Raw genomic sequence first — 69,752 nt, forward strand, 5'->3', positions numbered from 1 at the left:
ACAACATTCAGAGCAAAATTTACATGACCAGAGGAAGCCAGACACAGATATTAACTTTAAAAATTCATATATTTATAATAGTACTTTGCTACTTAAGAGCTGTCAAACATAAACAAAGCTGGACACTAGTTAAAGCAGCAAGGACAGATTTTATGGTGAAGAGAGTCCGGTATGAACTGAACTCCACTCCCGGAAAGGAAAGGCTGGAGACTTTATATAAAGGCTGGGATATGATCAGGGAAGGGCAGGGGGCAGGGTGGGGTGAAGGGGACTTAAGGGTGGGTAATCCATTTGGCTAGGCCATCTGAGTTTGTTAATTAGTGCTTATTCAGAAGAGAAACAAACTTCTATCTTTATGACAGGAGGCAGTGGTGCTAATTGAAACAAGGCACACTCTCCCCACAGGATCAGGGAGCTAGGGTGATTTCTCTCCCTGAATATTTGCATTTCAAACACATGGCTCTCAAGTACTTGAGGAAACTGTCGGGTGATAAACTTACACCTCAAAGGGCAGAGAAAGCATTTATAACCACAAGCTTTCTAAAATAACTGCTCTCAGAGGGGACTCAGAGACCTATCTATCACCATATTTTGTCTGGAACAAACAGTAAATGTTCCTGGCAGTGAGATTTTTCAGGCAGGCATTATAAAGGGGGTCTGGGGTCACCCTGGGCACAAGCATTAAGCTGTTGGAGGCCATACTACAGTGTGGTCAGGTCTTATTGCAGAGGTTATGTGCCAAGAGTTCTGCACTTTTCAAAACAACGGATGTTAAAATCTGACTTTTAAGTGGTCAAAGTTTTAAGGTGGTCAAAGTTCTGTATCTGAACACAGTACTGAAACACTGGATTATGTATTTAAAAGTTAAATATCTGCCACATCAATAAGATAACGAATACAAAAGATGAAGGCCAGATTACAAACTGTTTTGGACAATCTGTGTTTCCCATTTTCAGTTTGGCAGGATGGCTAATTTTTGCTGCTTGAGTTAGTTATACATTGCAGGCCTCCGTTCCTGTTTCAGGCTCTGTGTCCGTTTCACAGCTTGTTTACACCTCCATAGGTTTCCAAGGACGACACCCGGCAAAGCCTTGTGCAATTTTGCAGCAAACGCCTCAAGATACGTGGATTCCAAGTCTCTTGTCTACCTCCTCTTCCAGTAACCACAGATTATTCGAGACATGACTAGGATGCGCGTGGTTCTGTAACCCCTTCCTGCTGAAAAATACAAGTCAGCAAACTTCTCTCAAATCCCTTTTCTTCTTTCCCCCTTCCCCCTTTCCAGTTCCTCGTCTTTTTCACGTTTCCTTTTCTCGCGCGCTTTCTCGGTTTTCCCCTTTGCCTCGCGCCAAGTACGCCTGCGCAGACTGAGAAGGCGGAGAAGGAAGGCTACGAAGCCAGCACGGCTTTTGCTTTACCGCGCAGCCGTAAAGCGCCGTCACGTACAGGGGACGTCAGGGGAAGGAAGCGTTGTCGTCTTTCGTTGCTCTGAAATTTTTCCTCCACACACTGGGGAAAGTGGTAGACTATTATTTGGGGAGGGCTCCTGGTCTCTGGGTGTTTACAGACAGACGTACTTACTCCCTTTTGGGAACAGGAGGGCGGCCCGGTCCTAGTTCCCGCTAGATACCCCGGGCCAGAGCTCCGGGCTGTGGGGCGGTCAGAGGCTGAGGCCCAAACTAAGAACGACCTAGCTCCGCAAAGCAGCCCGCAGGGCGCTGATGGACGGACGCTTCCTGGGAAAGGCTTTAGCAGCGGTGTCTCTCTCTCTTGCCTTGACCTCTGTGACTCTCAGGTCCTCAGGCTGCTGCAGCATCCCTGCGTACAGGTATTCCCTCCTCCTAGTGCCGGCTCCTTTTCCCCCAAGAACTTGGGTTGGGGGGTGGGAACCAGCGTCTTTTCCGGCGTATTCTGTAGGATTTGCTGAGGTCTCGGATTTTTATAGCCATATTCAAGTTTTCAGAAAGGCTCCAAACGGTTTTATCTGCTTTTGGATGAAAACTAGTATCAGGGACTGATGGAGTTTGGATGTGTTGTCCCCTCCAAAACTCATGTGGAAATTTGGTCCCCAATGTGCAGTGTTGGAAACTGATTGAGTCATGGGGGCGGTTCCCTCATGAATGGATTAATGCTCTCCCTGAGGGAGGGGATTAACCAGTGAGTTCTCGCCCTATTAGTTCCCGCGAGAGCTCGTTGCTTAAAAAGCCCCGTGCCATTTTTTTCTGGTTAATACTTGAAAACGTTATTAAAATAATACTGAAAACATTGTTAAAATTAATACACGCATATGGTTAAAATTTGAACGGTATAAATGACGTAAAATAAAAAGTAAAATCGCTATTCTCCCCGCCCCCCCTTTCCAGGATAGATAATATATTTATTATCCCCCTTTTCTTGACTTGCCAACTCTAGATAAGTTTGGGGATTCATGGTATCTCACACTGCCTCCTGCTCCTGTTCTCCCCTTGTTTAGTATTTATTCTTTGAGTCAGTAAACACAGTGTCCTAGATGTGGCAGCCTTTTATTATTTTCTTATTTTGTAGCTATAAAAAGTCTTTTGGATCTATAAAGAGGTAATTAGAGTAAAAGTTGTCTTCTGTTTCCTAAATCAGTCTGTTTGCTTTTGGTCAGTCATTCTGTTACTTTTTGTTTCTCTACTTTTGTTGCTTTTTCTCAAGCATCTGATGGACACTGGTTGGTATGTAAATAACAGGCAATGTAAGTAATAGGCATTGTTTTCTCCACATGGAAGGGCTGATAGCTTCTTTGTACCAGGTCGCTTAGACTGGAAGGTTTCAGTTGAGAGTGTGTGAACAGGTACCAGGCCAACGGCCTGGGAACCCCCCTTTTGCTCCAGGCTTTACAGTAGTGGTGAAGTAGCTTCTCTTCTGAGTATGGGTGCTTTAACTTTAATTTCCTCAGTGTGAATTGTAAACTTATTAAGCATATGTTTCTGCTATGTTCTCTGACATGAGTATTTACAGTAGGGGTCCCTAGCCCTTCATTTTTTGGTTAAATGTTGGCTTTATTCTAGGGGCGTACAAATCTGATGTACACGTTTTGTTTGGAAGGTGGAGGTCTGAGTAATTTCCGTGGTTATTGTCTCATTGCCCTCTTATGACGTTTGGGCCCACTGACTTCAAGCTTGAAACCTCACAGAGTTCCTTTTGTGGAAATGGTATCTCTCCTTCACCGTTTTGTGCATATTCTTAAATATAATTTTTTTCTACTCTGATTTGTGGGTCAGTGGGTTTCTATCTACTTTCTATCTTCTGAAATTGATTAAAATCTTTCACAGGTGATGTCCTATTCCCTCTCCTGGTGTGGATTTTCTTTCCTTTTATACATCTTTATCGTCTTTCAGTGGGATTTGGGGAAGGAAGGAATAAACATATATGCTTTCTGTAAGTCACTAATGCTGTTTTTGTTAGTTGCCACCAGAACAATGTCAAGCTGCTTGGCAGTTATTTCCAGAGTAAGCGACTGTACTGTCTTGGAAGAAAAAACCCAAAAGTTAAGCCAACAAATATGTGTTGAATATCGGGTATCTAATGTTGTAGAGTATCCTGGGAGAGACAAAAAGAAATGTATCATTAAGAATTTTACCACCCTTTAATAATTTGGATGAATCCAGAAAGTGATAGTTTTGCAGTTAGTTTCTGTGATTTGAATAGAAAGTTCCAAATGTCTGTTTTTTAGGAAAAATGGTGTAGTCAGTGCTTCCAAATTTCCCAACAGGATCTATCAGCATGTGTGGAGAATAAAAAAGGTATACATAAAGATGTAGTCAATGCTTCCAAATTTCCCAACAGGGTCTATCAGCATGTGTGGAGAATACTGTATATTTTATTCCTGTGAGGACATATAAAATGTATGTGAGCTAAAAGTGAGTAGAGATAGTGTACTATAGTGTTAAGAACCTGGAATTCTGAGCTAGCTTGTTTGGGTTTTGATCCTGATTCTGCCATCAGTTGTTGTGACCTTGGTAAACTTATTTAGCCTCTTTGGGCCTTAATGTTCTTACTTCTAAAAGAAGGATAAGAGTACCTAAACTCAGAGTTGTGAGGACCAAATGAGTTAATATATTACAGTGCTTAGAAGAGTTTGTTGCACATAGCAAGCACTATATACAGCTATTATTATGTCTATTATGATAACTGTACATTTTCTTTATTTGAAAGCACCATATCAATGTTGCTTTTCTTTAAGTTTGCCAGTCTCAGGAACTGGTTCTTGCTTTGTAAAACAAACTTATTTTTTAATAAGTTATTTAATTCCCATTTGTTAGGTAAATATATTTCTTGTACCTATTCAGTAATGCAATTAAAAAGTCTAGGCTATATATGTATATCAGGGTACTTCAAAAAACTCACGGAAAGATTCATATTATCTGTTTCATTTATTTATATTGGTTATGAATATTTATGGGGTACAAAGCTGACTGTCACCACTTGTGCCCGAGATGTGATGGCCAGATCAATACTAGCAGCATGCCCATTGCCACAAAGTGTGATTATTCCCCATGTCCCCCACCCAATTAATCCCCTCTCTCCCTCCTTCCCCCACCCCCCTCTGCAAGTCCAGGGCACCACTGTGGTCTTTCTTTCCTTCTTTCTGTCTTAGCTCACACTTATGAGTGAAGACATGCAGTATTTTTTCCTCTGTTCTTGGTTTATCTCACTCAACATAAGTTTCTCCAAGCTCCTCCATGTTGTTGCGAATGGCAGAATTTTTTATGGCAGAGTAGTATTCCATGGTGTATATATCCCACCTTTTCCTTATCCATCAACAGTCATCTGTTGATGGATATTTAGGTTGGTTTCATATCTTGGCTATTGTAAATAGAGCTGTGATGAACATGGGAATGTAGGTATCCCTTCGACATAGTGATCTCCATTCCTTTGAGTATATATATACTCAAAGGTGGGATTGCTGGATTGTATAGTATATCTATCTGTAGTCGTTTGAGAAATCTCCATATTGTTTTCCATAGTGGTTGTACTAATTTACAGTCCCATCAGCAGTGTAGGAGCATTCCCTTCTCTCCACACCTTTGCCAGCATGTTATTCTCCATCTTTTTGATTATAGCCTGTCTAACTGGGGTGAGGAGATATCTCAAAGTGGTTTTGATTTGCATTTCCCTGATGATTAGTGATGTTGAGCATTTTTTTTATTTACCATTTGTCCATTTGTATGTCTTCCTTAGAAAAATGTCTATTCTGCTCCTTCACCCATTTTTTAATTGGGTTATTTGTTTTTTTTACTGAGTAATTGCTTGAGTTCCTTGTATATTCTCGATATTAATCCCTTGTCAGACGTATAGTTTGCAAGAATTTTCTCCCACTCTGTAGGTTGTCATTTCACTGTGTTGATATTTCCTTTGCTGTGCAGAAGCTTTTTAGTTTGGTATAGTCCTATTTGTTTATTTTTTCTTTTGTTACTTGTGCTTTTGGGCTCTTGTTCATAAAGTCTGCGCCCACACCTAGTTCCTGAAGTGTTTCCCTTGTATTTTCCCTTAGGACTTTTACAGTTTCAGGTCTTATACGTTAAGTCTTTAATCCATCTTGGGTTGGTTTTGGTATATGGTGAAAGGTACATGTCTAATTTCATTTCTTTCATTGGATATGGATATCCAATTTTCCCAGCACCATTTATTGAAGAGTCAGTCTTTTCCCCAATTTACATTCTGGTTGACTTTGTCAAATATCAATGGGCTGTAAGCCTGTAGGGTGATTTCTGGGTTTTCTATTCTGTTCCACTTGTCTGAGTGTCTATTTTTATGTCAATACTATGCTGTTTTGGTTACTATAGCTCTGTACTGTAATTTGAAGTCAGGTAGTGTTATGCTTCCAGCTTTTTTTTTTTTTTGCTAAGGATTGCTTTGGCTATTCAGGGTCTTTTGTTGTTCCATATGAATGTTAAGATTGTTTTTTCGATTTCTGTGAAGAATGTCATTGGTATTTTGATTGGGATTGCATTGAATGTGTAGATCGTTTTGGGTAGTATGGACATTTTCACAATGTTAATTCTTCCAATCCAAGAGCCTGGAATGGCTTTCCATCTTTTTGTATCTTCTTTAATTTCTTTCAGTAGTGGTTTGTAGTTCTTATTGTAGAGATCTTTCACCTCCTTGGTTATACTGATTCCCAGGTATTTTATTTTTTGTGTGTGATTGTTGTAAATGGGCTTACTTTCTTGATTTCTCTTTCTGTTATCTCAGTATTGGAGAATATAAATGCAACTGAATTTAGGATGTTGATTTTGTATCCTGCAACATTACTGAAATGATTAACCAGCTCTAAGAGTTTTTTGATAGAGTCTTTAAGTTTTTCTATATATAGTATCATGTTATCTGCAAATAGTGATAGTTTGGCTTCATCTTTTCCAGTCTGGATGCCCTTTATTTCTTTCTCTTGCCTGATTGCTCTTGCTAGTACCACCAGTACAATGTTACCTAGAAGTGGTGAGAGTGGACATCCTTGTCTTGTTCTGTTCTTAAGGGAAAAGCCTTCAGTTTTTCCTCATTCAGGATGATATTGGCGGTCGGCTTGTCATAGATGGCTTTTATTGTGTTGAGATACTTTCCTTCTGTACCTAATTTGTTGAGTTTTTATCATGAAGGGGTGTTGAATTTTGTCAAATGCTTTTTCCGCACCTATTGAGATAATTGTATGATTCTGTCCTTAATTTTGTTGATGTGACGTATTACATTTATTGACTTGAGTATGTTGAACCATCCATGTATACCTGAGATGAATCCCACTTGATCATGGTGTACAGTTTTTTGATGTGTTACTGTATTCTGATTGCTAATATTTTGTTGAGGATTTTGTGTCTATGTTCATGAAGGATATTGGCCTTTAATTTTCTTTTTTTGTTGTATCTTTGTCTGGTTTTTGTATTAGGGTGATGCTGGCTTCATAGAATGAATTTGGGAAAATGGCTTCTGTTTCAATTTTTTGGAATAGTTTGAGGAGAATTGGTATTAATTCCTCCTTAAAGGTTTGATAGAATTTAGCTGTAAAGCCATCTGCTCTTGGGCTTCTCTTTGTTGCAAGATTGCTGATTACTGCTTCAATCTTGTTGCTTGTTGTTGGTCTGTTCAGGTTTTCTATTTCTTCTTGATTTAGTCTGGGTAGTTTGTATATGTCCAGAAATTTATCCATTTCCTCCAGGTTTTCATATGTGTTGGCGTACAGTTTATAATAGTCTCTAATGATTATTTTGTCATATTTTTGTGGTATCAGTTGTAATTTCTCCCTTTTCATTTCTGATTTTTGTTATTTGGGTCTTTTCTTTTTTTGTTAACCTAGTTAATGATTTATCTATTTTATTTATCTTCTCAAAAAAACAACTTTTTGTTTCATTGATCTTTTGTATCATTTTTTAGGTCTCTATTTCATCTGTTTCTGCTCTGATCTTAATTATTTCTTTCCATCTACTACTTTTAGGATTAGACCATTGTTGTTTTTCTAGTTCTTTAAGGTGTAGTGTTAGGTTGTTTATTTGAAGACTTTCCATTCTATTGATGTAAGTGTTTATGCAATAAACTTCCTTCTTAGTACTGCTTTTGCAGTATCTCACAGGTTTTGGTAGGATGTATCTTTATTTTTGTTAGTTTCAAGAAGTTTCCATGCATTTGTATAGTTTCCAGGGTTTTGCTTGTTACTGAATTCCAGTTTTAGGTCATTGTGTCTGAAAAGGTATTTGGAATGATTTCAGTTTTTTAAATTTGCTGAGACTATATTTATGACCTAACATGTTGTCTGTCCTGGAGAATGTTCCATGTGCTGATGAGAAGAATGTATATTCTGTAGTTGTTGGAGAAATGTTCTGTATACATCTGCCAGGTCCAGTTGGTCTAAGATGTAATGTAAACCCTGTGTCTCTTTGTTGATTTGTTGTCTGGAAGAACTGTCCCATGCTTAGAGTGGGGTCTTCAGGTCACCTATTATTATTGTATTAAGGTCTACTTCTTTCTTTAGGTCTAAGAATGTTTGCTTTATATGTCTGGGTGCTCCAGTGTTGGGTGCATACATTTTTACGATTGTTATATCTTCTAGCTGGATAGATCCCTTTATCATTATATAGTGGATTTCTTCGTTTCTTTTTATGGTTTTTGGTTTAAAGTCTTTTTTATCCAATATAAACTGTTCATTTTTGTTTTCCATTTGTGTGGTATATCTTTTCCATCTCTTCTCTTTTAATCTGTGGGTGTCTTTACAGGTGAAGTGAGTCTCTTTAAGACGGCGTATACTTGGGTCTAGTTTTTTAATCCAATCATTCAGTCTTTGTGTTTTGAATGGGGAGATTAATCCATTTACATTTAGGGTTGTTATTGACAGGTATTGTCTTACTCCTGTCATTTTATTGCTTTTTGTTTAGATGTTTTAAATATCTTTCATTCATTGCTTCTTCTATTTCTCATCTTCAATGTTAGTTGGAAATTTGAGGCAGCATGATTTAGCTTCTTTCTCTTTCTCATTCGAATTTTTGTTTTGATGGTGGGTTTTACTATTTTTTTTGTATCTGTGATAGTGATCATCATTATTCATATTTCAGGTGCAAGACTCCCTTGAGAATTTCTAGCAGGGCTGGATGTGTGGTGGTGAACTCCCACAATTTTTGTTTGTCTGAGAATTGTGCTATTTTGCCTTCATTTATGAAGGAGAGCTTTGCTGGGTATGGAATTTTAGGGTGGCAGTTTTTTTTTTAGTATTTAGTATATCATCCCTGACCTGGAGGGTTTAAGTTGAGAAAGTCTACTGTTAGTCTGATGGGGTCGCCTTATAGGTGACTTGATGCTTTTCTCTTGCTGCTTTTAGAAATCTTTCTTTGTCTTTGACCTTTGCAAATTTGCTATAATGTGTCTTGGAAAGGATCTTTTTGGATTGAATCTGTTTGGAGATCTTTGAGCTGAAGGTCTGCATCTTTCCCTACGCATGGGAAGTTTTCTGTTATTATTTCCTTGAATAGGTTTTCAATGCCTTTTTCTTTCTCCTCCCCTTCTGGAATACCCATGATTCAGATGTTTGAGCACTTGAAGTTGTCTGCTAGCTTTCTTAGATATTTTTCATTATTTTTAATTCTTTTTTCCTTTTTTTTTTTTTGGTCTTGCCTGGGAAGTTTTCTGTTATTATTTCCTTGAATAGGTTTTCAGTACCTTTTTCTTTCTCCTCCCCTTCTGGAATACCCATGATTCAGATGTTTAGGCACTTGAAGTGGTCTGCTAGCTTTCTTAGATATTTTTTATTATTTTTAATTCTTTTTTCCTTTTTTTTTTTGGTCTGCCTGGGTTATTTAGAAAAGACCAACTTTGAGATCAGAAATTCTTTCTTCTCCTTGCTCTAGACTGCTCCTCAAGTTCTCTGTTGTGTTTTTTATTTAATTGAGTGAATGTTTCATTTCTAGGAGTTCTGCTACATTCTTTTTTAAGGCATTAATCTCTTTATAAATGTCCTCCTTTGTATCCTGGGTATTTTTTTCTTGTTTTATTGTGTTCTCTAATTCAGTCTTCTCTCACCTCTTTTAGTTTTCTTAAGATCATTGCTTGGAATTCTTTTTCAGAGATTTCAGGTGTTTCTTGTTCTGTGGGGTCTGGAACTTGAGCATTACTGCACTTCTTTGGTGATGTCATATTTTCTTGTTTGTGGTTCTTTTATATTTTATTGATGTTTGGTCATCTGGTAGAGCACTTGCTTCTTCTATTACTCTGGGGTTGGCTGTGAGGATAGAGATTTCATCTTCTATTTGCAGGCTCTACTGGTGACTCTTGTATCAATGTAGTCAAGCAGTGGGCTGTCTGTAGAGTGGCCCTGGCTGCTACTGTGTTGGTGAACCATCCTTGTGGCGACAGTAGTGGTGTTGGCTGTGTCATACCACCTTGGCTTCTGTTCCAGCCATGAGCAGGGCTTTCTAGAGCTGGAGTCTGGGCTCCTGAAGGCATGTGGGACTCCGCTCACCTTGGCACCTGCTGGGGCTGTGAGCGGCTTCTCTAGGTCTGGAGACTATGCCCCCAGTGGCATGCGGGGCTCGACTCACCTCGGTGCCTCCATATTATCCTTTCATTCTATTTTTCCATGAACCTTTTGAAGTACCCTTGTATATTATAGGTATTCTTGTTCTGATTCCTTTCAGTGTATTGCATGTAAAGAGCAGATATAAGTATCAGCATTAGCACTTCTTGATGTGGTAAGATGCATAGTCTGAGTTTTTGCTGTTTTACTTGTAAGATTAAATTTGTTTCGGAGAAATAAACAATTAGGTATGTACATTTCTCTTGTTAGAATGGGTACCAAATTTGTAGAATTCCACATACCATTGCTAAATCAGGGAATAAAGAGCCTCAAGTTCCTTAAAAAATATTTTTGATGGTTGGGATAGAATGAAACAAGATCAGTGTGTCCTGTTGGGAAGTTAATGAGTGCCCTTGACTTTTTTCTTGCTACACTCCCAAACCATGAAACATAGAATTGTTAGTGACTAGGGCCCATATGTAAAATTTTGCTTTTAAACACATACCTGAAATCCGTTTGCTAATTTTGATAAATGCATGTTTTTCACATCTATTCATTTTTATTGAATATGGGTTTGGGATAAGTGAGGATGATCTTGTTTTCAGAGTGTTCATTATTTGGATTTCCAAAGTTTTGGCAGCCGAGGGGAGCAAGTCATTATAATATAAAAATAATGAATGAAACTAACACTTTTAATAAAGTTAGTCATAGGTCATATATTCTCCTTCCTTATACCTAGTGCTCAGCCCCTCTGGGGATGTTAACTTTTTATTGGTGAGGCTTTCTCTAATTTTTGGGTGTTTGACAATATTTCACAGATGCAAAGTGAGTGCAAATTGACATAGCAATTGTTTCAAAGTCTTTAAAAATGTGATGAAAGAGAACAGCTTATGTTGTGCATAAAGCTATAGACATACAGGGATAGGAAAGAATTAAACCAGTTAAAAATCAAAGAAGAGAAAACAGTTTGGCAGTTTCTTACAAAACTAAACATATTCTTATCCTGTGACCCAGCAGTCACACTCTGGTATTTACTCAAATGAATCAAAAATTTATGTCCACACAAAAACCTGCACACAGATGTTTTTAATAGCTTTACTCATAATTGCTAACATTTAAAAGCAACCAAGATGTTCTTCAGTAGGTGACTGGGTAAATTGGTACATCCAGACAATGGAATACTCTTCAGTGCTAAAAAGAAATGAGCCATCAAGCTATGAAAAGGCATGAAGTAATCTTAAACGCATAATAGTAAGTGAAGGAAACCAGTCTGAAAAGACTGTGTGATTCCAAATATATGACATTCTTGAGGGCAAAGCTATGGAGACAGTAAAGAGATCAGTGGTTGACACACTATTCTTACCCAGAGTCCTGTAGTTTACATTAGTGTTCACTCTTGGTATTGTACCCTGTGGGTTTGGACAAATGTATAATGAAATTTGTCCACCATTATAGTATGATACACATATTCACTGCCCTGAAAATATTCTGTATGATACTATAATGGTGGGTATATTATATATACTATATACATTGAGGAGGAACCAGGAGGAGGAGGTGTGGTAAGCTGTCTTTGTAGGTCAGGTTAAAAATTTTAATTTTTTTTGATAAAAGAAGTTTCTTTCTATACAAATGTAATTACATAATTTGACTTAAATGTATAAATTTGATCATTCATACCCCCCCTTTATTTGGTATGTTTTGTTAGTGGTTTTTTTTCCCTTCTCTTTTTTGCTTGCTTCCTTTTCTCCTTTTTCTTCTGTTTTCTTTCTTATCCCTTCTTCCTACCCTCTTCTGTTTTTTCTCCACTTCTCTCTCTCCTTCTCCTCCCCTTCTTTGCCATCTTCCCCTTTTCTTTCTCTTCCCCTTTCTACCCCCTTTCCCTCCTCTTTCCCCTTCTCATCCCTCTTCCTTTCTCTTCCATCTTCTCAATTTCCTTCTCCCTCTCCCGTCCTCTTCCCCTTTCCTTCTATCTCTACCTGCATCTTCACTGTATTCTGTAATCCATGTTAAGAACCTTATATGGGTCCTTCTGTAGTTTCCCCCATGCTCTTATAGTAAATAGTATACACATTTGTGGCAGGCAGAATAATGGCCCCCCAAAGATGTTCACATCCGAATCCTTGGAACTTGTGAATATGTTCTCTTAACATGGCAAAAGAGACTGCATATGTGATTAAGGTTAAAACTTTGAGGAGTTTCAAGATGGCGGCGGCTGCGGCGGCTGGCGCGGAGTAGCTGAGGTGGAAAAGGTGGCCACTGGGCCTCAGGCAGCCGGGAAACTTGTGGACCTTCCTCTGGCCATCTCTTAAGGGAGGACTGCTGCTGCTGGCCGGTCGTGGGGGCTCAACGCCACTTTGCCCCCGGCAGGAGAGGCTGCCTCATTTACAGGCAACAGCTTTGAAGTGTGGAGCAGGAAAGAACTGATTCTTAGCTGCAAAAGCGAGTCTTGAAACAGGGAACACGGCGCCAGGGCTGCTGTGGATGCAGCCAGGATCCCGGAGGCTGGGGCCGCACTGAAGGCGGCCAGCTGCCCTATTCAGGATTCGAGGTTTCAGGCCGGCATTAAAGAAGACTCCTGGGAGCGCCCGAGCGGCGCCGCGACTGAACAGCCCGAGGCGGCAGCGCCGAGAACACGGAAGGCAACAAACCAGAGACAGAGCGAGCGCCCGACCTGGCACAGCACTGTGAGTGATCCCTGGCACAGCTCTGTTCGGGGGGTGGATGCCCACGCGGCTCTCGCCTGCACCACCAGGCCACTCATTGCCACAGTGCTGCCTCCATTTTTCCAGGTGCGGGCAGCTCCGCCCTGCTCGGCCATCACTGAGCCCATTTGCTTGGCCTGGCGCGGGGCTTTCCGGACCCGGCGGCCGGCCTCCTCTCCCACTCCCTCCGCGGTTCTCTGGCGGGGCTGGGGGTGTGGGGCGTCCCGACCAGTGTTGGGAGGGCTAGCAAGTACGGGCGGGCCGACTGTCACTCCACCACACCCTGGACTCCTGCCCCGGTAAACTTCCTGTTACTGGGAGGCAGATACCATCTCTGCAACCACCAGTTTGGAAAAAAGCCTAACGAATTTCTGGTTGGGAATAGTGTGGTAGGAGAGTTCCCAGGTCCGCTTGAACCTGCCGGAGACCAGGCTGCAGGCGGGCACTAGACTCGGTTTATACTGGGGGGATACAAAGGTGAACAAGACCCGAGAAAGATCTACACAGTGCTACAAAGGCACCCAGAGAGACCGGTCGTCTGTGCCTAGCAGAAACCTGGTAGACTTCCTGGGCGAGGCGGTGCTGAGCAGGGTCTTGAAGGCCCAGCTGATAGACGAGGGGTGCAGAAGACACACCCCAGCCCAGCTCAGTGTGCACAGAGGGGGGAGACGTGCGGCCAGGGAGGCGGAGACTCGACAGAAACCATACACCCGGTGGGGTCGCCACTGCACGATCTAACAGCCTGGGCCAGAACACACGGAACGGGGAGAAGTCCTGTACAGAAAGTGAAAGCTCAACAGAGATCACACACCCTGTGGTACGTGATCCACCAGCCCAGCAGAGTACAAGCTGACCAGAAAGGTGGATCCCCGGAGAAGCCCAAGACCCGAGGCAACCACACACACAAGACACTAGAGGCCAACTGAGCAGTCACGGCGGGAGCCATACCAAATTGGCAACCACAGCAACATCCTAGTTAGTCAGTAGTCTCAAACCGGTGGACTGTGAAACCCCCTGCCACAATGAATAAACACCAAAAAAAAGACACCAGAAATACAAAAAATCAAGAAAGTACACCACCAAAAGTTAATAAATCTCATACTCTAGATCCTATAGAACAAGAAGCCCTTGAAATAACTGACAAGGAATTTCGAGTGATAATTCTAAGGAAACTGAATGAGATACAAGAAAACTCAGCTAGACATCATGATGAAATGAGGAAAAGTATACAGGATCTGAAAGAGGAAATATACAAGGAAATCAATGTCCTGAAAAAAAATGTAGCAGAACTTGCTGAACTGAAGAAGTTATTCAGCGAAATAAAAAACACAACGGAGAGTTTAACCAGCAGGCTTGTCGAAGTTGAAGAGAGAACCTCTGAACTTGAAGATGGGCTGTTTGAAATAACACAAGCAGACAAAAAGAAAGAAAAAAGAATCAAGGACATGGAAGAAAATCTGAGAGAGATATCAGACAACCTCAAGCGCTCAAATATCCGAGTCATGGGTATTCCAGAAGGGGAGGAAAATGGAGATTCCATTGAAAACATATTCAACAAAATAGTGGCAGAAAACTTCCCAGGTATAGGAAAAATCACAGATCTTCAGATCCAGGAAGCTCAACGATCTCCAAACGTATTCAACCCAAAAAGGCCTTCTCCAAGACATGTCATAGTCAAATTGGCAAAACTCAGAGACAAAGAGAGAATCTTAAAAGCTGCAAGAGAGAAGCGTCAAATCACCTATAAGGGAGCCCCAATCAGGTTAACATCAGACTTTTCATCACAAACCCTAAAAGCTAGAAAGGAATGGGATGATATTTTCAAAATACTAAAAGACAAAGATTGCCAGCCAAGAATACTCTACCCTGCAAGGCTATCCTTCCGAAATGAGGGGCAAATAGTATATTTCTCAGACAAACAAAAACTGCGGGAGTTCACTACCACAAGACCACCCTTACAAGAAATCCTCAAGGGAGTACTGGGTTTGGTTCCTGAAAAATAACTACCACTGCCATAAAAACCTAAGAAAAATCTACACCCGCTAGTACAATAAAAATGGCATTCATGAAGAGAAAACAAGCTAACAAAAACACTATCTACAACCTAAGGAACCAACAAACAAAGAAACCAAACAGTAAATCAGAAAGCAAGGAACAAAAGACACCTAAGACAACCAAACAACCAATAAAATGCTAGGAATAAATCAACACCTTTCAATAACAACTCTTAATGTTAAAGGCTTAAATTCCCCAATTAAAAGACACAGATTGGCTGACTGGATCAAAAAGCAGGACCCAACTATATGCTGCCTACAAGAGACCCACCTCACCCATAAAGATTCACACAGACTAAGAGTGAAAGGATGGAAAAAGATTTACCATGCAAACAGAAAAGAAAAACGAGCTGGAGTGGCTATTCTTATATCTGACAAAATAGACTTTAAACGAAAAACCATAAAAAGAGACAATGAGGGACACTACTTAATGATAAAAGGACTGATCCATCAAGAAGACATAACAATCATAAATATGTACGCACCCAATGTTGCAGCAGCCAGATTTATAAAACAAACTCTATTAGACCTAAAGAAGGAAATAGACACTAATACCATAATAGCAGGGGACCTGAACACTCCACTGTCAATATTAGACAGATCATCTAGGCAAAGAATCAGTAGAGAAACACAAGATCTAAACAAGACTCTAGACCAATTGGAATTGGCAGATATCTACAGAACATTCCACCCAACAACCTCAGAATATTCATTCTTCTCATCAGCACATGGATCATTCTCCAGGATAGATCACATATTAGGTCACAAATCAAGTCTCAATAAATTCAAAAAAATTGGAATTATCCCATGTATCTTCTCAGACCACAATGGATTAAAACTAGAAATTAATAACAAACGAAACTCTGGAAACTATACAAACACATGGAAATTAAACAGCATTCTACTTAATGACATATGGGTCCAAGAAGAAATCAAGCAGGAAATCAAAAAGTTTATTGAAACTAATGAAAACAATGATACATCATACCAAAACCTGTGGGATACTGCAAAAGCAGTATTGAGGGGAAAATTTATTGCATTAAATGCTCACTTCAGAAGAATGGAAAGATGGCAAGTGAACAACCTAACACTTCACCTTAAAGAACTAGAAAAACAAGAACAATCCAATCCTAAAGTTAGCAGACGGAAAGAAATCATTAAGATCAGAGCAGAACTGAATGAAATTGAAAACCAAAAAACAATTCAAAAGATCAACGAATCAAAAAGTTGGTTTTTTGAAAAGATAAATAAAATTGACAAACCATTAGCATGGCTAACAAAAAAAAGAAGAGAGAAGACTCAAATAACAAAAATTAGAAATGAAAAAGGCGATATTACAACTGATTCATCTGAAATACAAGGAATCATTCGAGACTACTATAAACAACTATACGCCAACAAATTTGAAAATCTGGAGGAAATGGATAAATTTCTGGACACACACAAGCTCCCAAAACTGAACCGTGAAGACGTAGAAAATTTGAACAGACCAATAACAATAAAGGAGATTGAAGCTGTTATCAGAAGGCTCCCAACAAAGAAAAGCCCAGGACCAGATGGATTCACAGCAGAATTTTACCAAACATTCAAAGAGGAATTGACACCGATTCTTTACAAACTATTCCAAAAGATTGAAACGGACGCAAATCTCCCAAACTCATTCTATGAAGCAAACATCATCCTGATACCAAAACCAGGTAAAGATATAACCAAAAAAGAAAACTACAGGCCGATATCCTTGATGAATATAGATGCAAAAATCCTCACTAAAATACTAGCAAACAGAATACAGCAACACATACGAAAAATTATTCATCACGATCAAGTGGGATTCATCCCAGGGATGCAAGGTTGGTTCAACATACGCAAATCAATAAATGTGATACACCATATTAATAAACTCAAACACAAGGACCATATGATCATCTCTATAGATGCTGAAAAAGCATTTGATAAAGTTCAGCACTCATTCATGACAAAGACCCTCTATAAGTTAGGTATAGAGGGAAAGTATCTCAACATAATTAAAGCCATATATGCCAAACCCACTGCCAGTATCATCCTGAATGGGGAAAAGCTGAAAGCTTTTCCTTTAAGAACAGGCACTAGACAAGGATGCCCACTCTCACCACTCCTATTCAACATAGTGTTGGAAGTACTAGCCAGAGCAATCAGAGAAGAGAAGGAAATAAAGGGCATCCAGATTGGAAAAGATGAAGTCAAACTGTCCCTGTTTGCAGATGACATGATCCTATATATCGAACAGCCTAAAACCTCTGCAAAAAAACTGTTGGAATTGATAAATGATTTCAGCACAGTAGCAGGATACAAAATCAACACACAAAAATCAGTAGCATTTCTTTTCTCCAATAGTGAACATGCAGAAGGAGAAATCAAGAAAGCCTGCCCATTTACAATAGCCACCAAAAAAATAAAATACTTAGGAATTGAGTTAACCAAGGAGGTGAAAAATCTCTATAATGAGAACTACAAACCACTGCTGAGAGAAATTAGAGAGGATACAAGAAGATAGAAAGATATTCCATGCTCTTGGATTGGAAGAATCAACATAGTGAAAATGTCCATACTACCCAAAGTGATATACAAATTCAATGCAATCCCCATCAAAATTCCAAAGACATTTTTCTCAGAAATGGAAAAAACTATTCAGACATTTATATGGAACAATAAAAGACCACGAATAGCCAAAGCAATGCTCAGCAAAAAAAATAAAGCTGGAGGCATAACACTACCTGACTTTAAGCTATACTACAAAGCTATAATAACCAAAACAGTATGGTACTGGCATAAAAACAGACACACTGACCAATGGAATAGAATAGAGAATCCAGAAATCAACCCACACACTTACTGCCATCTGATCTTCGACAAAGGCACCAAGCCTATTCACTGGGGAAGGGATTGCCTCTTCAGCAAGTGGTGCTGGGATAACTGGATATCGATATGCAGGAGAATGAAACTAGATCCATACCTCTCACCGTATACTAAAATCAACTCAAAATGGATTAAGGATTTAAATATACACCCTGAGACAATAAAACTTCTTAAAGAAAACATAGGAGAAACACTTCAGGAAATAGGACTGGGCACAGACTTCATGAATACGACCCCAAAAGCACGGGCAACCAAAGGAAAAATAAACAAATGGGATTATATCAAACTAAAAAGCTTCTGCACAGCAAAAGAAACAATTAAAAGAGTTAAAAGACAACTAACAGAGTGGGAGAAAATATTTGCAAAATATACATCTGACAAAGGATTAATATCCAGAATATATAAGGAACTCAAACAACTTTACAAGAAGAAAACAAGCAACCCAATTAAAAAATGGGCAAAAGAGCTAAGTAGGCATTTCTCTAAGGAAGATATCCAAATGGCCAACAGACATATGAAAAAATGCTCAACATCACTCAGCATCCGGGAAATGCAAATCAAAACCACATTGAGATACCATCTAACCCCAGTTAGGATGGCTAAAATCCAAAAGACTATGAATGATAAATGCTGGCGAGGCTGCGGAGAAAAAGGAACTCTCATACATTGTTGGTGGGACTGCAAAATGGTGCAGCCTCTATGGAAAATGGTATGGAGGTTCCTTAAACAATTGCAAATAGATCTACCATACGACCCAGCCATCCCACTGTTGGGAATATACCCAGAGGAATGGAAATCATCAAGTCGAAGGTATACCTGTTCCCCAATGTTCATCGCAGCACTCTTTACAATAGCCAAGAGTTGGAACCAGCCCAAATGCCCATCATCAGATGAGTGGATACGGAAAATGTGGTACATCTACACAATGGAATACTACTCAGCTATAAAAACGAATGAAATACTGCCATTTGCAACAACATGGATGGACCTTGAGAGAATTATATTAAGTGAAACAAGTCAGGCACAGAAAGAGAAATACCACATGTTCTCACTTATTGGAGGGAGCTAAAAATTAATATATAAATTCACACACACACATACACACACACACACACAAACCGGGGGGGGGGGGAGAAGATATAACAACCACAATTATTTGAAGTTGATACAACAAGCAAACAGAAAGGACATTGTTGGGGGGGAGGGGGGGAGGGAGAAGGGAGGGAGGTTTTGGTGATGGGGAGCAATAATCAGCTACAATGTATATCGACAAAATAAAATTAAAAAAAAAAAAAAAAAAAAAAAAAAAAAAAAAAAAAAAAAGGTTAAAACTTTGAGATGGGGAGATTATCCTGGATTATCCATGTAAGCCTTGTTTTAGTCCGTTTTGTGTTGCTATAACAGAATACCTGAAACTGGGTAATGTATAAAGGAAAGAGGTTTATTTGGCTTACGATTCTGGGTAGCTGTATCTGGTGTGGGCCTCAGGCTGCTTCTACTCATGGCCGAAAGTGGCAGGCAGCCGGCGGGTACAAGCAGATCACATGGTGAGAGGAAGCAAGAGAGAAGAAAGCAAGAGAGGGAGAGAGAGAGAAGGTGCCAGGTCTTTTTAAGCAACGAGCTCTTGCGGGAAGTACTAGAGCGAGAACTCACTCATTAATCCCTCCTCCCCCAGGGACAGCATTAATCCATTCATGATGGATCTGCCGCCATGACTCAATCAGTTTCCAACACTACCACATTGGAGATCAAATTTCCACATGAGTTTTGGAAGGGACAACACATCCAAACTCCATCAGCCTGATTTAACCAAGAGTCCTTAAAAATGGAGAAATGTTCTTGGATGTGGTCAGAGAAAGATGACTACTGAAAAACAGAGAGAGATTCAGTATTGCTGGCTTTGAAGATAATGGAAGGAGGCCATGAACCATGGAATGGGGGTGCCCTCTAGAAGCTGGGAAAGGCAAATGAATGTATTCTTCACTAGAGCTTCCCAAAAGGAATGCAGCCTTGCTGAAACATTGGTTTTAGCCCAGTGAGACCGATGACAGACTTGTAACCTACAGAACTGTAATATAATAAATTTGTATTTAAAGAGATTGAGTTTGTGATAATATATTATGGCAGCAATAGAAAACTAATACATAGTCTTAAATGTATGTACTTATTTTTATGTCATTGCTTTATAAAAATGGGATCATATTATATGTACTTTTCTGCATCTTGTCTACGTTTTCAAGAATATGTTACAAAAATACTGCTGATTCACTTGATGTTATTATTTTTAATAGCAAATAAATTTCTCCATATCCTTGCCAGTAGTTGTTATCTTGTTACTTTCTTTCTCTCTCTTTTTTTAAATAGTGGCCATTCTAATGGGTGTGAGGTGATGTCTCATTGTGGTTTTGACTTGTATTTTCTTTCTTTTTTTATATATCCCAAATGTGTTTATTGGATGGTTCCCCACTCATCTTGATTCAGGGTGCTCTTAGTGCTGCTTCTTCTTGAAGAAACATCCTTCTGTAAGACTTGCTTTTCCTGCTCTATGCTGGCAGAGGACAGTGGAGCAACCAAAGCACAAAACTGCCATTTGTGCATGGCTGAAAACTGTGGTGATTTTATAGCATTCTGGGCATTTCACATCCGTGAAATAGGAATTGGGGCTCTGCACCAGGTGCATCTTATATTTCCTCTTCTCTTCTGGAGAGGGATGGAGGAGATCCTTTGTGAGAGGCAAGTTCTCGTGGGGAGGTCTTCACTGCTGGAAAGCAACTTGTATTTTTCTAATGATTAGTGACATTGAACATCTTGTCATGTGCTTATCAGCCATTTGTATATCTTCTCTGAAGAAATGTTCAAGTTCTTTGCTCATTTTTTAATAGCGTTTTTTTTGTTGTCGTTGAATTGTAGAAGTTCTATATATATCTGGATATAACCAACGTCTTATCAGATATATGATTTTTATGTATTTTCTCCTATTTCATAGGTTGCTTTTTCACTCTTATTGTGTCCTTTGATGCACAGAAGTTTTAAATTTTGATGTATTTTTTCTTTTGTTGCCTGTGCTTTTCATGTCATATCCAAGAACTCGTCAAATTTAGTGTCAGAAAGCTTTCCCCATATGTGTCCTTCTAAGAGTTTTATTGTTTTAGGTTTTACATTTAGGTTTTGATCCATGTTTAGTTAATGTTTGCATGATGTAAGATAAGAGTTTATCCTTTTGCATGTGGATATCCAATTTTTCCAACACCATTTGTTGAAACGACTGTCTTTTCTCAGTTAAATGGTCTTGGCATTCTTGCTGAAAATCATTTGACCATATATGTGAGGGTTTATTTCTGAGCTCTCTATTCTGTTCCATTGGTCTATATGTCTGTCTTTATGCCAGTATCACACTGTGCTATTATTGTAGCTTTGTAGTAAGTTTTCAAATCAGGAAGTCTGAGACTCTGAACTTTGTTGTTCTTTTTCAAGCTTATTATTTATTTATTTATTTATTTATTTTAACAGCTATTCCTTAAGGAGTATTTATTATGTTTGAACCTCTTTTAAGGTAATAATTAATTTGATCAACAATATTCTTAGAGCTAGTTACAAGGATTAGCTACATTTACACATGAGAAATCTAAGGAAAATAGAGGTTAAAGAATTTGATTTATTGAGTCCTGAGCACAAAATACCACACAAGACTATAATTTTTAAAGATTTAATTGAAAAGACACAAAATCTGCCCTCCCAAAAAACATTTAATAATAGACAACTTTTCAAAAATGGATAGTGGAAAAAGTTATGGAAAACTGTTTAAAGGACAAGATTTTTTCCTGACTGAAACAAACATACCTTTAGGAAATATTTATCTCCCTGTCTTCATCTTCCTCTTGGCATTTTACCAATTCTAAATTTCTCCTTATTTTCTTCCTTCCCTTTTGCAATTGAAAAGTTTTAAATGACTGCTGAAGGGTCCATCTGTATTCTTCAAGAAACATTCAAATACAGCTTTTTTTTTGTCTATTACTTTGTTCTTTTTTAGTTTTATTTTATTTTGTCAATATACAATATGGTTGATTATTGTGGCCCATTACTGAAACCTTCCTCCCTCCTGCCTCTCCCCGCTCCCTCCCAACAATGTCCTTTCTGTTCACTTGTCGTATCAACTTCAAGGAATTGTAATTGTTGTGTCTTCTTCCCTCCCCCCACCCCAGGTTGTTTATGTATTTATTTATTTATTTTTAGCTCCCACAAATAAGTGAGAACATGTGATATTTCTCTTTCTGTGCTGGACTTGTTTCACTTAATATAATTCTCTCAAGGTCCATCCATGTTGTTGCAAATGGCAGTATTTCATTCTTTTTTATAGCAGAGTAGTATTCCATTGTGTAGATATACCACGTTTTCTGTATCCACTCTTCTGATGATGGACATTTGGGCTGGTTCCAACTCTTGGCTATTGTAAAGAGTGCTGCAATGAACATTGGGGAACAGGTATACCTTCGACTTGATGATTTGCATTCTTTTGGGTATATTCCCAGCAGTGGGAATGCTGGGTCATATGGTAGATCTATCTGCAATTGTTTGAGGAACGTCCATACCATTTTCCATAGAGGCTGCACCATTTTGCAGTCCCACCAACAGTGTATGAGAGTTCCTTTCTCTCTGCAACCTCACCAGCATTTATCATTCACAGTTTTTTGGATATTAGCCATCCTAACTGGAGTGAGATGGTATCTCAGGGTGGTTTTGATTTGCATTTCCCGGATGCTGAGTGATGTTGAGCATTTTTTCATATGTCTGTTGGCCATTCGTATATCTTCCTTTAAGAAATGCCTATTTAGCTCTTTTGCCCATTTTTTAATTGGGTTACTTGTTTTTTTCTTATAAAGTTTTTTCAGTTCCTTGTATATTCTGGATATTAATCCTTTGTCAGAAGTATATTTTGCAAATATTTTCTCCCACTCTGTTGGTTATCTTTCAACTCTGTTAATTGTTTCTTTTGCTGTGCAGAAGCTTTTTAGTTTGATATAATCCCATTTGTTTATTTTTCCTTTGGTTGCCCGTGCTTTTGGGGTTGTATTCATGAAGTCTGTGCCCAGTCCTACTACCTGAAGTGTTTCTCCTATGTTTTCTTTGAGTAGTTTTATTGTTTCAGGATGTATATTTAATTCTCTAATCCATTTTGAGTTGATTTTGGTATATGGTGAGAGGTATGGGTCTAGTTTCATTCTCCTGCATATGGATATCCAGTTATCCCAGCACCATTTGCTAAGGAGGCAGTCTCTTCCCCAGTGTATAGTCTTGGTGCCTTTGTCAAAGATCAGATGGCTGTAGGTGTGTGGGTTGATTTCTGGATTCTCTATTCTATTCCATTGATCAGTGTGTCTGTTTTTATGCCAGTACCATGCTGTTTTGGTTATTACATCTTTGTAGTATAGTTTAAAGTCAGGTAGTGTTGTGCCTCCAGCTTTATTTTTGTTGCTCAGCATTGCTTTGGCTGTGCATGGTCTTTTGTTAATTCATATAAATGTCTGGATAGTTTTTTCCATTTCTGATAAAAATGTCATTGGAATTTTGATGGGGATTGAATTGAATTTGTATATCACTTTGGGTAGTATGGAAATTTTCACAATGTTGATTCTTCCAATCCAAGAGCATGGGATATCTTTCCATTGTCCTGTGTCCTCCTTAATTTCTCTCAGCAGTGGTTTGTAGTTCTCATTATAGAGATTTTTCACATCCTTGGTTAACTCACTTCCTAAGTATTTTATTTTTTTGGTGGCTATTGTAAATTGGCTAGCTTTCTTGATTTCTCTTTCTGCATATTCACTATTGGAGAATAGAATTGCTACCGATTTTTGTGTGTTGATTTTGTATCCTGCTACTTTGCTGAAATCCTTTATCAACCCCAAGAGTTTTTTTGTAGAGGCTTTAGGCTGTTTGATGTATATGATATGTAGGATCATGTCATTGGCAAACAGGGACAGTTTGACTTCATCTTTTCCAATCTGGATGCCCTTTATTTCCTTCTCTTCTCTGATTGCTCTGGCTAGTACTTCCAACACTATGTTGAATAGAAGTGGTGAGAGTGGGCATCCTTGTCTAGTGCCTGTTCTTAAAAGAAAAGCTTTCAGCTTTTCCCCATTCAGGATGATATTGGCAGTGGGTTTGTCATATATGGCTTTAATTATGTTGAGATACTTTCCCTCTATACCTAACTTATAGAGGGTCTTTGTCATGAATGAGTGCTGAACTTTATCAAATGCTTTTTCAGCATCTATAGAGATGATCATATGGTCCTTGTGTTTGAGTTTATTAATATGGTGTATCACATTTATTGATTTGCGTATGTTGAACCAACCTTGCATCCCTGGGATGAATCCCACTTGATCATGATGAATAATTTTTCGTATGTGTTGCTGTATTCTGTTTGCTAGTATTTTAGTGAGGATTTTTGCATCTATATTCATCAAGGATATCGGCCTGTAGTTTTCTTTTTTGGTTATATCTTTACCTGGTTTTGGTATCAGGATGATGTTTGCTTCATAGAATGAGTTTGGGAGATTTGCATCCGTTTCAATCTTTTGGAATAGTTTGTAAAGAATCGGTGTCAATTCCTCTTTGAATGTTTGGTAAAATTCTGCTGTGAATCCATCTGGTCCTGGGCTTTTCTTTGTTGGGAGCCTTCTGATAACAGCTTCAATCTCCTTTATTGTTATTGGTCTGTTCAAATTTTCTACGTCTTCACGGTTCAGTTTTGGGAGCTTGTGTGTGTCCAGAAATTTATCCATTTCCTCCAGATTTTCAAATTTGTTGGCGTATAGTTGTTTATAGTAGTCTCGAATGATTCCTTGTATTTCAGATGAATCAGTTGTAATATCGCCTTTTTCATTTCTAATTTTTGTTATTTGAGTCTTCTCTCTTCTTTTTTTTGTTAGCCATGCTAATGGTTTGTCAATTTTATTTATCTTTTCAAAAAACCAACTTTTTGATTCGTTGATCTTTTGAATTGTTTTTTGGTTTTCAATTTCATTCAGTTCTGCTCTGATCTTAATGATTTCTTTCCGTCTGCTAACTTTAGGATTGGATTGTTCTTGTTTTTCTAGTTCTTTAAGGTGAAGTGTTAGGTTGTTCACTTGCCATCTTTCCATTCTTCTGAAGTGAGCATTTAATGCAATAAATTTTCCCCTCAATACTGCTTTTGCAGTATCCCACAGGTTTTGGTATGATGTATCATTGTTTTCATTAGTTTCAATAAACTTTTTGATTTCCTGCTTGATTTCTTCTTGGACCCATATGTCATTAAGTAGAATGCTGTTTAATTTCCATGTGTTTGTATAGTTTCCAAAGTTTTGTTTGTTATTAATTTCTAGTTTTAATCCATTGTGGTCTGAGAAGATACATGGGATAATTCCAATTTTTTTGAATTTATTGAGACTTGATTTGTGACCTAATATGTGATCTATCCTGGAGAATGATCCATGTGCTGCTGAGAAGAATGAATATTCTGAGGTTGTTGGGTGGAATGTTCTGTAGATATCTGCCAATTCCAATTGGTCTAGAGTCTTGTTTAGATCTTGTGTTTCTCTACTGATTCTTTGCCTAGATGATCTGTCTAATATTGACAGTGGAGTGTTCAGGTCCCCTGCTATTATGGTATTAGTGTCTATTTCCTTCTTTAGGTCTAATAGAGTTTGTTTTATAAATCTGGCTGCTCCAACATTGGGTGCGTACATATTTATGATTGTTATGTCTTGTTGATGGATCAGTCCTTTTATCATTAAGTAGTGTCCCTCATTGTCTCTTTTTATGGTTTTTAGTTTAAAGTCTATTTTGTCAGATATAAGAATAGCCACTCCAGCTCGTTTTTCTTTTCTGTTTGCATGGTAAATCTTTTTCCATCCTTTCACTCTTAGTCTGTGTGAATCTTTATGGGTGAGGTGGGTCTCTTGTAGGCAGCATATAGTTGGGTCCTGCTTTTTGATCCAGTCAGCCAGTCTGTGTCTTTTAATTGGGGAATTTAAGCCTTTAACATTAAGAGTTGTTATTGAAAGGTGTTGATTTATTCCTAGCATTTTATTGGTTGTTTGGTTGTCTTAGGTGTCTTTTGTTCCTTGCTTTCTGATTTACTGTTTGGTTTCTTTGTTTGTTGGTTCCTTAGGTTGTAGATAGTGTTTTTGTTAGCTTGTTTTCTCTTCATGAATGCCATTTTTATTGTACTAGCGGGTTTAGATTTTTCTTAGGTTTTTATGGCAGTGGTAGTTATTTTTCAGGAACCAAACCCAGTACTCCCTTGAGGATTTCTTGTAAGGGTGGTCTTGTGGTAGTGAACTCCCGCAGTTTTTGTTTGTCTGAGAAATATACTATTTGCCCCTCATTTCGGAAGGATAGCCTTGCAGGGTAGAGTATTCTTGGCTGGCAATCTTTGTCTTTTAGTATTTTGAAAATATCATCCCATTCCTTTCTAGCTTTTAGGGTTTGTGATGAAAAGTCTGATGTTAACCTGATTGGGGCTCCCTTATAGGTGATTTGACGCTTCTCTCTTGCAGCTTTTAAGATTCTCTCTTTGTCTCTGAGTTTTGCCAATTTGACTATGACATGTCTTGGAGAAGGCCTTTTTGGGTTGAATACATTTGGAGATCGTTGAGCTTCCTGGATCTGAAGATCTGTGATTTTTCCTATACCTGGGAAGTTTTCTGCCACTATTTTGTTGAATATGTTTTCAATGGAATCTCCATTTTCCTCCCCTTCTGGAATACCCATGACTCGGATATTTGAGCGCTTGAGGTTGTCTGATATCTCTCTCAAATTTTCTTCCATGTCCTTGATTCTTTTTTCTTTCTTTTTGTCTGCTTGTGTTATTTCAAACAGCCCATCTTCAAGTTCAGAGGTTCTCTCTTCAACTTCGACAAGCCTGCTGGTTAAACTCTCCGTTGTGTTTTTTATTTCGCTGAATAACTTCTTCAGTTCAGCAAGTTCTGCTACATTTTTTTTCAGGACATTGATTTCCTTGTATATTTCCTCTTTCAGATCCTGTATACTTTTCCTCATTTCATCATGATGTCTAGCTGAGTTTTCTTGTATCTCATTCAGTTTCCTTAGAATTATCACTCGAAATTCCTTGTCAGTTATTTCAAGGGCTTCTTGTTCTATAGGATCTAGAGTATGAGATTTATTAACTTTTGGTGGTGTACTTTCCTGATTTTTTGTATTTCTGGTGTCTTTTTTTTTGGTGTTTATTCATTGTGGCAGGGGGTTTCACAGTCCACCGGTTTGAGACTAATGACTAACTAGGATGTTGCTGTGGTTGCCAATTTGGTATGGCTCCCGCCGTGACTGCTCAGTTGGCCTCTAGTGTCTTGTGTGTGTGGTTGCCTCGGGTCTTGGGCTTCTCCGGGGATCCACCTTTCTGGTCAGCTTGGACTCTGCTGGGCTGGTGGATCACGCACCACAGGGTGTGTGATCTCTGTTGAGCTTTCACTTTCTGTACAGGACTTCTCCCCGTTCCGTGTGCTCTGGCCCAGGCTGTTAGATCGTGCAGTGGCGACCCCACCGGGTGTGTGGTTTCTGTCGAGTCTCCGCCTCCCTGGCCGCACGTCTCCCCCCTCTGTGCACACTGTGCTGGGCTGGGGTGTGTCTTCTGCACCCCTCGTCTATCAGCTGGGCCTTCAAGACCCTGCTCAGCACCGCCTCGCCCAGGAAGTCTACCAGGTTTCTGCTAGGCACAGACGACCGGTCTCTCTGGGTGCCTTTGTAGCACTGTGTAGATCTTTCTCGGGTCTTGTTCACCTTTGTATCCCCCCGGTATAAACCGAGTCTAGTGCCCGCCTGCAGCCTGCTCTCCGGCAGGTTCTAGCGGACCTGGGAACTCTCCTACCACACTATTCCCAACCAGAAATTCGTTAGGCTTTTTTCCAAACTGGTGGTCGCAGAGATGGTATCTGCCTCCCAGTAACAGGAAGTTTACCGGGCCGGAGTCCAGGGTGTGGTGGAGTGACAGTCGGCCCGCCCGTATTTCCTAGCCCTCCCAACACTGGTCGGGACGCCCCACACCCCCAGCCCCGCCAGAGAATCGCGGAGGGAGTGGGAGAGGAGGCCGGCCCGCAGGGTCCGGAAAGCCCCGCGCCAGGCCAAGCAAATGGGCTCAGTGATGGCCGATCAGGGCGGAGCTGCCCGCACCTGGGAAAATGGAGGCAGCACTGGGGCAGTGAGTGGCCTGGTGGTGCAGGCGGGAGCCGGGTGGGCAACCACCCCCCGAACAGAGCTGTGCCAGGGATCACTCACAGTGCTGTGCCAGGTCGGGCGCTCGCTCTGTCTCTGGTTTGTTGCCTTCCGTGTTCTCGGCGCTGTCGCCTCGGGCTGTTCAGTCGCGGCGCCGCTCGGGCGCTCCCAGGAATCTTCTTTAATGCCGGCCTGAAACCTCGAATCCTGAATAGGGCAGCTGGCCGCCTTCAGTGCGGCCCCAGCCTCCGGGATCCTGGCTGCATCCACAGCAGCCCTGGCGCCGTGTTCCCTGTTTCAAGACTCACTTTTGCAGCTAAGAATCAGTTCTTTTCCTGCTCCACACTTCAAAGCTGTTGCCTGTAAATGAGGCAACCTCTCCTGCCAGGGGCAAAGTGGCGTTGAGCCCCCACGACCGGCCAGCAGCAGCAGTCCTCCCTTAAGAGATGGCCAGAGGAAGGTCCACAAGTTTCCCGGCTGCCTGAGGCCCAGTGGCCACCTTTTCCACCTCAGCTACTCCACGCCAGCCGCCGCAGCCGCCGCCATCTTGAAACTCTCTGCTCTGATCTTAATGATTTCTTTCTGTCTGCTAACTTTCGGTTTGGATTGTTCTTGTTTTTCTAGATCTTTGAGGTGAAGTATTAGATTGTTCACTTGCCATCTTTCCATTCTTCTGAAGCAAGCATTTAATGCAAGAAATTTCACCCTTAGTACTGCTTTTGCAGTATCCCATAGGTTTTGATATGATGTATCATTATTTTCATTAGTTTCAATAAATTTTTTGATTTCCTGTTTGATTTCTTCTTGGACCCATATGTCATTAAGTAGAATGCTGTTTAATTTTCCATGTGTTTGTATAGTTTCCAGAATTTTGTTTGTTATTGATTTCTAATTTTAATCCATTGTGGTCTGAAAAAATACATGGGAGAATTCCATTTTTTTTGAATTTGTTGAGACTTGATTTGTGACCTAAGATGTGATCTATCATGGAGTATGATCCATGTGCTGATGAGAAGAATGAATATTCTGAGGTTGTTGGATGGAATGTTCTGTAGATATCTGCCAAGTCCAATTGGTCTAGAGTATTGTTTAGATATTATGTTTCTCTGCTGATTCTTTGCCTAGATGATCTGTCCAATATTGGTAGTGGGGTGTTCAGGTCCCCTGCTCTTATGGTATTATTGTCTATTTCCTTCTTTAGGTCTAATAGAGTTTGTTTTATAAATCTGGCTGCTCCAACATTGGTTGCATATATATTTATACTTGTTATGTCTTCTTTATGGATCAGTCCTTTTATCATTATGTAGTGGCCCTCATTATCTCTTTTTATGGTTTTTAGTTTAAAGTCTATTTTATCAGATATTAGAATAGCTACTCCAGCTCATTTTTCATTTCTGTTTGCATGGTAAATCTTTTTCCATTTTTTCACTCTTAGTCTATGTCAGTCTTTATAGGTGAGGTGGGTCTCTTGAAGGCAGCATGTAGTTGGGTCCTCCTTTTTAATCCAGTCAGCCAGTCTGTGTCTTTTGCTTGGGGAATTTAATCCTTTTACATTAAGAGTTGTTATTGAAAAGTGTTGATTTACTCCTAGCATTTTATTGATTTTTGTTTGGATGTCTTAGGTGTCTTTTGTTCCTTTCTTTCTGATTTGTTTGTTTTCTGTATTTGTTGGTTCCTTGGGTTGTAGATAGCCTTTTTGTTTGTTTGTTTTCTTTTCATGAATGCCATTTTTATTTTACTAGTGGGTTTTGATTTTTCTTGGGTTTTTATGGCAGTGGTAGTTATTTTTCAGGTACCAAACCCAGTACTCCCTTGAGAGTTTCCTGTAAGGGTGGTCATGTGGTAGTGAACTCCTGCAGTTTTTGTTTGTCTGAGAAATATACTATTTGCCCTTCATTTTGGAAGGACAGCCTTGCAGGGTAGAGTATTCTTGGCTGGCAATCTCTGCCTTTTAGTATTTTGAATATATCATCCCATTCCTTTCTGGCTTTTAGGGTTTGTGATGAAAAGTATGATGTTAGTCTGATTGGGGCTCCCTTATAGGTGATTTGATGCTTCTGTCTTGCTGCTTTTAAGATTGTCTCTTTGTCTTTGAGTATTGCCAATTTGACTATAACATTTCTTGGAGAAGACCTTTTTGGGTTGAAGATGTCTGGGGATCTTTGAGTTTCCTGAATCTGAAGATCTGTGTCTTTCCCTATACCTGGGAAGTTTTCTGCCACTATTTTGTTGAATATGTTTTCAATGCAATCTCCTTTTTCCTCCCCTTCTGGAATACCCATGATTCGGATATTTGAGCGCTTAAGGTTGTCTGATCTCTCTCTTAAGTTTTCTTCAATGTTTTTAATTCTTTTTTCTTTTTGTGTCTGCCTGTGTTATTTCAAACAGCCCATCTTCAAGGTCAGAGGTTCTCTCTTCTGATTCTGCAAGCCTCCTGGTTAAACGCTGTGTTGTGTTTTTCATTTGGTTGAATGAATTCAGCTTGGCAAGCTCTGCTACATTCTTTTTCAGCGCATTGATTTCCTTGTACATTTCTCCTTTCAGGTCCTGTATACTTTTCCTCATTTCATCGTGTTGTCTGGCTGAGTTTTCTTGTATCTCATTCAGTTTCTTTAGAATTATCACTCAAAATTCCTTGTCAGACATTTGAAGGGATTCTTGTTCTATAGGATATAGATCTTGAGAGTTATTACCTTTTGGTGTTGTACTTTCTTGATTTTTCATATTTCTGGTATCTTTCCTTTGATGTTTAGTCATTGTGGCAGGAGATTTCACAGTCCACTGGTTTGACACTATTGTCTGGCTAGGATGCTGCTGGGGCTGCCTATTTGGGAAGGCTGCCTCCGTGTCTGCTCGGTTGCCCACTGGTGCCTCGGGTGCATGGTCACCTCTGATCTTGGGCCTCTGAGTGGAGGCGTTTCTCTACTTAGCACGCACTCGGCTGGGCTGGGGATGGTTTTGGGGGGTGGTGGCAAGGCCTACTTGCTGGGTTGCATGCTGGCACCTCAGGGTGGGTTGTCTTCAAGGATCAGCGGCCTCTCTGGGTGGGCGCCTCTCTGATCAGCGCACACTTGGCAGGGCTGGGGATGGAGTCGTGTGGTGGCGGTGAGGCCCACCTGCTGGGTCACACGGTAGTACTGCAGGGCTTGTGGTCTCCTCAGATCTTGGGCTTTTCCAGCTGGGCACCTCTCTGATTGGCGCACACTCGGCGGGTCTGGGGATGGTGTTGGGCGGCGGCGGCAAAGTCTACCTGCTGGGTCACGCTCCAGCACCACCAGGTGCACGGTCCCCGCAGATCTTGGCACCTCTCTGGCGCACACTCAGGGGGGTTGGGTATGGAGTCAGGCGGTGGCAAAGAGGCTTACCAGCTGGGTCGTGCGCTGGCACCACAGGGCTCGCAGTCTCTGAGGATCTTGGGCGTCTCTGGCTGGGTGCCTCACTGATTGGCATGCACTCAGCGGGGCTGGGGATGGAGTTGGGCGGCGGTGGTGAGGCCCACCTGCTGGGCCGCGTGCTGGCACCACAGTGTGCGTGGTCTCCGCAGATCTTTGTGCCTCTCTGATCAGCACGCACTTGGTGGGGCTGGGGATTGAGTCAGGCCTCAAGCTTATTTTGGTTATTTGGGGTCCCTTGAGATTTCATATGAATATTAGGTTGGACTTTTCTGTGTCTGGAAAAAACATCGTTGGGATTTTGATAGGGATTGCATTGAATCTGTAAATCACTTTGGTTAGCATTGACATCTCAACAATATTAAATCTTCCAGTCAGTGAACATGGGATGTCTTTTCATTTGTTGACATGTTCTTTAATTTCTTTCAGCAGTATTTTGTAGTGTTCAGTGTACAAGAGTTCTGTCTCCTTGGTTAAGTTTGTTGCTAAGTATTTTATTTTTGTGTGTATGTGCTATTGTAAGTGCAATTGTTTTCTTAATTTCCTTTTTGGATTGTTCATAGTTAGTGTTTTTAAATGTAACTATTTTTGTGTGTTGGTTTCATATCCTGCAACTTTGTTGAATTTATTCTAACAATTTTTGCATGGAATTTTTTGGGTTTTCTACATAAAAGATCATACGATCTGCAAATAGAGGTAATTTTACTTCTTCCTTTCCAGTTTGGATGCCTTTTATTTCTTTTTTTGCTCTGCCTAGGACTTCCAGTACTGTGTTGAATAAGGGTGGTGAAAGTGGACATCCTTGCATTATTCCTGGTCTTAGAGGAAAAGCTTTCAGTCTTTCAATACCATACCATTAGCTGTATCCTTTTCATATATGCCCTTTATTATATTGAGATAGTTTCCTTCTATTCCTATTTTGTTAAATATTTTTATCATGAAAGGGTATTGAATTTTGTCAAAGAATTTTTCTGCATCAATTAAGATGATCATGTGGTTTTTTCTTCATTCTGTTAATCTGGCTAATACATTGATTTTTGTATGCAGAACCATCCTTGCACTCTAGAATTAAGTCCCATGTGGTCATGGTGTATAATTCTTTTTATGTGCTGTTGAATTGTGCTTGTTATTATTTTGCTGAGGATTTTTGCATCAGTATTCATGAGGGATACTGGTTTGTAGTTTTCTTGTAGTGTCTTTGTCTAGCTTTGATATCAGGATAATGCTGACCTCTTAGAATGAGTTTGTAAGTATTCCCTCCTCTTCAATTTTTTTGAAGAGTTTGAGGAGGATTAGTGTTAATTCTTCTTGAAATGTTTGGTAGAATTCACCAGTGAAGCCATCTGGTCCTGGGCTTTTCTTTTTTGGTAGTAAATAGATTTTTTTATTTAAAAAATCACCTTTTAAAATTACTTATACAATCCCATTCAAACTTTACCATCTGTCCTACAATGTCTATTTTTTTCTTTTATGGTTCAGGAACCAGTGTAGGATCATTGGTTGAATTTAGTTTTCATGTCTCTTTGGTCTCTGTCTATGTGGAAGTGTTCCTCTATCTTTTATGACCTTACCAAAGTAAAGGGTATAGCCCTTTATTCTGTAAGATGTCCCTTAATCTGGATCTGTTTTATATTTACTCATGTCCAGATTTAGGTTGTATATTCTTGTCAGGAATACCACAGAATTTATTGTTGTGTACTTCTCAGTGTATCATATCGGAGGCACATGATGTTGACTTATTTTACCAGCTGGTCAAGTTGGTGTTTGCCCCATAAACCAATTATCTCAAGAAGGGCAAATTGGTATTGTGAGAGCAGGGGAAAGATGCTGTCATCAGTTTGCCATGTTCTCAAAAATCCACTCTTCCACTTTAGATGTTTTAATTTAGGGTCAGTAGGAATTTGTATTTTTATTTTAAGAATAACGAGAAGCCATTTAAGTTTTTAGGAAAGAGGAGACATGAAAAATTTTTGTGTATGTTTTGAGGTTAGGATGAAGTTTTGGTGTGTTTTTTTTTTTTGCTTGTGCTTTCCAATTATTTCATGCCTTTTTATTTTATTTAAATTTTGCTCTAAAGTTTATAATTTGTATATTGATTACAGTATACCTTCAAATAATATTACTGCATATTCAGTGTAAGAACATTACAGCAGTAAATTTCCATTTTCCCCTTTTTCTTCTTTTGTGCTATTTTTGCCATACATTTTACATGTGTGTTAGACTATAGATGGTTTTTAAAAAATGTAGTCCTTCACATAGACTTAAACAATTTTCTTTTACGTCTGTTTTTATGGTTGAGTTTTCATAACAAACTTCTGCTCACCCCAGTAGATAACACAAAAGTAATTTCAGGTCCTTTTTTCTCAGCTAAAATAAATTTGGTGTGTAGGCTCTAATTAATAAGATTTAGCTATATTTAAAAAATTCTCATATTTGAGAGTAATCTCTCACATATGTTGGACCTTTATACTAAAATGTGTCAAATTTCAGTTTTCTGATTTTTAAAAGTTTTTGAAATTGAAAAGTATGTTTTTGGGTTTTTGAATTAGATTCTTTAATAAATTTTGTTATTTATGTAAAATGTTTTTCCATCTTTTCCTCCCCAGAAACTCATTTTCATCTTGTTGGTTACATCTCAATTCCCACGTCATGTCTGGTTCTAATGGTGCCAAAGAGAATTCCCACAACAAGGCTCGGACATCTCCTTACCCAGGTTCCAAAGTTGAACGAAGCCAGGTTCCTAATGAGAAAGTGGGCTGGCTTGTTGAGTGGCAAGATTATAACCCTGTGGAATACACTGCAGTCTCTGTCTTGGCTGGACCCAGGTGGGCAGATCCTCAGATCAGGTGAGCAAATAAGCTGGCATTAGCTGGGAGTAAGACTTTTAAAGAAAGTAATGGTTGTATTTGTAAATTGTCATTTTGACACCTGAAAAATCATTTTTGTCTATACTTGACTTTGTTATAACTCATTTTCTACATTTGCTTGAGTTTTTGCCAAAGCTAAGCAGTTCATATTTACTTATTTTGGGGGGGGTTTATGAAGATCCTTCCAAATAGGAAAATCTATTTTGATTTGAAATAATAGCTGTTTGTTATGAAATAACTGCTGGGTGGTATCTGTTTTCACGTATTCTATTTGGGTTATCAATAGAACATCTTTTGTGGTTATTTTCCAACATTTCTAGACTTGTATTTGAAGTAGTGAAGATATTTTTCAGAAATTTTTTCTGGATTACTAAGAACAGAATGATGATAAAACTAGACCAATGTTAAGAAATAGAAAAGGGACAGATGAAGGGGAGAGAGAGAGAGAAAGGGGAAAAAAAAAACCAAAAGCAAAAATGCTTTGACTAAATTCATAGAAGTGCCGCACTGATGCACATTTTATGTTCCTTTTATTGTTTTTCCAGCTTTATGTAGATATAAATGACAAATAAAAATTGTATATATTTAAGGCATATAACATGATGTTTTGATATATGTATACATTATGGAGGGAATACCACAATCAAGCCAATGAACACATCCTTTACCTTGTATAGTTACCTTTTTTTTGTTTTTGGTGGTGAGAATGTTTGAGATCTATCCTCAGCAGGTTTCAAGTGTATGATACAGTATTACTAGCTGTAAGTCACAAACTGTGGATTAGATCTCTAGAACTTATTTGTCCTGAATAACTGAACCTTTGTACGCTTTGACCAACATCTTCCTATTTCCTCCATCATTTTGTATTCCTTTTAATAATAAATATAATGATAGAGGTGTTTTATGTATTAACTATGAGGTAGGCACTGTGCTAAATGCTTTTTATAAGCGTTATTTTATTTTATTCTAATAACCAATCTGGGAGGCAGATATAGTTGTTGTCTCTACTTTACAGAAACAGCAACAACAAAAAAATGGAAGCACAGAAAGTTTGTTCTTTGCTTATGGTCACAGAGCTAGTAGGTGGTATAGCTCAGATTTGAACTCAGTGTGACTTCAGAAATCATTCTCTTAACCACTCTGCTAGACTACCACCATAGGTTTAGAACAGCTTTATAAGTTCGATTTAATGGGTAAGTTTATTGTAAATGATCGTCCTCTCAAGGCATTATTTAGTCAGTTAAGTAAAAAATTTTGCTTTTTAGATATATCCAGTATTGATTAGTTCATTAAGTTGCTAAACTTCACCGTGGATTTATTGCTGCAATTTGATTTTGACCCATGGTTTTCTCTTTTTTATCCAAAGATGTGTTTGTAACTTTGTGATAGTACTTGGGTTATTAACTAATCATGGTGATAACCTGTGGAGAAATTATTAGCTTTAGATGAGCTCCATTTCCCCCATTTTAGAGGATGTACATGTTTATATATACATTATACATACAGATTATGCACAATTAAAATTAGTGATGTTGGCAGGAGTACTATGTAGTATAAATAGAGGAAGATTGTATAAATTTTCTTATTTTTCTTTCAATTTATTTTTTGAGTTGAATTTATATCACTATCTAAATCAAGTTTTTACTAATATTAATGCTTCAGTTATAGCTAGATTCATGCTTTTTTTTCATGCTTTTTTTTTAAGTGGTGCATTTCTAGGGCACTGAGAACATTGTAACTCTAGCTTTATAATTTCATGGTTTTTATTATTTAATTCTTTTTATTGGTGTTTAGATGACAGATTCATTAGAAGTCTTGAGGGAATGTCTGGATCATTCAAATTAGAAATTATTCCCAGAACAGACCACAGATATTTCTATTCAGTGCTACACAACTCTTTATCTACTGTCAGTGCAATTAAGTCAGTGATTTTAAAATGCTGAGGAAAGTAGTTTAGCTATATTGTATCTGTTTAAAAAATATTTTTGTCAAGGTGTGATACAAATGCAGTAAAGTGCACATTTCTTAAGTGTGCAAATGCAGTTCAGTAAAATTTTACATTTATAGAGCTCTGTAACCACCACCCAGATCAATATCTAGAACATTTCCAGTATATTATGTCTATTTTTTATCTACGTCATATTTATTATGCAGTTTCTGGGATGAGTTCACTCTTTTGTGGGTTTACTTTGGTAAAAATATTAATCAGAGTATATCTGAAGAAATTAAAGTTACTTTCAAACAGTAGAAACATCAAGATATCAGAAGGAATCTTATTTTGAGGATCACATGGGAAACAGTGATTGCCCTAATGTGCCTATAGTGTTACATACAATTCTTCCTTGCTAGTAGTAATGTAGATTTTTTTGTAGTATGTGGAAGGAACTTCAATTCTTCTGCCAGTAGTCCTTCACAGAGGGGTTAATAAGTATAATAATAATATACATCCTTGCATTGTAAGGCGTTTTGGTTAAAAAAAAGATTTTTTTCTTACAAACTGTTTTGAAGAAATAAGACGGATTTGTAAATGAAAACTAACCCTTAAAATACTTACCATTTCAGGAGCTGCTTATTATGAATAACAGATTGACTTGCATTATTAAGCTGTTGTAGTATTTAATCATTATTTCTTATTTTGCATTGGTATTCTTATTACAGTGAAAGTAACTTTTATCCCAAGTTTAATGAAAAGGATGGGCATGTTGAGAGAAAAAGCCAGAATGGCCTGTACGAGATTGAAAATGGAAGACCAAGGTAGGTATTGAGAATGGAGCATCTTGCAATAATGGGTAGAAAGATAATTAACATCCTTTGAATGCTTGTATGTGCCAGACATTGTAAAAAAAGATTTATGTATGTGATCTAATTAAATCTTCACAATAATCTTGTGAGTGGACATTTTCAGTTCCATTTTATAGATAAAGAGTGTAAACAATTTGCCTACAGCTAGTAAGTGGCAGAGGCAGGATTTGAATGCATCTTTTTGTAACTCCATCTTTAAGGTAGAAATAATTAATTGAGTAAATTAACACAGAAAGGATTGAAAATTGTATGTTCCATAGGTATTTATTAAATGAGATAATGCTTTAAAGAAAGAATTTATCCAAACATGTAAGAGTAAAAATAAAAATAATCCAGTGATTTAATATCAAGGTTCTTGCTGTACTTTTAAAAATAATTTTTCTGCATAACTCCAAAACTATCCATTTTCCTTAAGAAGACATTATAAAAGTTAGGAAGAAATGTAAAAATTAGCATGCCCCAAATAAAAGAAGAGGGATCACAGATTTGTAATCATGGTTCTCCCTTATAAAAGTATGATAGTTTATATTCTTCTTAGTTCCTCCAACAGACAAAGAAATGATGGTGCTACTCCTACCCCAAACTAGTCCTTCAGTTTTGCTAAATTCTTTTTTTGGTCATAACTTATTCACCTTTCTGTGTTTTTCAGACTTTTCAAATCAAACTCTCTTTGCATTTGACTTATTCCTTAGTTTCTTTTCTGGGTAAAATATATGAGAGGACATATGCATATATAAAAAGATAGGCAGCAAAATCATGATAGATTGTTATTTTAGTCAAGACTCTTTTACTAACAAATCAACACTAGTTTGCCTGAGCAAAAAGTGAAATTTCCAAAGTGGTTCTACAATATAAAAATTTCACCTATACTCCTAAATTAAAACTAGAATTTATGGGATTCTTAAAATGCTCTGACCCTAGTCATCTATGTTTACAACAGTTTATCTTCAGCATACCCACACCTATTCCTGGATCAAACTCAAAGCTTAAGACATGCACAAAAGAAAAATTAGGTAAAAGTATAATGAAATATGTGATTTTGGTGTCAGATATATGCTAGTGCCACTGGATCTGTGAGGAAATATTATATCCCTCTTATTGCTCATATTACATTCTTTTGGGCTGTATCAAGTCAGTTTGAAAAAGATGAACACATTCAATTGATTTTATGTTTTTTTCCCCAGAAATCCTGCCGGACGAACAGGACTGGTTGGTCGGGGGCTTTTGGGGCGATGGGGCCCAAATCATGCTGCAGATCCCATCATAACTAGGTAAGAAACAAAACATTTTAGTAGCAAAGAGCTAAGTGATCAGAAAAATACAGACTGTAACTATGTGTGTACATATATACTTACATGCATATATGTATACCTATGTGTTTATGTATACACACATGAATATATACATACATTTGCACACATACATGTATATTTTTACACACATTATGTATATAATCTGTGTTTTAAAGGGTCTATATATAAAATTATAGTAATGTGATTTAAATGTAAAGCTGTCGTTTTATGTTGTATATGTAGGTTAGACATTAATCTAAACAAAGTTAATTCACCAGATATTTATTGAGCGTCTGTAAAAAGTATAAGTATCCTAAGTTTTGGTTCCCTGTCATTAAAAAGCTATGGTTTCATTTGCAAGATGGAAAATATGAAATAAGAAAACATGTCAAATGTGATCAAGTAATATGGGTGATACAAGATGCTTTAGAAGATTTGTTGTGGGGCATGACAATGGTAAACTGGAGGATCCAAGAAGGCATTATGAAGGAGGTAGATATGAGCTGAACTTGAATCTTGGGTAGGAGATAGGAGGAGGCGTAAGGAAAAAGATTTGTAGTATATATATATATTTGAGTATTGAGGGACAATGAGAAGATCAGCTTGATTGAAATAAAAGATTCTTAGAAGAGTGGGTGTTAAATAAAACTTAAAAATTAATTTTCATGCAATTCTATTGTGACAATGCCGCACTCTAACCAACTGACAGTATCTTAGTATTTTTTTTCTTTTTTTGTGGCTGGCTGGTATGGGGATCTGAACCCTTGACTTCAGTGTTATGAGGCTGTGCTCTAACCAACTGAGCTGACCAGCCAGCCCATTCATGTGGTGTTACAAGGCTGGTTGTAACCAACTGAACTAATCAGCCAGCCACAATGTTGGTTTTTTTTGGCTGCTGGCTGGTATGAGGATCTGAACCTGTGATGCTATTAGGCTGCACTCTAACCAACTGAGCTAATCGGCCCTCCTCTATTGTGGAAAATAATAAATGCCAAAGTTAAGGAGTATCAGCTGGAGTCATTGAAGGTTTCAGAATAGGTGAAAGGCATTCTTCTGAGGCAGACCTATTTGGTAAGCCAAATCATATTCAGAAGGTCCCTTGTAAGTATGAATTAGAATATTTTATTTATTTACTTTTAAGCTTTCTTTACTGATGAACTCCCTCCGCACGTGGAATTGTCACTTTCCTTCTTTAAATAATGCAAATACCCTCAATATTGTTATTTTTTTAGTTTTGGTATTTTGTGGCCTTCCTTTCTTCAAGGAGACTTTGTTTTTCTCTGATAGGAGATATAATAATGATTTGATAGTTTAATTTCTAGGAAGTCAGCTTATTTACCTTATTTTCAAGTTACTGGAAGAGGCACCAGTACTTACCCTGTCATATTCTCTTACTTGGCCTCTTATTTCCCCTGTCAAAAGAGGTCTTTACCCCATCCCAAATTTCGTCTTCCATCTATTCATCCATCCACCCGCCCATCCACCTACCTACTAACTTATCTACCTACCAATCTACCTATCTACCCATCTACAATTTTCTTAGCACCTTTATGGTTTAAATGAGATGGGAAGAGTTAATATATTCTTATGAGTGACCTTAAGTAAAAAATATTAATGGCATTACCTTTCCAATTGTGGTGAGGCTGACTAAAAACAGGAAGGTGTGAAAATTCGAAGAAGGGGTGTAATGCTAATAAGGGGACAAGAATCAGAAAAATGAAGCCAGGGACTTGAAAGTTAGCATCTAATTAGCTTATCTTTATCTATTGTGGACTAAATAGTGGCAGGGAGCACATGTGTGGTGATTGTGTGTCAAGTTGTTTTGAAATGGTAGACTTTTCGAGCTTAACTCTGTCATATGGATAAGAGAATGGAAGGCTTACAGATGGATAGTCCCAGGCTGTAGAAGAGCCCACAGGTGGCAGTGTCTAGCTTTCAGCTTTTCTCTTAGTTGAAGTTCTTTGTCATCTCAATAACGCATATATTAATTGATGAGTTCCTCTCAATTGATGAGTGGCAGTAGAAATGGATGGAAGAGAAGAATGAAAGATATTGAAAGAAGAAACCACAAGACTTAAATGAATTATTAAAAAATATCACTTTTCTCTAGGCATTCTGCTAGGTACTATTATTAACACTTGTTTCTCACAAAAACCCCTTTATGAATAGGTGTTAATATGTCTTTTTTATAGATTTGGAAATGGAGACTCATTGGGGTTAAGTGACTTGCCTAAATCCTGTAGATCTGAAATTTGAATCAAGGGTATGTGGCTGTAAATATTGTGCCTTTTCCTTTACACCAGTATTTTTCTAGTAAATATTTGTAAGAATCACCTAAGTACTTTTAAAGCAAAGATTCCTTCCCCCTTTCAAGTACTTCATGATTCAAAACAGCTTTGTATACTACAGAATTTCACAAACATTCCTGTTGAGAATCTCCAGGCAAGTGCTAAATTTTCAGATTTCCAAGTAACTCTCCTAGAAATTTCCCAGTTAACAGTTATTTGAAGTTCCTTTAAATCCTTTAAAGTCAAAATGAGGTGGGAAGTGTTAATATATTATTGTGAATAAACTCAGGTCAAATAATTAGTGACAGTATCATTTTCTTTTCAGTTTTAGTTAAAGACAGGAAGCTGTGTACCATTAGAAGAGGGGAGGGAATACCAGTAGGGCATAGGAATATCATTGATATTCAGTAAAGGTTAATTAATTAAGATGGTACATTACTTATGTTATATCAAGAAATTTTGTTGTAAATCTGGTGATGAAATATTTATTACTAATAAAGTAGATAGCAGGAAACTACTCTGCTTAAAATCCTTAAATGAGTCCCTTCAGAATAAAAGCTGAGAACATAAACATGATATGCAAGCTTGCTCATCATCTCTCTGGCCCTGCCTTCGTGCCCTGCAGCATCTCTCTCTGTTCTGTTTCTCATCCCTATTCCCTAGCCATCACTGACTGACTGACTGGCTAGATGAGGAGCAGAGAGTCTGTGTTAAGTATTTGTTTTCCCAGCTCCTTGCATGTGATGTGTAGTAGGTGCCAGGAGATATTTATGGGTGAACAGAGCCATCATTCACCTTCTTATCCCTTCTCTTAACTAATTAGTATAAACATTCTGTTTGTTTGACTTAAGTAGAATGGTATAGTGATTAAGAGAACAGATTCTGAAACCGGGTTGCCTGTGTTCAAGTCTTGGTTTACTCCCTTATTAACACTGCAGTCTTGGGCAAGTTATCTAACTTCTCTGTGCCTCATTTTCCATATCTGTAAAATAAAGATAAAAATACAACTTTTTATAGGGCTGTTTTGAGGCTTAAATGAATAAATACATTAAAGCACTTAGAATAGTATATAGCACTTAGAAAGGTTTATAAGTGTTATATAAATACTGTAAAATAAGTGCTGTATGAGAGGTCTTCAAAAAGTTCATGGAAAATGCTTTTTATGAAGATCTGTGTATGGATTTCAAAATTTTTTTGCACCAAAATAAACTCATACTAACTTGTTATAATATGTTTAAACAGGATCTAGTTTGAGGAACTTAGGAGAATAAGATGTGATTTTGAAAAGAGCCCCTATCAGAGCAATGTGAATTCTGCTAAAATTGAACAAACATCAAATTTATGGTGAAGCCTGGGTGAAATCACTGATGCTTTACAAAAAGTTTATGGGGCCAGTGACCCAAAGATATCAACAGTTTGCAAATGGATAACCCATTTTTTTTCTTTTTTTTTTTTTTTTTGGCGGGGGGTGGCTGGCCAGTACAGGGATCCGAACCCGTGACCTTGGTGTTACCAGCACCACGCTTTCCCAAGTGAGCTAACCGACCAGCCCGGATAACTCATCTTAAGAAGGATGAAACGATGTTGAAGATGAAGCCCACAGCGGCACCGTCCACATCAATTTGCAAGGAAAAAGTTAATCTTGTTTGTGCCCTAACTGAAGAGGACCAATGATTAACAGCAGAAACAATAGTCAACACTGTAGACATCTCAATTGGTTCAGCTTATACGCTTCTCACTGAAAAATTAAAGTTGAGCAGACTTTCCACTCTGTGGGTGTCAAAACTATTTCACCCAGATCAGCTTCAGACAAGAGCAGAACTTTCAATGGAATTTTAAACAAGTGGAAGCATTTCTTTGAAGAATTGTAGCAGGAGATGACACATGGCTTTACTAGTAGGATCCTGAAGACAAAGCACAATCAAAGCCATGGCTACCAAGAGGTAGTAGTGGTCTAGTCAAAGCAAAAGCAGACTGGTCAAGAGCAAACGTCATGGCATCAGTTTTTTTGGATGCTCAAGGCATTTGCTTGTTGACTTTCTGGAGGGCCAAAGAACAATAATGTCTGCTGATTATGAGAGTGGTTTGAGAAAGTCAAAGCTTTAGCATAAAAGTGCCTTGGGAAATCTTCACCAGACAGTCCTTCTCCACCACAACAATTCTCCTGCTCATTCCTCTCATGAAAGAAGGGCAATTTTGTGAGAGTTTTGATGGGAAATCACTAAGCATCCACCTTACAGTCCTGATTTGGCTCCTTCTGACTTTTTGTTTTCTTATCTTAAAAAATCTTTAAAAAGGCACCCATTTTTTCTTCTGTTACTGATGTAAAAAAGGCTGCATTGACACGGTTAAATTCTCAGGACTCTCAGCTGTTTAGGAATGGACTAAATGGCTGGTGTCATCACTTACAAAAAAGTGTTTTAAGCTTGATGGAGCTTATGTTGAGAAATGAAGTTTATATTTTTATTTTTATCTTTTAATTCCATTACCACAAACTTTTTGAAGTTTCCTTATATAAATGGCTTTTTAAAAATAAAAATCTGTCCTCTCTCTATTCTCACTGTCTCTGCCTTCAGTCCTGTCCTCATCATCCTTTACATGGATGATAGTAACAGTCTTCTAGCTGGTCTTCTTGCCTCCAGTCTTGCTTCCCTCCACACCAGTCTGCACGCTTTTGTCAAAGTGAGTGAGCTTTCTAAAATACAAATTGTTAAGAATTTCCTCTGGCTCTCTAAGCAGATGAATTTGATGAATCCTATGAAAAAAAACCCTTTGCCTATTTCTTCAGGTGATCTCCCATCTTTTCCCTCGATAATGCCCTTGGTGCCAGATACCTCATAGATGTTGTTTCTTGAACACATTATTTTATTTTATGACTTCGTTCCTTGCTTATGTTATTCCTTTGTCTGGCATCTTAAAAACAGATGTTGTTTTCTTATACTAATTATTCTTTCATTTCTGTTTACTCATCAGACTGTCACCCTGTCTTATACTTTATTTACGTACATGTCTAGCTCCACTGCTAGACTATGAGTTCTTTCAGGAGAGGAATTATGGGTTAGATATGGCAGACAACTACTACATAAAGAAATTTGGAAACTTATATCCAAACTAGTGTATTTCATGGGGTCTCGTGCAGATTGATGTTTAGATCATAGACTTTCTTTTTTGAAATAGTATTAGAAGTTCAAAATGTTTGTCTTTGCATAAAAGACCGTAAGAACAATTCTTAAAATTGGGAGTGAAGGTAAAAAAGGGGAAGGAGAGATTTATGAACATCTCTGGGAAAGAGACTGTGGTCAAAAAAAAGGGTTTTTGATATTAACATTGCCTTGATACTTTTTACAAAACAATATGCAATTCAATTCAAAATATAAAATTAAATTAAAGGATAGAGTGATTTTTTTTCTGTATTAAAGTGGGTATAAAGATTGAGAAGCCCTGCTTTTAACATGAGTTGAAACTATCATACAATCTGCTTTTCTGATAACAGGGTGAACTGTTAAAAGCACACATTACCAGGTCTTTTTCACCAACCATAATTTTTAATAAGGATCCTTGGACTTTAGTAAAAAAAAAGTTTTACAACACTTCTTTTAAATTCTGTTCCACTTTTAAACTTTTTTGATACTACTATAAGTAGTAAAAACTGTTTATATCCTGAATTTTCATTACAGAGAATACAGTATCCTTTATGTAAAATAGATATTTGTCCTGGTTTGTAACAGTGCTAAATATAGAATATTTCTAATAAAAAACGATAGTATTTTATAAAACCAACTGATTTGAGGTAAATTTATGTATACTCTGTTATAAAGAAAAATACATTTTTATAACTTTGTTTCAAGCTTGAGGTGGAACCTTGGTCTTTGTTCTAAATCATTTAAGATCTTGCATTACTATTCACAGGTGGAAAAGGGATAGCAGTGGAAATAAAATCACCCACCCTGTTTCTGGGAAACATATCTTACAGTTTGTTGCAATAAAAAGGAAAGATTGTGGAGAATGGGCAATCCCAGGGGTGAGTATTAAATTAATGTTTAAGTTCTTTTTAGTTCCTTTTTTTACTACAAGATTATTGTATGTGGATCTTTTCTACTCCATCTATCCTCCATTCCTTCGTACTTCAATTAGTACGTTTTTTGTCTCTCATTGTTGCAGTAAAGTGTCATCATAATAACAAGTTTAGGCTATAATACAAGGCTGGCGGTATCTGAGTCTAATTCTAACACCCTTGGAAAAGAACATGGTCTTTGGAGTTAGATCTAGGCTGTTCTGGCCTTTCCACTTGCATCTTGGTGATATGGAATTCAAGTCCTCATCTTTAAAGTAAAGATAATCTGTTATAACACCAAGGTTAAGGGTTCAGATTCCCATACTGGCCAACTGCTAAAAAATAAATAAGTAAATGAATAAATAAAGATAATCATATGTAATTCACAGGATTACTAGAAATAGTTTATAAACACCTGGTATATAGAAAGCATCATTAATGTTGGGTCCTATTTCAGAACTGCAAAAATGACTTTTTTCTTTGTAGGATAGAAAGGGAATAGAAATAAAGATCTCATCTGACTCTGATAAACACTTAAGCTAATTTCTATGAGCCAAATAGTCAAACTTCCCTTATACTGAGTGCAATAACATAATAATGATTTCATCATAGGCTCTTACATTTTTAGTGTCATTTGAAATTCTGATCAATTTGGGAACTGTATCATTGATATCATTTGGAGAGTTATTCACCTAATCAATGTATTTTGAGTATCTTCCTTTTGTCAGCTAATGTTTTGTACGTTGAGGATATAACAGAGCAACATAAACAAACATTCTGTGTTTTGGTGCCCACATTCCAGTGGGAGAGACAAATAATATGTAAATAAATTAGATATGTTGTATGTTAGAAGGGAATAATTACTAAGAAAAAAATCTAAAAATAAGGGGACTAGGAAGTGTTTTCTAATTTTAGATAGGGCAGTTAGAGAAGGCCTCCTGGAGAAGGTGACATTTGAGTAAAGATCTGAAGGTGGTAAATGAGTGAACCATGTGGATATCTGGGGAAAAGCACCCTGGATAGAGGTAATGGCAGATGCAAAGCCTCTCGGGTGGGAGTGTGTCTTGCATGTCCTGAGAGTAGGGGTCAGTGTGGCTGGAATGGCATGAACAGTGGGGCGAGAATCAATTTGCTGTATTCTTTCTTGCCTCCAGGACTTCTTTCCTTAGTTTGAGTTTGGAAAGTACCAGGAAATGAGTTTGGTTGGCTTAGTTTGCCAAAGGCTGACCTTGGAGCAATCACTGTGGCCAAATATATGAGGTACTTTTATTGGCTGCTTCTATTAGAAACAAATGACCTAGAGAAGAGCATAACACAGAGGAATAGGATCATTATTATGGGAAGATGGACTAATAAATGTCTACTGTACCATTCAATAAATATTTATTAAATGAATCAAAGCTTTTTACTTTTTTTAAAAAAATGTGACCCTTAGGGGATGGTGGATGCAGGAGAGAAGATTAGTGCCACACTGAAAAGAGAATTTGGTGAGGAAGCTCTCAACTCCTTACAGAAATCCAGTGCTGAAAAGAAAGAAATAGAGGAACAGTTGCACAAACTCTTCAGCCAAGAACATCTGGTGGTAAGACATGGTCATTCTTAGAAGCCATTTAGTCCTGTGGATTAATGGGAATGATTTAAAGTTCACCTGGAAATCTCATAGATCCAGTGGAATATTTGTATGTTTAGAATACATATTCAAAAAACAACTTAAATTGTAGATCTTCACTGTAAATAGATTTCTATTTAAAAATTTTATAGCCCAACTTTTGGTCAATTGTATCTTTTTTTTTTGGCAGCTGGCCAGTAACAGGGATCGAACCCTGAATCTTGGTGTTATCAACACGATGCTCTAACCGACTGAGCTAACCAGCCAGTCTCCTTTATTGTTTATTAAAATACTTTTTTCCTCTTAGTCTTTCTTTAGACTGTGTATGAGCTAATGTGACCAATAAGTTATTTTCTTATATACTGAGTACCCATGCAACAGAAAACCTTTTAACCTTTTTTTTTTGCATGCATGAATTCAGCTTTCTCTGAAAGGACATTTACATTTTAAGTTAGGTTATACAGAGTTTTTCTGATTGATAACTATTTGTCTCATGTCTGTTTTGTCTATATACCCTCCATGATTTTTTAAAAATACCATATATGTGCACTAATAATTAGGAAAAGAGTAGATTTTCTTTTCTTTTTTGTTGCTTTTGTTTGGATTGCTTTAGTTTCTTTCCAGAATTGGGATTTCTTAGTTATTTATATTGTCTAGATTTTGGGGGGTCACATTTGTGTTAGATAACTAGATCCAAATCTTTTTATGTATTAATACCTTAAGTATTAATCTTTAGTTTTATTTATAGATATCCTTTGTTTAACTAGAAGGATCTACCTTTGTATTTCTGAAACTATAATTATAGAAGTTATTAAAACAGATAAATACTTAAAGTATGGATCCTTTTTAAAAATTATATGGCTCAAATTTGACTATTCTCAAATTCTGAAATTAGAGTCTTGAGGTGTTGAGGGTTTTGTGAATTCTAAAGCTTCCTCAAAAGAGAATATTGTTGCCTGGGAAATTTAAAGCACACATATGGAATGCTGCATTTCAGGTTCCAGGATATTTACATTTTTTTAATTTTGGAAAAAACATAAAATATACCATCTTAACCATTTTTAACCATACAGTTTGGTAATGTAAGTATGTTCATATTGTTGTGCAACAGGATATTTACATTTCTGAATCTAGTGAAGGTAAATGCTTCTGCTGTACCCTAGACTTTTCACTTAGACTTTTTTTTAATCTGCCTCCTTTTAAAAATAGATATATAAGGGATATGTTGATGATCCTCGAAACACTGATAACGCATGGATGGAGACAGAAGCTGTGAACTACCATGATGAAACAGGTAATTTTATACTTATATTTATTAATCTGACTGGGATTGGAGAATCAATTAAGCCAAGGAGCCTGGTAGGGCATGGTTAAATCTGGAATATTTGGCACCATAGCCCAATTAACTATTGATTGTAGGACTGTGTTTATATAAAAGCAAATTTGTTGGTATTAAAAATACACAGAAGAAAGCCTCAAAAGTGTTATCGCCAGTGAGTGGGAAAAACACACTGTTTTTCCTCTGCTTCCACAGCACATCAGCAACTCAGAAGACCAACTTCTGTGACAAATTGTGTGGGGATTTCTCCCCTCTGGCGAGCAAGCCAGCAGTTCTTCAGTGGACACCAGCGGGGTGTCCTCCAGTTCAATTCCGACACTATCTACCTGGAGATAGTGTCACTTGCACAGGGTGAGGGCTCTGTCCCCAGGACTGCCACCCACATTACATGTCATTTCCAAGTGTAGGCCTCTGGAACTTCTAACCAACCAGTTCTAAATCAAGTTTCCCACAACCCCTTCCATGGGTTCGATGGGTTTGGTTTGCTTGAATGTCTCACAGAACTCAGGGAAACACATACTTATCTTTACTGGTTTATTCTTAAGGATATTACAAAAGATATAGATGAAGAGATGCATAGACAACGTATGGGGGAAAGGGCCTTTTCCAGTTGAACAACCCTCCAGGAAGTTCCATGTATGTGTTCAGCTTTCTGGAAGCTCTCCGAACCCAGTTCTCTTTGGTTTTTATGGAAACTTCATCACATAGGCATAATTGATTAAATTATTAGCCATTGATGATTAGCTTAACCTTCAATCCCTCTCCCTTCCCAGAGGTTGTGGGGTGGATTGGAAGTCCCACCTTTGTCTTTTCTGTAACCAGCCCCCATCCTGAAGTTTCCTAGAGGCTGACAGCTATCATCAGCATACCAAATGACTCATATCACTGGAGGTTTTAAGGATTTCAGGAGTTGTCTGTCAGGAGATGGGTATGAAGATCAAATGCATATTTTTTTACAATATTTCACGATATTTCACAATATCACAGAGAGTGACTGAATTTCTTTAATCTGTTGGTAGCATTTGAAATTAAGGTTAAATTTGTGGGCTAAAATTATGTGCTTTAAAGTTGTCAAATTATTTATATAGTATGATTCCATTTGGGTAAAATAAAAACAGAAACAACTGGGGATTTGAGTGGGAAGTATGGCAATGATAAAGGAAATAGGTTTTATATCTGTCTTAATGTTTGAAATATTTTTATAATAAGCATGCATTATTAAGACATTGAACAATACAAAAAATATTCTAAGTACTGAAAAAATTTTACAGGAATGCTTTTTCTGGTCCATAGATTTAAATTTTTGTTGGGGGGAGTCAAATCTGTTATTACCAAAACAGAGGGGAAATATGTTATCTTAAAAATTAATTACGATCTTTAATTTACACATTGAATGGCTTCTCTCAAAACATATTTTATTGCTTTTACTTTTTAAAATCACTTGATAAAAATTGCCCAATTGTCCTATATAAATATGCTGTTTACATTCCTAACAATGATTGAGAGCAATTATTTTTTATTTATTGATAACTATAGTTAGAAATATTTAATAAATGTATTTGTACAATTTATTATTATTATTTTTTATTTTTATTTTTTTCTTTCTTTTTTTTTTTTTTTTTTAAATTTTATTTTGTCGATATACATTGTGGCTGATTATTGCTCCCCATCACCAAAACCTCCCTCCCTTCTCCCTCCCCCCTCCCCCCCAACAATGTCCTTTCTGTTTGCTTGTCGTATCAACTTCAAATAATTGTAGTTGTTATATCTTCTTCCCCCCCCCCCCCCGGTTTGTGTGTGTGTGTGTGTGTGTGTGTGTGTGTGTGTGTGTGTGTGTGTGAATTTATATATTAATTTTTAGCTCCCACCAATAAGTGAGAACATGTGGTATTTCTCTTTCTGTGCCTGTACAGTTTATAAATAAAATTATAAATATTTTTTTTTATGGTTTCTGGTTTGGCGTCGTGCCTAGAAAAATCTACTTACCTTAAGACTATAAAGTGAGTCACCTTTTTTTTTACATTTAAGTCTCTAATCCCTCTGGAATTTCTTTTGATATTAGGCTTCATACTCACATTTAACATGATATCTTTATTTTTAGGGATAATATTCTTATTTTTTTTAAAGAGAAAAGCTTTCTTATTGGTGCCTCTACCTAAAATTTAGGAACTTGGTTGAAATTTGAGCATTTTGGAATATTCTAATTTTTAATTCACTTGGCCACCTAATACAATGATGATTTATGATTATTTTTAGTAAAAATACTTGAAGACAGAGTTATGCTGAAAAAGAAATGAGTAAATGAATTCCTTTTTCTTGATGGTTTTTCTTTGGTAACCAGGTGAGATAATGGATAATCTTACTCTAGAAGCTGGAGATGATGCTGGAAAAGTGAAATGGGTAGACATCAGTGAAAAACTCAAGCTTTATGCCAGTCACTCTCAATTCATCAAGCTTGTGGCAGAGAAACGAGATGCACACTGGAGCGAGGACTCTGAAACTGACTGCCATGGGTTATAGCTTGTGGTCTCCACATAAGCCAAAGGCCAATAAAGGAGCATGTGCTAAAAAGAAGGTGATATCACAGAACTCATACTGTAAATAGGGCAGAGTAGATCACTTGGAAATTATTTTATTCACTTTTCAAAACATTTGCATGTAGAAGTTTTTGCATTGGAGTAAAATGAGTAAGTACGAAATGGAAGATAGAATTTTCAGCTTTCTGGTCAAAAGAAATATAAATAGTCATGTTTTGTATGTATTGTATTTAAACATGGTTTAAATCAAATTCAAACAACTGATGCTCTTGAAGAATTATAATCGTAATAAAGATCAATTCCTGATCTGCCATAACTTCTGCTTTCCATCTAGTTCTTGTTTGTTAATTATTTTTTCCCCCAATAATCTTCTGAGGCCTCAAGGATGTTCCTTCATCAAGCTCCTTTAGGAGGAGCAGCACCATAGGCTGTATAGTTTAATGTCTGATCTTATTTTTCTTTAAATTATTTGCTTCTCATTTTGCTTTATATGATCTTGTTGAAGCTGATTTCAAAAGTGGAAACTGAGTATTCTTGACTTTAGGCTCATCAGTTTATGAGGAAATTTCTGTCACTCTTTTAGTCAGTAAAGATCAAGATTAATAAACAAGAGCTCATATTGTCATTTTCAAAAATTTTGAATTTAAAAATATGTCCAAGTGTAGAGCTAGGACTGGGTCTGGAGCTCACAGACCCCTCAAGCCCGTTGTCCAGACTGGGTCACAAACTCTTCACATGCAGGTGTACGAGCTAGGTAACTGGAAAAAAGGTCCTTGGAGCTTTGGTTGAAGAAAGAGTAGTCTTTATTCAGCACACACACACATCTAAGAGCTAAGCAGTTCATAGAGAACTCAAAACTTGACTGCTACTGGCAAAGTCCAAGGAAAAACTGAGCAGCTGCCAGCAAAGTAAACATGCTCTATTTTTTGATGCGAGCTCTGCTGAGCTGCTGCTTCACAAACTCAAGAATACACAATAGCAGCAAAACTAAAAAGATACATTGGTGTGCATGCACACTAACTCCACCCCCCACACCATTTGTTTACAAAGAATGTGCTGCACTACACCCAACCAGACCTAGTGCGAGGAGGCCTGATTAAACTATTCTATTTTCCCAGCCCCAGCCCTAGCTCTATACCAAGAAATTAGTAATTTAAATCAATATGTTGATTTCACTCTACTGTAACTATTGTATGTCATAAATCAATTAAAAATAGATGTTCAGAAAGGAATTGAAGTCAGGCAGGCACAGAGAGAGGTCTTTGTGAGTAAAAGTGTTTTTTTTTTAGGAAGGGCAAATTGAGAATTGAAGTAGGTTTTTGAGAGATGCACAGTTGACATTATACATCCCAGAGGAAAGGAAAGGGTTGGTGTTCTGGGGGCTCTTGGAAGCAAGGAAGAGGAAAGAAAAACAACACTATCTTGTCTCAGTGGACATGTGTATCACATTCTGAATAAGTATATCCATTGGAAAGTCCCATGATATTAACTCCTGTCAATCTGAAGTAGGGACTCTTCAGTCCGTACTTCATTCCAGTTGGACTATAGATAATGGGGTATCTGTAGAAAAGGAGGTTTAGGGGGTGGTAGGGACATGGTGGTTTTCTTCAGATATTCAGAAAAGGTATTAGACTTACTCTGTAGCAAGAGAGCAGAACTAGGGCTAAGGAAAGACAAAAGTGAGGGGGGTGGTGTGTGTGTGTGTGTGTGTGTGTGTGTGTGTGTGTGTGTGTGTGTGTGTGTGTGTGTGTGTGTGTGTGTGTGTGTGTGTGTGTGTGTGTGTGTGTGTGTTGAATTGATGTCAGAACTCCTTTGGTGGTTGAATTGATGTCAGAATTCCTTTGGTGGTAAACCTGAATTGAACTGACAGGCTTTTTTCCCCTTAGTTTTGCTGAGAAACATTATAATGTTTGATTTCATGATGCCTCAAACCCACCTAGAAGAGTAATATAAGATTTATGTACAGTATTAATTTTTTAAAGTCCATGAGACCGTGGTCTCTTGGGTATATAGTAAGGGACTTATACTTGATGAGGATGACCTGCTCATTGGGTGAGAAGCTGGATGTCTGCCTTCCAGCATGAAAGAGTCAGCTTCTACTTTTACTGTTTGGCAGGAACAAATTGCTTCTTCCTGGCGCTGAATAGAATTCTCTAAAATTGAAACTACTGTTACAAAGGCTCTTAAGAAAGTTTGATCAATTCCCTAAAAAATGACACGTTTAACAGATTCATTTGAACTGACATTAATAAAGATATTAGGTGACATTAATGAACTGACAATAAAGATATTAGGTGACATTAGTGTACTGACATTAATAAAAATATTAGGTGACATTAAAATTTTATTTAAAGTATGACTAAAGCACATGGTCTATAGATAATAAATTCTTTATGGTATTTTGGAGTTTTCAGTGGAACATTTGCAAAATGATGAAAGTACTATCAATTACAGATAAGGTAGAAGTAGATAATCTTCTGATAACTGTAAATATCCAGCACCATCTATAATAGAGAAAACCCAGATTAAAATGTTAGCTTAAAACATTCATAGAGGAGTATCTGTTCCTATATCTCTGGGTAATCTTCTCTTTATATTTACTTATGTTTTAGATATAAGGAATTTGTTTTTCTTTTAGAGACATTTAGTAAGATAAGTAGCAATAACAGATACCATTTACTGAATATCTGTATTATATTACTCAATCCTCACAACAATCTTGTGAAGTTAGATGATATTATTCCCATTTCACAGATGTAGAAATTGGTATTTAGAATGATTGCCCAAGGTTTTATTTAGTAAGGGACAGAGCCTAGTTCCAAAACGCATTCTCTATCTGTTGTATTCCTTACTAGGGTTATGAATCTTGTATGATTTTTAAGTATTAAGTAAATAAAGTCAATTTATTTAATAAATAAACTGAGTTTAAAATATATTCTTTGAAGAAACCATTTGTAATTAAGTTTATCTTATTTACACCTACTTTTATCATATTACTAATTTACCAATGTGGACACAATCCTAAGCAATTAAACTCTTATGATAAAAGTATTTTAAAGTGTATAATAGTGCTTTAAAGATATTGAGAGATTTTACTAACCATATATAACTTCTGGCGTAGTAGTGGAAGAGTTATTTCTGTCAAAATAATAATAAAGGTTATAGTTATTACATGAAAGCATTTTCACCATAATTCCTTCTTCACCTCTACCTGTGTCTCTCATTTTATGGTTATTTTATTGGTGATGCATTAATATTGTTATAATCGTGTGTGTTGAGGCTGGAAAATAATGTGATTCTGTAACATTTAAATGCTGACGAGTTGAATCCTGTACTGTCTTGTCTGCCATATAGAGCTTAATTTTTCCCACTTGGCCTCTGATGGCCTGATAGAGGTATTTGAAATGGTAAAAAGTACTAAATAAGCATTTTAGGGCAGTGAAATATGTTAGAAGGAAAACTGGGTGAAAATCCAGATTCTTTTTTAAAATTGGGATTGAGGATATTTTGATTCATCAGCTCCTCTCAAGGTAGATTAAAATAAATACATACTGTATATATTTTAATTGATGTATTCAGTTATTGAAAAAGAGATATACTTTTTACCTTTTTTTTGTCTCTACATTTTTTTTTTTTTTGGTATATATTTTAAATGAAATCAAATTTGAATGAGAGTCAAAGTAGAAGTCTCAAGGTTTGTAGCCTTTGTACCAAGCAAGCTGATGCTTTTGTGTTAAGGAAATGTGTTGCTTTGCCTTAGGTCAGCCATTTCTATGTTTGGTAGTGTCATAGTAGGCATTTCTCATTATCTACTATGAATTGTCCATAAGACAAAAATAAGCCTGAGATAAACTTACTGTTTGAAATTTCTTAACCTAATATTGCATATATTTCTGTAAACTTAGATTTTGTGAAATACCATGGGCATTATGAAAAGAACATTTTAGACCTGCAGAAATTTTGATCTAATGATCTTGGAGGGAATTGAGTTTAAAACTCATGAGTTCTAATTTGGATAGACCAATTGGATTTGATTCTGCCATATGTTTTTATTTCAGTTAAGAAGTGTTATTTTTACCTTTCCTGAAATTTATTGTCACTTACCTTTTATCAATATAATCATAGAAATAAAATCTTACCCCAAAGAAGCCCTAAAAATAAAAGAATTAATAAGAATTATCTTCAGTTTGTTAAGAAAATTTGTAATTTATAATAGCATAAAAATAAATAGGGACTTACCCCCAGTTGGTTCAAAATAGCAGTGATTAACTGTGAAGGAAGAAAAATCAATGATCAATGCTGTCAATAGTTTATTAACTTAGTGCTTGTGTAAGTTAAAATATTTCGTATATGAAGATCTTTGTTTTTATTAAAAAATTAATTCCATTTTATTAGTGTTTTATTTACATGATATAAAATTTTAAATGAAGGCACAGTATCTAGATTTCAATTCTGTTAATTCACAGAAATGCTTTCTTTGAGCTGCCTTGTAACTGTACTTATTATATTTGAAAGTTAGAAAATTGATTTGAATGGTTAAAAAACGTGTACACTTCCATATTTTTCATAAATGATGCAAATTCCCTGTGTGAATGATACTTGAACCAAAATTTTAGGGCAGCTATGAATACTTTGTTTCGAGAATTTGCTTACACATGCAGTTTTATTGGAAAAGTGTTGCTTTGTGGCTTCCATGTGGTCCTTCTGTTTTAAGAGCCTGCCAGCTTGGTCAAGAAATTGACTACTTTATCTAAAAGGTGAATTTTTCTACTTGTAGAGCTGTCTGTCTCAACGTATGTGAGAATATTTAAGCTAAACACTCTCCCAACCTTGGCAGTTCTTAGGCACGAACAAAAGCCCTGAGATAGTGTTTGTTCTCTTAGAATGCCTTTTCCTGCTCCCTGCCTTAACTAGGACTAGCGAGAGGAGAAAAATTCTTATCACTCTGTAGATATGGCAATTCTATAAGTTACTCTGTCAGGATCCTTTTCCAGGATGGGTTGTGGCCAACAGTGCTTTAAAAAAGATCGGTAATTTGAATGAGTCAGATGTCTCTGAGGAGTCAGTATTTTCTCTTGAAGAGGCCTTGGAGGTAAATTCATACATTTTACCTAAGGTCACACAGCTAATTTAATTGTACATATGAAATTGGGATCTATTCTTTCCAACCACAGGCCAGTGCTCTTTTAGCCATGTTTTGATGTAAAGGTGAACTTGCTAATTTTGTAATCACCAATAAATAATTATTGAAGGTAGTTTTCTAAAATATGTTTGGTTAGAGGTAAACTACAAGTTTTATGATTTGCCCTTTGGAAATGGACTGTAATGTTGCTTAAACAGAGTGGGTTGTGGGAAGAGCACTAGCTATTTGAACTTTAAAGACTTAGGTTCTTACTTAGGCTCAGAAGTTACCTATTTGACCTTAACTTTCTGGGTCACTTCAGCATTCTTCAAGATGTTTGACTTTTAAAAAATTTTATTTCAGTCACTCAAATGATTAAGGCCTTAACTTTCTGACATTTTAACAAATTACTTCATGTCCTGATTCTACGATACTATCAACTGTAAAATATGCCATTTTGTTAATATTAACATTTTAAAGAAAACAAGATCTGAAATTAAATGTATGTATCCATTGTGAGATGTGTCCTGATTTCAGAAATATTTCTGTAAAGTGTGTTTTAGACAGATAAATGGAATTTTGTAGTGTTATCTTTTGTAATTCTATTAAAGTATGTCTCCTATGTTTTCATTAGTGAAGATTATTAGTAACTTATTGCATAAATAAAGGGTCTCCATAAAGTTAAAAAACATATCTATTGGGATTTAGATTTGATAATCTTTAATGTATCATGTTTATGTTAATTCTTCATTAGTGAAGAAATAATGAAATCTATTTCATCCTTACTAAAGCAAGTTATTCTGTAAGCTCCAGGTCTTCTGACTCTTCTCTCTCACCTTCATCAATGATAGAAGAAATTATGTCTACGTATAGTTATGATGAATTGAATAAAAATGTAGAACTCTTCTCATGCATTGAGATTGTTTTTTGCTTTGAATTAAACAATTGTGCTTTATTTTGTGTCCCAACTAATAAAGGTCATCTTAGGTAGATGAACTGGCTCATCTTAGGTAGGGTGTTGAATGTAATATTTTTATAGACTTTATAGATTAACAGGGCAGAATATATTTACCACTATAAGATCATTAGGTGTCAGGCCCTGTAATAAAGGAAATACAATAAAAGAAGAAGTTGTAATTCAGCATTTTATTTATCATTTCTGTGTTAACATTTTATATTAGCTTGGTAAATGAAAGCATGCTTTTCAGGATTCTTAGCATTTCTAAAATTCAATCATTAAGATTCATATTCATTAATATTTTACTAAGTACCCCACTTAGTACCTGCTTCAAACTTAACTATCTCTAAGAACATATAGTCAATATGTTTTCCAGGCTCCAAACATAGCAAGGACTCCTCAGAAAGGTTGTTAAATTTATGCTTACAGGGTTGGAAAAAAGACTGTGTTATGGGATTACTTCTTGATGAAAGAAAACTTTAATAATGTTATTTCCTGTATTTGTAATAGTATCATTTAAAAACTTGGAATTAATATTCTATAATATGCAAAACTTATTTTTTGGTATGTGCCAATCAACTTCATTATATGCATTTATTATTCATTCAGTAAAACCTTTTCGAAAATAAAGTTTGAACCTTTCTTTTATACCACGACTGTAACTTTAAATATAGTTCCAAAGCATCTAGGACAAATTACATTTTGATAAGAATGTATTTTCCTCCTGCTAATGTAAGTATAACATTTTAGAGGTGAAATAGACTTCATAAATCATCTGTTTGCACCATTTTATATTATAGAAGAAGGTAAAGCTCAAAGGAGTTTAAGATTTCTCCAAAGTAGTAAATGGCAGACCTGGAGTTTTGCATCCCTGGGTTATTTGACTTCAAATTAAATACTTTTTGTACTCGTTACTGGACTCACTCCACATGACTAAGGAAAGTTTCAGGTCTTAGGTAGTTCAGTTTTCAAGGTTATGTGAGATTTGTATGTTAAATTACTCAAATCCAACAAAATATCAATAACTAATGGTCCCCCAAAGAGAATGCTAACCATTCATTCATAGTATCAAAGTTCTCTCCAATTAAATCTAGAATATTTTCAAGTTTTTGTTTTGTATTTGTCTAACTACTACCTTAAATGAAGCTTTAAGTATAATTACCTGATTTGGATTGTAAGGAAAAGGAAAAGGAAAAGGACTTATAATCTACAAAAAAGGAAGAAAAAAAAAGTGAATTTTGAACCAAACTATGAGCATTTTCTTTTGGCTTTTTCCTCATTTATTCATTCACTCATCCTTCCAGCTATCTATCCATTCATCCTGCGGTATATACTAAGCAATTAATATATGTTGGATAGCAGTAAACAAGACACATTGTTCTTAGGGGGCTCATTTTCTCCTTGGTGTAGATTAGAGTCTAGTGGATTCTATACAAGTTTTCTTTCAAGAGGTATTGTCATTTTGCTTAATTAGTCAAACTTAAAGCCCAGGAATCTATCTTGTATATTAGTGTTGGTAGTTCTTGGATTATCTACCTGTTTCTCTGCAGTAGGAGTTCTTTGCTTGCTTTTAAATACTATTCTGCCATCTGGTGGTAGGAAGAATTTCCATCTCAAATACTAATGATTCTTTAAAGTGCCACATAGATTTACGTAATTTTAGATATAAGATGTTATAGGGATTTTTAAATTCTAATTATAAACCAGGATTCCAGGATTTTGCATCAATTTAAAACAAATCTTACTGAATTTCAGCAAAAAATTAGGAAAGGGAAACAATGCACTTAGCTCTGACTAGAATCAAAATAATTAGCAATTATAAATGCAGGTAGTTAGAAATTTAGTGTCTAGGATTCTATTATAACGTGAAAACATTAAAGGAAAAGAAGAGTTCCATTGAGGACAGTAACTCTAGTGACAAATTTTTAAAAGCTTCAGAGTTGAGACAAACAGTTTGAAATTAAATACAAGCAAAGGGAAGGTATTTGTTACCTTTAGATATAAAAACAAAATTATGGAAAGTTGTTTTTCAAAATATTTAGGGGGTCAAGCAAGATATCAAGCAAGATGCTATTTTAAAATGTGTGTGAACTTTTTAAATGTGTGCGATTTTTTAAGGGAAACATCATTTGCTTGAATACTATCCAAATTTACCATGGCCCCAACCTGTGTTGCAGCCTCATTGTATAAGTTGTTCTTCCCGCAATTTGCCATGTGCTTTTCAAGTCTTCACCTGTGCACTAGCTGTTCTGCCTGGAATGCCCTGCCCACTCCTCATCCTTCAAGACCTGACTCAGGTATCATCTCCTCTGTGAAGTCTTTGACCACAGCTTTGTATTTGTGTATTTTTCATTTATGAATGTCTTTTCCTCATCAGATCTTGAACTTATCCCATATTTTTCATATCTGCTGCACTCACCACTGGCTCTATGATGGAGCAGATGCTCAGTAAATATTAACTGAGTGAATGCTATCTGTTTCTACCCACAAAAGTGTTATATATAGAATAAAGGCAACTCTATTATGTATTTAGCATCATTCTGGCCCTTATTGAAAAATGTTATAAGAATCCAGATATTTGGAGAGATTGGAGAAGATACAACAATAAGAACAAAATAATTATATAGCTTGACCGTTGAGAAAAACTTATCAAGAGTTGGAAGAAAAGCTTTTTAGAGAAAAAAAAGCAAGGTGAATTAGTAGAAGCAAAAGAATGGGTATTATAGAAATTAATATTCTCTTCATAAAAAGTATCTAGGCTCATCATAGTCAAAGTACTTTTTAATGGCAAGTGTAGAGAGAAACCTGAAAGAGGTCACTGAAGATTTGGGAGGAAATTTGTTAGCCCTTTATTACACTCCACTACAAGCTATGCAGGGAGAGGAGTGTGAATAGCTGATTCCTGATGACCTCTTAAAGACTAATATTTATCAAAATTTGTAAAATTTTATAATCATCATCAAACTAATAAATACTTTTCACAGTTTAAGATTTCCCAAACCTGTGCTTACCGGGGGCAATTGTGGAGGTGGGCGAAATAGGATCTGTGGAAAAAATGGTGGTACTTGTGGTGGGTAAAAGTTAAATCTCTATAAAAAGAAACACGATGTCAGTTATTTCAGACAATGGCAAACTTTAAAATGATGAACACGTCATTTGAAAATACAACTGGAAGTTTACCTGTTCACTGGAACCTCCTCCATATTGTTCAAGCTTGTAAAACAATAACAGCAAGAAGGTAAAGCAGCATATGGCAAGTACATTATCCATTAAAAAGAGATTTTATTCTAAATGAGAGTAGGTAATAAGCCACTATTGAGCATTATACCCATTAGTGATGTAGTTTCACCTCTGAAATAAAAAGCAGTTGGGTATCTAATAGGGAAAAGTTGGGTAAATTTTGTCAGTTGATTTAGAACACTGAGTACTTTTTGCCTTTAAACTTATATCCAAAAATGATTTTATTTACATTTCTTAAGATTAATTGCATATTGTATGCCTTTTTATCTTTGAATGAACAGTGTTCTCGATTTAGTCAGCATTTATAAATTCAAAGTGAAAAGAGTATGGAAGTGTAAATTTTACTTCTGTATCCCAGACACAAATTTTGAAAGCTTCCTCACTCCATTGTTAAAAGATGTGCAGGGGAGAGGATTTCTTGTCTACTTTTGGTGCCCTACGTATTCAGACTGTAATAAACAGATTAGATGCATAGATCTCATTTGTATGCATGTGGAAGGCATGGCAATAGTCAACTGATGGCAAAAGATGTAAAAAGGTGAAATTAATGGTGTTCTAGGATTACTGTATTTAATATATTCTAAGATGTCATCATTATAAAAAGCACCATTATTTCATAATCACCAAAAAAGACTGCTGTTAAGCTGACACATACGTTATCATGTCATATTTGTAAGACAGAACTCAATTTCAGAGTTGCTAAAATGTAACAGAGTACATAATAGAATTAATTAAATACATATACTGCAATATTTCCAGGAGCATAATAATCTAAAAGAAACAGGCAGTACAAATTGTTTGGAGCCTTATTAAATTAACAATACTTGTCAACTGTGGAAAAAAGAATTGTGGTCTAAAGAAACAGGTTTGTTCTCTAGGGACACTATATATAAATGTAACTTTATATACAAATCTGGCTTTCAAAAATTGGACTTTTAAAGATTTATCTGTATGTAATCCTTTTAGGATTAATCTGTATGCTGGACTCAGATATAATTCAGGTAGTTCACTCAGAGTGTGGTGCCTGTAATACCAATGTCAAGGGTTTGGATCCCCTTACTGGCCAGCCACAAGGAAAAAAAAAAAAAAAAAAGATGGTTTGGGGTAAGGGTGTTACAAATGAAGCTGAATTCAAATTCCTTAATTTAGACCTGGGTCACTGCTGAATTCTTGTTCTATATTGCTAAGTTTATTGAGAGCTTCCTATGTTTCAGTTAGGACACTTAGTAGCTTAGATGCATTTTTATCATCTCCACCCACTCGTTTTATAGACAGGGAAACCATGACCTTCCTTGCTCAAGGTCACACAGCTAGCAAATGTCACATGGAGCTGGGATTTGTACTGGGCAGAGCCTGGAACTGATGAAGGGTGGTGCATTCCTGATTCTGTGACTTGCCGGGACTCTATTTTCCTCTTTTGTGAAATGAACAGATATAGGAAATGCTTTCTAGCCCAGAAATATGATGACTCTAAATCTGAAATTGAGTTGACACCTGAGGAGGGAGTACTCACAGGGATGGGCTGAGCAGTGGCTGTGCTCAAAAGGCCAGCCAAGATGAGAAATTTCATTCTGAAGGCAGAGCCTGGAATTGAAAAGTTAGGAGATCATTTCTAGTTTTTTTTTCTAAGTTCTATTTCCATTGTAAATAGATTGTGTAGTTACAAGTGTTGAAATAGTGGTCAGGCTAAATCCTGCCTCCAGTTTCAGGTTTTGTAAGCCTGGAAGAGTGCTTTAAAAAACTTTGAATGCCTTTAGACAAGACATGCACTCTGGCTCATAACCTTGCCCACTACTTCCTACTCTTCCTTATAACCTTACAGTGTAACCTTTACCCATTTGGTCCCTGAATTTATTTGAGTTTGCAATCTCTACACACAAATTTTTAAATACCAGTGTTTCATCATGTTTACTATGGGGAATTGATCACCACTGGTTAAAATGAGAGGAGACTTTTTATGTAATATACAAGTAAATCTATCTGGAGCTGGTATGCCCATGAAACTTATCAGGCCTTCATAAAATCTAAATGCTGTTATTGACAATTATAGTTTCTCAAGAAGGAAATTATATGGGAAAATTTTTATGAGGTATATTGGCTGGTAGAGAATAAGCACAATATAAATAAATTCAATAAAACAAATTTATGTGGTCTTTACTGGCCTGTTGGTTCTGAAAGTAAATCTTTTTATGTTTTCAAAATCACAGTTAATTCAAATTAACTTACCTTGTGAGTTCCAAACCAAAACATACTGTGGAATTGGATTTTGGGAGAAAATCAATTTTATCATATTCTTATTAAGACTTGTCCCCAGCATCTGGGGTAAATTATATCTACTTACATATAGATCACTGTTCACCTATTTTACATTTATTTATTTATTTATTTTGTTTTTAAACAACTGTGCATTTATTTCAATTTTTTATTTTGAAATAATTATGGATTTATAATAAGTTGCAAAGGCAGTACATAGGTCCTGAGTACCCTTCCCACAGTTTCCCCTAGTATATCAACACCTAGTTTTTTTAATTATGTTAAAATAATAGTAGCAAAATACTTTCTGCACGATTTAAAATGCTTAGCATTTATGAATTTATTAATCCTCAAAATTTAGCATTTTACATATATTTAAAACTCAACTCTGATTTATCTTAGTGCCATTTTACTTTGCCTGGATTTAGGCAAATTATCACCCTCTCTTTCTTTTTTACGTTTTTCTTTTGTATTTTTCTTCCTTCTGGATTTAAACCCTTGAATTTCTTTCTTCCTTTGATGAGTAGACCTATTCAAAATTATTAAATTATCCAACACAAGAATATCTTATCTTCTTTTATCTAGTGCAATAGAATCAGTCAAATTATACTGTATATTTCTTCAATTACCTTTGCTTCAAATGGCCCTCGGAGCAACAAATTCAAGGAGCAGTGTGATCTCCTACAATCTCTATGCCCATCTAGTATTTAAGCCATATTACTAATGCCTTTATGGTCATGGGCAACATGAATCACAATATTCAAAACTAAGCTGAATAATTGGTTTCTGACCAGAAACTCCAACTTCTAAAGAATCTCAATTACACAGAGATAGGCTTAAAGACTGACTACTGAGAAAATAACTTCATCTCCTTGGTTAGGATTAGAGTAGTGTTTATCACAAACAACCACAATTGAAAATTGTGACCATCAGGAGGAATCGGTAAAGGGACACAAAAATCAACTACATTGTATTAAAAAAAAATTTAAAAAAAAATTCTTAACAAATTAAAAAAAAAATTCTTAAAAACTATTCTAGTAACACATCTTTTAATGTCCCACAAACTTTGTAACTTTCATTCCTTTCCTCTCTGTTTACTTCAGCCCTAGTTTAAAAAAAAAAATTGTGACCATCTAGAATGTTAAAGTGCTTCTATAATATATCATTCAGTTATACATTTGGGAGCCTTTACTAATAGAGAAATTTAAGGTTCAAAATTTTCTATTATTAAATGATATTTTTCACTTCAAAATGAAAATTATTTTCAAATAAAGAAATTTCAGTAAATATTTAGGTGGTATCCTTAGCATTAAAATCACTTTTCACTATTCTAAAACATTTTTAAAAGTTGCCTGAGAGTAAAAGACAACTTAGATCTAATAAATACCTCTAAATATAATTTCACTTTTCCAACGACTTGGTTTCTAATTAGTTAAGGTCTCTGAAAGAAAGTGAGCCTAAATGCTGGGTACTGATCAAGCTTTATTAAAGGAAAAAAGTCTGCTGGGCTGCACTCAAAATGGATGGCAGCACCGGGCCTGGGGGTGGGAGGGCTTATATAGACTGAAGGGAAGGCTGATGTAATCAGGGAGGGGGGTTGGTGCTGGAGTGGAAGATAAGGCTGGCGGATGCAATCAGGTGGAAGGTTGCACCCATGTGGAAGTAGAGGAGTTTCTATTTCTCAGAAACCATGAGGTCCTCGTAAGGAAAAGGCTGGCAGCTATATTGTGCTTATTGTGTGTAAAATGGTGCTGGTCACTTCCAAGATCCGTCATTCCCGCTTTTAAGTATAGGGAGAAGGGAAAAGGGGTGAAGGTCTCATTCTTCTGAAGCTACTTCCTGCTGGAGATGGGCAAAGATGTGAAAAAATAAAAGATTTATGTTGGCAGGTAAAACAATTAGGTGGCGGGTATTGGTTTCATGTGGGGAGGCTGTATTCTTCTGGGGAAGGGTTGCTGATTCTGAGAAGCTGATGTCCTCCTCCCGTGAAGAATTCGGCGACCTTTGGTTGGTGAAAACTTGCATATGTTCCTGTAAGAAACTAGAGGGACACCAAAAGAGGCAGAGACCAAGAAGAAGGATAGGTCCCATCATGGTTAGGGGTCTGATGTGCTTTTGTCCTGAAGTCCTCCCCCATCACTGTAGCCTAGGTGAGTAGTTTGGGTGAAGCAGAAATGTTTTTATGGGGGGCAGGGGGCACTGAACACCAGCAGAATCCCCTTTGGAAAGAGCTATCCAGTAGTTTTTACCCCCATAAGAACATGATGTGGCAGTTGTCTGGTCATAGCATGTTGTGGGAACATATGTCAGGGATGTGAGTGGGTCCTGTAGGGCTCCCTTGAAGATTCTGGGTGGCGACACGGGAGGTTGGAAAGTGTCCTTCCACCCACCAAGACCTTGGTTATACATTGTGAACAGGGTGTGGCATATTTCTTTGTTAGGAAAAGAAGCAGGAGGCTGAGAGGTTGAGAGGGTGCATAGTAGGAAAAAGGAGGAGACGGTAACCTTGTCGGGGGTGTAATTGCAGAGGGCACCCTGCCAGGCTAACTCAGTTACCCACTCAAGGAGGTCTTCAACACTGGAGGTGGCGAGTTGGGACCAGTCTTGGAGCAGCTCCTGTGTGAAGGACGTGAAGCGGGCCTGCAAGAGTGAGAGGATAATCGCCGGGGGAAAGATCATTCTTCTTCTGGGATTGGGGGAAGAGTGGAGGTCCTGGAGATTTTTAGCTTTGTGGGTCCTAAAATGGATGAAGTGTAAGGATATGTTGGGTTGGGGGTTGAGCAGAGGGACCCCTCTGGCTTGGTGTTAACAGATTCTTTGGTTAAAGTCTCAGGTGCTAGTTTTACCAAGGATAAGTGATACCAAGGGGTCTCTCCTAGTACCTTTGCTGCTGTGTGGGTGTGAGAAGTACTGTATAAGGCCCTTCTCAACATGGTGAGAGGGGCTTTGGGATTCGGGTTTTAATATACATGTGCTGTCACAGGCTCAGTTTAAAATCTGATAGGGTGTTGGGGAAAGGACGAGGTGATAGAAGGTTGGCCTGTTCCCAAAGAAGATCCCTAGTGAGCAAAAGAGTAGGGAGATACTGGCCTAAAGGTGATGAGCTGGAAGGGAGAGATGTGAGAGTGAAGGGTCTGCCATACATAAGTTTGAAGGGGCTGAGGCCAGTGGGTGTGTGGTGGGGCAGCTCACAGGTGAGTGAGTGCTAGAGGGAGAAGTTGGGTCCAAGGGAGGTGAAGTTCCACGGACAGCTTGGTGAGGTGTGTTTTTATGAGGTGATTGGCTTTTTCTACTTTGCCTGATGACTGAGGCCAGTGTAGGTTAGGCCATGTGATAGGGTGTGGGGAAATGTGTGGAAAGGGATTGAGAAAAAGTTCCAGAGCCTCCGTACAGTTACGCTGTAAAGGTTGTGACTGTTTTGGAGTGAGAGTGGCTGGATTTAGGGGAGGGCAAGGTTTGAAGGAAAACTGGGAATTCTCAATGAAAGTAAGGTGAATAAGTTATAGGCAGGAAGGGGAGAGAATTGACTTGGACTCATGGCCGAAAAGGTCTTGAAGATGATGGGGGAAACAAATGACTGTTGTCCAAAAGTTAGTTTAGAGCTTTCTTGTGCTAAAAGGGCAGCTGCCACCAAGTCCTGTAAACAGGGAGCCCATCCTCTAGCTGCGGTGTCCAGTTGTTTGGAAAGGTATGCAACAGGGGAGAAGATACCTCCCACCTCTTGTCCCAAAACCCCGACCGCCAATCCTTGGGTTTTGGTGACATATAGGATAAAAGGATGAGATAGGTTTGGGAGAGATAGAGCTGGGGCTGCGAGGAGAGCAGCTTTGAATCACTGGAAGGGAGAATGAATGGGCTTTGTGGGATCTAAGGGAATGGCAGGATCCCCTTTGGCTGCCCCATAAAGTGGTTTTGCCAGCACACCAAAGTTAGGAATCCATAGGTGAAGATGCCCTGCAAGCCCCAAGAAAGAAAGGATTTCACCCTTTGTGGTAGGAGTAGGGAGTTCAGAAATTAGACTCTTGTGAGCCATCATTATTTCTCTGGTGTCGGGGGTGAGGTGGACTCCCAAATAGGTGACTGAAGGAGAAGAAATTTGGGCCTTGCCGAGGGACACTCGATAATCCTCACAGGAGGGGCTACAAAAGAGGAGGTCATCCACATATTATATTAAAGTGCTAGAGGTTGGGGGAAGTTCAGATAAGTCTTGAGCTAAGGCCTGCTGAAGAAGTGGGGGCTATTCCGAAATCCTTGAGGTAGTTCCATCCAGGTGAGTTGTTGGGAACAATGCGCATCAGAATCAGTACACGTGAAGGTGAACAGGTTTTGACAGGAAAGGTGTAAGGGGATAGAAAAAAGGCATCTTTTAGGTCAAGTACAGAGAAGAAATGGGTTGATGTTGGGATTGTGGATAGAAGAGTATAGAGGTTAGAAACAATTGGGGTTATGGGTAAAACATCCGCGTTTATGGCCCTGAGGTCTTGAACTGAGTGGTATGAGCCATTAGGCTTTATAACTGGAAGGACTGGTGTATTAAAAGTTGAGTGGGTAGGCTGTAAGAGAGGAGAAGAAATGAGTTTGTGTATGATGGGTTTTAAGCCTATTAGGTGTTTATTAGCAATGGGTATTGTGGGACATTAGGGAACAAAGAGGGGTTCCACAACTTAACAAGGATGGGGAATGGTGCATAACAATGGAGGGAGAAGTGTCCCATACTAGGGATTAACCTTGTCCGAGGGAAAGGGGATGGTGGAAGCTTCAGGGGCCAGGTCTGGGTGGCCTGTAACAGGAGTATTGTAGCCAGAGTTAAAGTGTTTAGAGTAAGGGTAGCTTTGAATTTGGAAAGGATGTCCTGTCCTAGTAAGGAGGCTGGGCGTTGAGGCATTATTAAAAATTTGTGTGTTGATTTGGTGTGATGTAGGGTGCATGAAAGGGGTTGAGTGATCTGTGGGCGGTATTCTGATCCCGTTATCCCTACTATTGTGATAGAGGACAGGGTTGTTGGTCCTGCATATTCAGGAAGGGTAGAGTAAATGACCCCTGTATCAATGACAAAAGAGATCGGCTTACCTGCTGCAAGGACAGTTATCCTGGGCTCACGCATGGTGATCTCTGTGGGGCCTCAGGCCCTGGGCATCGTCAGTCCTCATCTTGGGTGAATCCAAGAAGTTCTGGTAAAGATGGCCATGAAGCCAAAGGCTGTGGGTTAGGGACTGGGCCACTCCCTCTCTGGCAAGTGGAACAGACAACCCCCCAGTGACCTTGTTGTTTGCAGTGAGAACAGGGCCCAGGAGGAGGCCTGGGGTCCGAACAGGCCCCAGGAGAGGGCCTGGGGTCAGAAAAGGCCTGTGCCCAGTGGCCTAGTTGACCTCATTTGAAGCAGTTCCCCGGTGGCTTGCCCTTAGAGGCAGCCAGCTTTGGAGTATGTGAACCACAGATAGCATTAGCCAGGAGCTGGTATTTGACCTGATCTCTTTTGTAACAATTTTTCTTCTCCTCCTCCTCCCTATTGTTAAAAACCTGGAAAGCAGCATTGAGGAGGTCTTGTTGGGTTGTATTTGGACCATCCTCAAGTATTTTTAGTTTTTTTCGAATATCAGGGGCTGATTGGGTAATAAAATGAGAGTGTAAGAGGGTCATGCCTGCAGGGGAGTTTAGGTCTATATGTGTGTATTTATGTAAAGCCTAAGAGAGGTGGGTTAGGAACTTGCTGGGATTTTCAGTGGATCTTTGTGTGATTTCTCTAAGATCATGTTATCCCAGAGATCCTGATCCCTATGGCTGGCCTGGTAGTACCAATTTGGGTCCGTATGAGGGACGGTAATGGCTCCTACAGGCCACCTATTATTTTGAGCATGTACCTCGTCTGCCTGTTGTTGGGCTGTTATCCAGACCTGCTCCCTGTCCTCGGGGGACAAAGTAGTAGTGAGAATCATAAAAATATCATGCCAGGTGAGATCATAAGACTGGGCGAGATATCTGAATTCCTTACGATATGTGTCTGGGTTGGACTAGAAAGATCCCAGTCATTTTACGATTTGGGAGAGATTGGAAAGAGAAAAGGGGATATGGACCCAGGCAATTCCCTCCATTCCAGCCACTTCACAGAGGGGGTATAAAGGAGCCAGAGCGGAGGCAGTGTTGTCACCTGATGAAGGGGAGAAAGAGAGAGGTTGGGTGGCTGAGGACGAGTGTCTTGAGGCCAGGTATGGGGAAGAGAGGGTGAAGGATCTGGAGCATAAGGAGGTGGTTGGGGAGCAGAGTGGTCTGACGGATCGAAAAATTGATCTGAGTCGAGAAGGGGAGGTTGAGCATGAGCTAGGAGAATTTGAGACATAGGACAGTTTTGACAGAGAGAAGGACGTGATCGAAGATAGAAGAAGGCTTAAACATATGGAATCTCTCTGACTTTACCGTTTTGGTGAAAAAAGTTGTCTAGGTCTCTGAGAGTAGCTAAATTGAGAGTGCCATCTTCTGGCCACTGAGATCCATTGTCTACTTTGTATTTAGGCCAACCTGAATGTAGTAGAAAATGAGGCATTCATGTTTAATATCTCCCTGGAGGCCAGCACCTGGAGGCCAAGAGGTTGGCCAGGAGATGGCCCAGAGGGTGTAGAGATAACAGTAGAAAACAAGACATTTAGGCTTAATGTCTCCCTGGAGGCCAAGAAGTAAATTGGCCAGGAGACAGACCAGAGGTGTAGAACGTGGAGGTTTGGATTGTGAGGATCCCATTTAGAGGGTCAGTCCCAGTAGAAGAACGGTAACACTGTTGGTGCACACCTCCTTTTTGAGAGAGAGGCCACCGACCAGCTAAAGGAGCATCCTCCAATAGCTGGGGGGCACGAGAGGCATTCCCTCAGCCAGGCGCCTAGGCTTCATAGCAAGTAGACAGTAGTCGTAGAGAGTAGTCGGGGAACCTGTAGAAGTAGGACAGACCCACTGACTCACCGTGAATTGAGGCCAATGTTAGATGTGTTGGTCTGAAACAGCAAAAGGAGAGAGTCCCGGAGGCACCCGGTTCAGCAGGTCCGGGAAGGGTGGCCAGGAGGGCCAATCAACCCAAGAGAGGGGATCATCTGAAGGTCCTGGCCAGGACCCTTCCTGGGTTTCCGCACCATAATGAAAGAAAGTGAGCCAAAACACTGTGTACCGATCAAGCTTTATTAAAGGAAGAAAATCTGCGGGGCCGAACTCAAAAGGGCAGCACCAGGCCTGGGGGAGGGAGAGCTTATATAGACTGCAGGGAAGGCTGATGTAACCAGGGAGGGGTTCGGTGCTGGAGTGGAAGATAAGGCTGGTGAATGCAATCAGGCTTAAGGTTGTACCCATGCGGAAGTAGAGGAGTTTCTATTTCTCAGAAACAACGGGGTATGCAATCAGGTGTAAGGTTGTACTCATGTGGAAGTAGAGGAGTTTCTATTTATCAGAAACTACGAGGTTTCTTGTAAGGAAAAGGCTGGCAGCTATTTTGTGCTTTTTGTGTGTAAAATGGCGCCAGTCACTTCCAAGATCCATCAGTCTCCTTTTCAGCTAAACATGAAAACATTCTGAAATTTGGAATAATTTCTAAAATAATTTCCTTGGTTGGAAAATATTACAAATAATAATTAGATTTTGGTTAATCAAATTGAACTTGATTCTTTAGAAAGAACATCATGTGATGTATTCTGGTTAAAAACAAGTGACTTATTGAGCTAAGAAAAGAGATAATAAACGTAATTTTGAAGTAATTAGAGAATATTATCCTGACAAAAAATTAACTCATCCATAAGGATCTTTCAGATAAAATTCTAGGGACACATTCTCTTAGTAACTATTGCAGATAAGGCTCTTAAAACAAAACAAACTTTTGATTATTTGTAAAAATTACCAAAGACAATTGTTGATATCTTCCATTTCAGATAGGAAAATATGCAAAAAAATTTTTTATTTCAAATATTGTAAGTGGAATAAAGTGAGTGACAGGTTCTTTTATTGCCTTGTGTCAGGCCTTGGAAAAATTTATTATGGTAATGGTATCGTCTATATTTTTGCAATCTAGCTTTTACTGTAAGAGTTACCAAAGAAGAGCTCAAATAAAGGAACAAAATTTTCTCCCATGACACATTTTTT

The 69,752-nt window shown here is 37.7% G+C and overlaps 2 protein-coding genes across 3 annotated transcripts; one reads left to right on the forward strand and one right to left on the reverse strand.

The window, feature by feature from the left end:
* The first annotated feature begins 1,453 nt into the window (after positions 1 to 1,453).
* On the forward strand, positions 1,454 to 50,258 carry NUDT9 (nudix hydrolase 9). 2 transcript variants are annotated; one of them, XM_063108401.1, is made up of 8 exons: positions 1,454 to 1,828; positions 33,883 to 34,122; positions 36,802 to 36,897; positions 38,130 to 38,216; positions 44,435 to 44,546; positions 46,015 to 46,161; positions 47,398 to 47,482; positions 49,869 to 50,258. In XM_063108401.1, exons 1-8 carry the CDS (start codon positions 1,722 to 1,724, stop codon positions 50,045 to 50,047), a joined length of 1,053 nt encoding a protein of 350 aa, XP_062964471.1. In that variant the 5' UTR covers positions 1,454 to 1,721; the 3' UTR covers positions 50,048 to 50,258. The 2 variants fall into 2 exon arrangements, with proteins under 2 accessions (XP_062964471.1, XP_062964472.1); XM_063108402.1 differs by lacking the exon at positions 46,015 to 46,161.
* LOC134386327 (small ribosomal subunit protein eS27-like) lies at positions 20,161 to 30,880 on the reverse strand. The gene is made up of 2 exons (XM_063108462.1): positions 30,867 to 30,880; positions 20,161 to 20,425 (listed from the first exon to the last, which is right to left on the reverse strand). Exons 1-2 carry the CDS (start codon positions 30,878 to 30,880, stop codon positions 20,161 to 20,163), a joined length of 279 nt encoding a protein of 92 aa, XP_062964532.1.
* Positions 50,259 to 69,752: the final 19,494 nt, after the last annotated feature.

The sequence above is a fragment of the Cynocephalus volans genome, chromosome 9 (assembly GCF_027409185.1).
Source record: "Cynocephalus volans isolate mCynVol1 chromosome 9, mCynVol1.pri, whole genome shotgun sequence".
NCBI classification, from domain to species: domain Eukaryota; kingdom Metazoa; phylum Chordata; class Mammalia; order Dermoptera; family Cynocephalidae; genus Cynocephalus; species Cynocephalus volans.

Coding starts and splice junctions, on each gene's coding strand:
- NUDT9 (XM_063108401.1), top strand. CDS start 1,722: ATGGACGGACGCTTCCTGGGAAAGGCTTTAGCAGCGGTGTCTCTCTCT. Junction 36,898..38,129: donor ATTGAAAATGGAAGACCAAG/GTAGGTATTGAG, acceptor TTTTTTCCCCAG/AAATCCTGCCGGACGAACAG. Junction 46,162..47,397: donor TCAGCCAAGAACATCTGGTG/GTAAGACATGGT, acceptor TTTTAAAAATAG/ATATATAAGGGATATGTTGA.